Source organism: Alexandromys fortis, unplaced genomic scaffold (genome assembly GCF_014885135.2).
Source record: "Alexandromys fortis isolate MF-2015 unplaced genomic scaffold, M_Fortis_MF-2015_v1.1 scaffold_181, whole genome shotgun sequence".
Classification (NCBI taxonomy): domain Eukaryota; kingdom Metazoa; phylum Chordata; class Mammalia; order Rodentia; family Cricetidae; genus Alexandromys; species Alexandromys fortis.
This window is the reverse complement of record NW_026068069.1, coordinates 2280704-2348220: the sequence shown is the minus strand read 5'-3', so window position 1 is coordinate 2348220 and position 67517 is coordinate 2280704. Positions and strand designations below refer to the sequence as shown.

The 67517-nt window shown below is 42.7% G+C and overlaps 1 protein-coding gene across 1 annotated transcript; it reads left to right on the top strand.

Annotated features, from left to right (window-relative positions):
- Positions 1 to 22001: 22001 nt before the first annotated feature.
- Positions 22002 to 26861, top strand: Ctxn3 (cortexin 3). Its single transcript, XM_050120903.1, has 2 exons — positions 22002 to 22086; positions 25905 to 26861. The coding sequence occupies exon 2, from the start codon at positions 26004 to 26006 to the stop codon at positions 26244 to 26246; it is 243 nt and encodes an 80-aa protein (XP_049976860.1). The 5' UTR covers positions 22002 to 22086; positions 25905 to 26003; the 3' UTR covers positions 26247 to 26861.
- Positions 26862 to 67517: the final 40656 nt, after the last annotated feature.

The window sequence follows — 67517 nt, the reverse complement described above, 5'->3', positions numbered from 1 at the left end:
TATGATTAATAGGGTGTTATTTATTTAAAGGGGAAAACTTACAGATCACCGTCCCAGACAACAGCCATCTGCACAACCAGGAAGGGAGTCTAGTCTCCTGCGGAGCAGGAAGTGAAGAGAGCGAGCAGAGGAAATAGCCGCTTTTTTAAAGGGAGAGAGACCACGCCCCAATGGGCTGGTATCACAGCAGCTATTGGTTGGAGGGGCGGAAGGACCTCCCGCAACATCGCAGAGTCCCCTTTTCTTCTGACCTAAGCCGAGCTTCAGGTGTGTGGAGAGCTGACCCGCTCTCCCCAGGCTCTGCGGCTTTTCTGCCCTTATACAGTCAGGAGAAGCAGCACTGCCGAACCACCCTGTCTTTGTGGGCATTCAAATATCAAATTCAGACTGGTCGCCGCCGGCTTACAAGCTTACTTGGTGACCGGAAGTGCCTTCCGCACTGTCTAACAGCGTTCTCCCGAGGGCAGGCTGACTTCCAGCTGTGTGTAATTCACAGGTACTCTGTGTAAGCAGGACTTTTGCTCTTCCCACTTTAAAAATCTAATAGGAGTCATTCGCTCTTATTAAAACAATATAGCTTTGGACATTTAATCAAATCCGCCAGTTGTTCTCGTGAATACAAGGGGCTTCACAGCGCTCTACTCCGGGTTTCTGTACCCCAAGAAAACACGGCCCTGTCTAATGTGTATGCCGGGTTGCCCATGTGCCACGGTCCTTCAAGGCATCTGTGTGCCAAAGCTGCGTGTCAGTTCCAGCCTTGGTTCCCTCAATGATGCACGGCCTTCTCTCTGGGGAGGAGTCTTAGAACATGACTGCTATGTTCGAGTCTGAACTTCTCTGATCTCTATGCACTTGGTTTTACATCTGCAATTGCAGCCACTGACAAGAAACAGCACATTTAAATTGACACAAGGACCACAAGAATGGGGCACAAGTCAGTATCTGCTTCCTGGCAGATTTCAACATGGCCCGGCCTCACAGAAAGCCAGGGTTTCCTTCTTTGCTTTGCCAATTGTTTGGCTTTGTTACAGAGAGAAGGAGGGAGAGAGGAAGACAGGGAGGGAAGGCGGAGGGAGGGAAGGAGGGAGAGAGAGGTACAGTGAACTTTTCTAGTTTTAGTATGTTGAAATATAAAATGATTACTAAGACAATTACTTCCTAAATTAATCTGAAAATGAATGAAACAATAAATAGTGAGTTCTGGCAGAAATAGCTTTGCCAATCAGAGTGTTATTAAAAATGTGAAGCACCGTCTTCTTTAAATATTGTGGAGAGATTGAAATGCGTGTATAGTTATGATTGCACTTTTTCCGAAGACAACTCTATGCCTTTTCTTAAAGATAGATACTAATAACTATAAGTTTATGTCAAGGGAGAAAGAAAATAGGTTCTTTTACTTGAATCTAAAAAACACTTCCTGCATTAGGGTTGATTTAATGCCTATAATTTTACTGCTAATCATTTGTTTATTTAATGAATTCACTAAAATATTCTGCATTCTTTAATCTTGAATGCTCATGGTGATTTAACAGTAGTGACCCAAGCAAGGCTAATACTCTGAAATCCTTATTCCTGTAATGAAAGCACAGGACACGGTTTCATCAACCTGAGCATGCTTCAGTATTTGGACCACAGAAAAACACACTGGACACTGATTTATGAATTACTGGCTGCGTTTCCCTTGCAGGGTCCTGGCTCCTGGCTTTTTAAGCTTCAGCATGTATTTCAAAACATTTGTTTCTGCTTTTACTAGAGCTCAAGGGCAGACACCCATTGGTGAAGTTATCAGCTGCTGGAATTGCAAACATTCCTTTTCTTTTCTCATTGTGTCTAGTGGCATAATCAAGGTTGAGCTGTTGGGGTAAGAAAAATGATCTTAAATTGTTTTGATATTAGCAGAATAAATAGGCTGCAATTCACAAGTTGACTAATTATGTTACTAAACCTGCAGCCAACCAGATGAAATCAGAGCATGATAATGTTTAAATAAATTCCACGTGGATTATAGATTTCTGATTATCTAACATCACGATTTAAGACCCTTTCTAATCATACTCCTAAACATTCTATCCTCTACTTTCTATGACATTGACGATCAGTATGTATAACTGGTCTATACTGTCAGGGTTCTGTATCAAGTAGCCCTTTTGCCTATGCTGTTGGAGTAGCTCTGGTGGGAGGGAATTCTTTGAGTCTTGGCATAGCTGTCAGGTCAAAAAAAATCTGCAGCTAGAAATTATAGCACTGACATAAGTTAATTCCTGATATTCTGTTTTGTTGCCCTACTATCTTTATTAAAGCACAGTATTCCAGAAAAAGTGGCTTTTGTCATTAATGATGTTCATTATTGTCACTGAACTCAACCGTACCTCTTTCTGAACTGAGTTTGGGAGAAATAGGACTTAAGGTGCTACATTTTGTTGCAGAGAAATTTAGAAGCGTCTCCTTGGAAGGGTCATCCCCGAGGACAATGCCTAAGGACGACTCAGGAACACAAAATAAATTAAATGCAAGCCCTGCCTTATGCCAAGATATAAAAACTCTATCCAGATAAACACATTTAACGTTTCCATAAAATGAATGGTTCGCATTTCTCAACAGATGGGAGCTAATGTACCCACTTCAGCAGATACCTGCCTGCTGCAGGGAGTCAACTGAAGACCAGGACAAAGCGCCTTCAGAGCCTGCAGCCCCACCCACCGCTCCCCTCCCTCCCTTGCCCCCAAACAGCAGGCAGAGCTGATCAGAGCAGGTGTCCTCTTAAAGGGACTATTTGTTAGGAAAGAGGAAATAGAGTTGTTTGGTTTAGGGCTGGGAAAATGAGAGCTATCTTTTTGTGAGAGGACGAACATGAGCCGTGATGAACAAAACGCCAGAGGTTCAAAATGACACGGAGCAAACAAAATCTGGTTTTCTTTTTAATGAGTAGATTAAAGGAGCGCCTGGGGACCAGGCTTTCTGATTGGTTCTTGATGAGTCATCTTTATGGCTTTCCTTAGCCCACCCCTTCCCCCAGCCTTTTGGTAATTACCAGAGCAGGAGGTACACAATTTCTACAAACACACCCATGTTTCCAGTCCCACAGTGACTGGAATTGTAAACTGGTGTAATTATCAGTGGGGTTCCTGAGAAATGAAAAGTGATAACAGGTGGACAGCCTCCCAAGATGTAGATTAGACATAGAGGTGAGCTGGAGGGGCAGGGACCTGCGAGTTTGTCCCCACTCCTGGATGATAACAGGTTATTCCAACATGGTGATTCTAAAAGCCCTGTACCCACTGGAATGAAAAACTACTTCATAGTTTATATATATTTTGGTGTTGCTCAAGATCTGGAGGCCTGAAGAATTGCAAATAGATACTCATTTTTCTTAATATCTTCTTTCTACTGTGCTCTGACGGGACCTATATTTTTCATTAGCTTTCCCAGGGATTTCTCCTTTTGAGAAGAAAGTGGCTCCGGTGACATGGATGATGTAACATGCTGGAAACTTCCAGACCTGCCGCTGAGACTCTTTCTCCCTGGGGTACCAGAAACACTCAGCAGTGGTTATTAGCACATCACTGCTTGTGGTTAGAGTTATGCAACCGGACCTTGGTTCCAAGGTGTTTCTTAGGTTACAGAAGATGCGGCATTTTAGGAATGACTCTGAAAAGCTTCCTCATCACTAAGGCTTGAGTCAAAACCATAGAAGACAGACATGAGGTCTCCTTCCCTTTCTGTTTGGAGTCATCTCTCTGTTTGCCTGGAGAGCATCAGCAGAAGGAAACCCTTGCTTCCATTCACAATCATGGTTCACGGCTCCTGCTTTTTGTTCCTGATGTTAATCTCAGAAAAGTCCCAGCATCCCTGCTCAGCTGTGACCCAAACTGGAAAAGTGAAAATTGAAGGTGGTGTTGCCAAACAGCTTGCCAAGAAATGTTTTTGCAGATAGTAGAGACCAATTTCAGAAAATTCTGAGAACACGACATGTTAGTTATTTCTTTGTTCTTCTTCCCTTTCTCCTTTCTTGTACTTATCCATGGTCCCATAGCCCCACAGACCTGAGAACTGACATAGTTTACCGACGTTAAAAGTGTCCAATTGGTACTCACGGTTTCAATGAGCGAACATGCTTCTCCTCAAAGATCTTCTAGACAGATGAACACAAACAGAGAGACTTATGACCCATGGGCACTCTCAGTCCACCTCTTTTCAAATGGTCCATGATCAGCAGATGCTTTGTCTTCTTAAACAGAAGAAAAAAGAGGGAATTGTTGAGTAATACATAAAAAAGCGTATTCCATATGAAATCTAAGCAGGCTGTGGTGGCACAAGACTGAAACCTCTCAACTTGAGAGGTGGAGGTGGGAGAATTGTAAGTTTGAGGCTAGCCTGTCCCCACTCCTGGATGTCCCCCCAACCATGTTTAACATAATTTCATATATATATATGCAATTATGCATTCATGTCCATAAAAAAGCTTCACTATAACACAAACACCAGCTTGTTCATTTGCTTATATATTATTTATGACTTTCACGCCCTAGCAAAGCTGAGTAGAACACCAAGGTTACTTAGCTACAAAGCCTTTTACAGGAAACATTTATTGATCTCTGAATAGGAATCATACATTTTTAAATGTATATGTGAAGAAAGAATCTGCCTGGGGCAGTGACATTTTACCCAATCTATTATTAGTACTTAATACTTTGAAGATATCTTGTATTGGTAGAGTTCTTTTCCACTGCTGGTATTTAACTATCACAAGCAGAGCAAGCTAAGGTTATTCCACAATTACAGAGTCAGATGGAAATTGCTCTTCCCACGCAGAACAAGGCTTCAGGAGAAAACAGAACCCACTGAAGAGGAAAAAAAAATTGCTTTATGTCTAAAGCTCTTTCCCAAGTTTCAATGGTTATAAAAACTTTGCAAATAGGATAGGGGAGCTGGCCCCCCTAGGTATGGGGAAATGGGAAGTCTACGAGATGGAAGAGCCTGGGCCTAGGGCTCCCACCTGTAAAGGAACAATAGGCAGGGAGAAAATGCTTTCCTGAGGCTCCTCCATAAGGTAAGCTCCCAAATGCTCAGTCTTCTCCTCGGCTACTCCAGCCATTTAGAGTACAAGCCTCACCTACAGTCCACGCTGCCTCACATAGGGTCCAAGAGGCCTCACATAGGGTACAAAATGCCTCACCTAGGGTTCAAGCTACCTCACGTAAGGTCCAAGTTGCCTCACATAGGGTCTGTGGCTGCCTTACCTAGGGTCCAACCTTGCTTTACCCAGGGTCCTGCTGGCTTACCCAGGGTACAAGCCTGACTCACCTGGGGTCCAAGTTACCTCACCTAAGGTCCAAGCTGCCTCACATAGGGTCCGTGGCCGCCTTACCTAGGGCCCAACCATACTTTACCCAGGGTTTAGCTGGCTTACCCAGGGTACAAGCCTGACTCACCTAGGGTCCAAGGGACCTCATCTCAGGTTCAAGCTGCCTCACCTGGGGTCCAAGTTACCTCACCTAGGATACAAGCTGCCTCATCTCTGAGACTGAGGACACTGTTGATTATTGATATTATTCCTATTGTGTTATCCTCATTGATAGGGTTCCGAGCATCTAGGATTGCATGATTTTAGATGAGAATGTCCCAAGATCTATGTCTTGTAAAGTTCCTAGCTTTTCGGTCTCTCAAAATGAGGGAAAACGCAGAGAAGAGTCATTTCCCTCTTGGCACTCTGACTCTCCATTCTTTCCTCACACCACTGTGTGCCTTTTAAGAGGAATGCAGAAGTGTTAAAGTGCTTCCTGAACAGAAATACACACACACACACACACACACACACACACACACACACACACACGGAGCAGGCATGGAAAGAGGGATAGTGCACTTACCTTCATTTTATACCTGAACTCAGGAAGGCTCACAGAAATTTACAGAGACTCAAGTTTATAAAATTAAAAATAAGGCAACATTGGAATTTCACTATGCAGTAGAAATCCTGGGCTTTTCAGCTGATTTTTTTTGGCTGCCCCTATGAATATAATAAAAGCTTCATGTTTTGCTGTGGAACAATCTTTGTACACTGCAAATCTGTATTACTCTTATTGGTGAATAAGGAGCTGACGGACATATAGCTGGCAGGAAAAGATTAGGTAGTAGAACCAAACTAGGAGGATGCTGTGAAGAAGAAAGGTGGAGCCAGACACAGAGGAAGCAGGATGTGTAGAAAATGAGGTAACAAGCCATGGACCATGTGGTAGCACTTAGATAAGAAATGTGGGTTAATTTAAGATGTAAGAGCTCGTTAAGCCTAAGCTATTGGCTGAGCATTTATAGGTAACATTAAGTCTCTGTGTGGTTATTTGGGAGCTGGCAGGTGGTCCTAATGAAAAGCTCCACCTACAATTCTTTAATCTAGTTAGACTTGTTTAAATGCATTAAACTTGATGGTCGTGTCCCAACAAGGGAGTGCCTTGAGACCCTAGGATGACCCACAACACTCACAAAAGGGCTCCTTGCAAGTTCCTATCATCTTGTACTTGATTTTGATTCTTGATCTAAAATTGTCTGGAGATTCCCAGCTCATGTAAAAAGTGAGAGATGACTTTTGAAGGTAAGATAAAGGCAGATGACTCTGAGAAGGTGGTAGACAAATCCTTGCCAGGTGCGGTGCTTCAGCAGATTCAGGGAAGACTTGTTCACATGTGTGGGGCAGGAAGCTACTGAAGTAGGGGGGGAAAGTGTTAGATCAGAGTAAAACAAATCTCATTCCAACTGAATCCTCTGATGTTTCTCATCTGGCAGGGCAGTGTTGCCCACACCCAAGAACTTAGGTAAACTTTCTACACACTTTAATCAGTTGTGAATTTTTGGGCTGGTATAGGAGTTTAAAATAAAGTTTGGGAAATAGAACATACATTATGTGAAATCTTATTTGTTGAGCAAAATCATGCCCCTTGCAAAAAAATCTAAACTTGAGTGGTTTTTCTGAGCTAGAGATAATTTAATAGTGACTTGTCCATCATTGGGAAATGTTAGCTGCCCCTTCAAGAATTTAAATGTGGACTTTTCTGTTTATATGAAACTCTGGTGTAGATTGTAAACCAGCGGTCTCTGGGTTCAGCCTCTCCCATCTCAGTCTTCCATTCGTCCCTTTCTGTCTGTGTGATACCAGGAAAGGGTTTCTTTCATTTTGTTTTTGTGTTTTGAGACGTCTTTTTGTGTAGCCATGGCTGGCCTGGAGCTCTCTGTGTGAACCAAGCTTGCCTCGAATTCACAAGAGATGCATGTGCGTCTGCCTCAGGGATGCTCAATTAAAGGTGTGTGCCTCCAGTTTCAGGAAAGTCTTGTAGCCAAACTTTGTCTCAGTTTTGATAGTTATCAAATTATGAAAATAGTATGTAATATATTTATGAGACTTATTCAAATTGTATGTCAAATATCATAAGGTTTTCTGAAATATAGATAGAAGTTCAGTGAAAGTCATGATAATTCATACATGTATGATCCAAAACAGGCATTTGTTCACGACTCCAATCCTACTTCTAGCAGAGGCAGAAGACTTCAGGATTATATTTTCTCAACAAACAACAATAAATTCTGGTGAGGATGTGGGGTGCACTTACTATATCACTGTTTGCATCAGTCAATTCATGAAATCAGACAGGGTGTCCATCAGCAGGTGAACAGACCCCCAAACCATGGTATATGCACATAGTGGGACATTCACTCTCAAAGAATGAAGTACACATAGTGGGGCATCCACTCTCATAGAATGAAGTACACATAGTGGGGCATCCACTCTCAAAGAATGAAGTACACATAGTAGGGCATCCACTCTCAAAGAACGAAGTGCACACAGTGGGGCATTCACTCTCAGAGAACGAAGTGCACACAGTGGGGCATTCACTCTCATAGGATGAAATTATGCCACTTGCTGGAGGAGCATGCAGCTGGAGATCACCACAGTATACAGACTGAGTCAGACACAGGAAGATAAATGCCACATGTGTTCTCTCATTTATAGGTCCATTTTAGGATTTTACCTTTATAGACACAAAAGCATTAATGTGTGTATATATGTATATTTCTTATACGAATCTATATTACATATATTCATGCATGTGGATATAACAGAAACAGAAGAGAGACAGGGGAAGGGAAGAGACTGGAGCCAGGGGACGAATGGGTAGAAAACTAAAGGGAGGGAACGGGAGGTGATGGATGTATGCAAAGTTGATGGTGTACCCAATTCTGTATAATAGTTACATAGCAATACAAATATTAAAATATATTTTCCTTAGAAATTTTGCTGGATTTACGCAGAATTAAAAAAAGTACAATTCTCTTTGTTACAGGATGATATGCTGTGATTATTGGTGCCATAGGAATGAAAACTATAAGTAATATACATGGTTTTAAAGTAGTGTATAATTTGTTATAAGAGAAATGGATCTAAGACCTCTGTAGGAGTTTAACTAAACCCCTAGGGCATCAGTAAACGCCATTATGCTCCTCGGTCTCATTTCACATATGCAAGAATACAGATACAGAGATGCTGGGGGGGGAGGAATACAGTTTTTTATGTTGCTTTATGTCTTATGTTGATGGTAATTATGGACTCCTGGCCTTCCATTAAATCTCATCCTTTTACATGTGTATAACCTAGTCACTTCATTTTAAAAGAAATTTTCTTATCTGAATTATTTATATTAAGTTTTTGTTGATTTTGTATTCCATGAAGGGTCATTCTGGGACAGGGCCAATCAGGTTGAGGACTGGGCTGCAGTGGCTGAGTGGTTTCTGGATGTAGTAAGAGTGGGGTCAGTGAGCTAGCCATCACAAGTGACACTTGCTGACAATAGGCATACTTTAGAAATTACATTATCATTGAATATGAACCAAATCCAAATGCTGAATATCTAAGCCTTTTAGTCAGCTGTTGTCTGGTGAAACCCTAATGGCAAAAACCTCATTCAGCAAGACACAATGAGGAACTCTCCATTGGAAGCCCCCAGGAAAGTTGCCTGAAATGATTCACTATATAGATCTTCATGTATGCCTTGAAACCCATCAAACTCATTTTCAAACAAGGAAAATAGCCAGTCCTATTCCCACCACTGTGTTTGAATCGAACCAGTTACTTAGATCACAGCGGGTCTGAATTAGGGTTTTCTTTGTGTGTATGTTCTTAGGGAAACACGCCTGTGGGACTCTGCTTGTCATTTCTATCACACATCAGCACGAAGATGCTCAGGTATTTGAGGATAGCATCGTAGTTCCCCATGATCAGCTTACAGACCAATGGAAGCAGCAGGACTGGGGACGAAAGATGATAGGAATTTCCTTACACGATCCTATCTTCCGTCTTTCAAACTGAAAACCATCAACTGCCAAGAAATACTTTCCACCATCCATGTATCAAAATAGCTCCACGTTGTCTACCCTGACAAGGTGGAGTCCTTAGAGGGAGTGGGTTTGCTCTCATTATCCTGATAGACACAGTGAGCGTTTTGGGAGACGTATTCAAGCATGGGTAGAGAAGGGAGATGTTTTCTTGTGGGCATATTCCAGGTGTGAAATTATAGAATGATAGATTTATTCAAGGTTTTCTTCCTTGTGTTGACAGGTGGGGGAAAGGGGCCCCAAAGTCAACGTTCTTAGGATGGGGTTGTCTCATCACCAGTGGGAGAATTCAGACCTCCAGGCTCCTTCTGCTGCTTTGCTTCCCATGCAGTGTATTCCCAAAGTCCTAGAAATACTTGTTACTTCCAGTCCTCTTACTAAGCTGTTGCTCCAAATGGGTTATGGGCAAAACTGTGTATTTCCTTCAGATTTTGGCTAGCATGCCTTCCAGTTATAACTGGAGACTCCATAATATCCCCAATAAAGGAACTCATATTTTTCAAGTAGCCAGACACTGATTGCCTTGTTTATCAATGCCCCCTGCAGTTGAGCATCATAGAGAGGGAGTGTAAGGCTCTCCGGGTTCCACACTAATTAGAGTACAGTTCAGAGAAGTGGTTTTATAATGGAAAACATGAGCATGGAGAGTGTTGATAGAATTTTCCCTTATCAAGTTACATTGATTTTCACGGACTTAAAAGTTAGACAACTTATTTCCCAAGCCGCCACTGACCCAGCATTAGGCTCAGTTAAGAATGACCTAGAAGCTGCTTGTGTAGCACTTTTATTCAAGAGAAGCTTCAACTGTCATATTGTAAGGGATAGGTAGTAAGGGACCGAGGACAGATAGTTGTCCATTGTGGTGTTAGTGATTTTTGTCCAATTGTGGCCACCTCAAGATAGGCAGTGACCTTAAGATGCTTAAGTCTTTGTAGCACCAAGGGAAGGCCGGTCCTGTTCTAACTTTTGCGCAGAAGTTTGTCCTTTTTATTTCTTACTTAATTATTTTTACTTGCTTTGGTGTAGAAATATTTTTCCTCTCTGTCCCAAGGAAAGCTTTAGCATATGTTCTCAGAGGACAGTGAAAAAGGAGAAACTCAAACAATGTTTATGTCCCTTGGATCCCGCAGGGGTCTACATTAGCACCCACATCTTATTAGAAATGTTGCTCTTTGGATATCTGGCTTTTACATGTGTCTAGGGGAGTTGGCTAAGGTCATGACAGAAAAGAGTTGAGAGTCACTGCCTTATCAAATTAACAAGGCAGAAAAAAAAAACAATAAAACATGACTAGAGAACAGGCAAAAACAAACGGAAATAATGCAATCAAGACACAAGTTATTCTCCAGTCCTTGCAAGCAGGTCAGAATCTGGGGGAGGTTCTCTAAGATCGCACACTTGAGGGGTGGTTGGTTGCCTCTCGGTGGAGACCTGGCTTCCTTCCAGCCACCCACTCACTTTTCAGCTCTCAGACTCTATGCTTTGACCACCCTGGAGCAAGATGGTCTGGCATCTCAAACTCCACATCTGATGTCGTCCCTTTTAGTATTTGCAGTCACATTTTCTTCCTGAGGTCCTTATCAACCATTTTTTTTCGATATCCTGCTATGCTTATTATCTTAAATCCTGCAGAGAAATGAGAAGCGGGCAGAAATGTTTTGAATGTGATCATTGTGTTCCTAAGCAAATAACTCGGCCTCCTCAAGCCTTGTCTATGTGATTATAAAGTTGGAATAATAATATTATGAGTTCTAGCATGGTATGTCTTCTGTGAGACACTGGACATGATAACTTATTATGCTTGGACCCAAGCTTTAGGAGCACATCCAGAAATGTGCAACTGTGTTTTCCCCGTAAGAAAAGCCTAGAGTTCTGGGGCAATGCCAGACGGTCAACAGCAGTTACTGCCTGCTGAACTACAAAGGTAGGGACATAGACTTCAAGGGAGGACCTACTAGACTAGGACTAAAGAGATCAAGTAAATCAGAGGATCCACAGCCAAGATGAAGTGAGAGACTGATGCAGGAGATCCAGCCAAGGGAGAGATGGAGCAAGGGCTTGATGTTGGACAGGAGGAAGCTCAAGAATGCCTAGATGGGGGCTGTGCTAAAGAAATATTTTAAGAGATATTGTTTAGAGCTGGGCTCCCTGAAGTGAGTGGAACGCTTGTCCAAGGCAGTGGTAGACTGTGTGGCTGGCTGGTCGGCAGCATTCCATCCATGCCTTGTCTTTCTAGGGAACAATCATCATTCTCTCCATAACATTCAGATAAGGTCTCGAGCCTCGCTCTGCTGGGGACGGTCTGAACTACTTGAGAAGTACTCTCGTTTCGGTTTATAGCCATATCTGGCAGTGTCTAGCCTCTCGGTCTGGTTGTGCCTGAGAATGAGGATGCTGATGAGAGAGGAGCAGAGTCTCCAAAGAGCACAAAGCAAGAAGTAAACGTTGGCTATTTTCTGCCACTAACGTTTGCTATTAAAAAAAAAAAGTACAAAATTGTGTAGCTTATTTTGTTTGACACAGATAAAGATTGCTGGTTAGAAGACCGTAATTAACGGCTACGCCTCCTTAGACTGTTTTTACTATGACAGGCAAAGTATGATGATGATGTTGCAAGAGGGAAAAAAAATGGGAGAAAATCCAATTACAGGGTTCATTTAGGAGAATTTATAACAGAGACTGGAGTCTGCAGATACGTTCGCTACCTCTCCTCAAACCATTACCAGTGAGGTGAAAAAATAAATTAATAGGAGACCCAAGTCTTTTATTCTCATTCATTTTTGTAGCCAAACTGGAGGTGGGAACAAATGGAACCCACAGACAACTTTTGCTGAATACGTCATGTGAGAGTCTCATTTTTGCCATTGTAAGAGCTCAAAGCCTGAGCAGAACAGAGATCTGTGCGCTTTGTCATTAGGCTGTTAGACTTGTTTATCTATCAGAAAGCTGTAAGAAGAATAGCTGTTTATTGGAGCTGCAAAACTGTGCTTCATTCTTTTTGTTTGTTCTGATTACTCAGCCAGGTTGGTTTTGAATGAATAATCCTTCAAGAGAGGAAGGCAATTTATTATTTTGATCAAACCAATGGCTTGGGGGGGGGCACCGCGATTCTGGGCTGATGAGAGAAAGGAAGCTTTGCTTTTGTTTTTATTTTTCAAGATGCAAGGGATTGTATTCACATTGGCAGATGCAGTTTCCATCCAGGGACCATCCATCCTACTTCTGTCGATCACGCTTCCTCGGCCTCCTCTCCCACCATTTTCACAAGTTGGAGAATCAGAAGCAGAGATCCGCCTTTCACATTTTTTTTTAACAAGCATTTTTTTTTTTTAAAGTGCTCCAGCTGAGATTTCACCCTCTGGGTATTTCCAAATTGATTTGTTCAGTGAAACGACTTTCACGTCTAGATATTTGTCAGGTATTAAAGGCAAGCTAATCGGTCAGTTACTCCCGGGGGGTCATGGTATTTCACTTCCTCAGTCATCCTAACGCCCTGGGCTTCTCAGCGTGCTCACTGTTCCAGCAGTAAGGCTTCCGTCCCCAAATACAGCTGTTGGACAGAACGGAAGCGCGGGTCCAAACTGATGGCACGAAAATCCAGACGGGGAGAGAGGATAAAACTTTAATTGGCACTTTCTATGGCATTTTTTACGTCATTAAGTATTTCAAAGCCATTAAAAAGATTGCTATTATTTTAAAAGTCATTTTTAAAGGAATAAAATGACCCACAATTCTGTTGACTGTGGGACATTTGAACGGTGACGGGTTCATAATGGGAGCCTTGATGCCTAAACCGTTGCGAATATTGTCTGTAAATAGAAGTGCTCCTGCATACTTTGTGAAAGTGCTTCTTAGGAAGGAGAACCCAAAGAAAAACATATAGGCATCCTCCTGAATATTAACCTTCATCAGGCGATGAAAGGAGACAGAGACAGAGACCCACATTGGAGCACCGGACTGAAATCTCAAGGTCCAAATCAGGAGCAGAAGGAGAGCGAACATGAGCAAGGAACTCAGGACCGCGAGGGGTGCACCCACACACTGAGACAATGGAGATGCTCTATCGGGAACTCACCAAGGCCAGCTGACCTGGGTCTGAAAAAGCCTGGGTTAAAACCGGTCTCACTGAACATAGCGGACAATGAGGACTGCTGAGACATCAAGAACAATGGCAATGGGTCTTTGATCCTACTGCATGTAGTGGCTTTGTGGGAGCCTAGGCAGTTTGGATGCTCACCTTACGAGACCTGGACGGAGGAGGGTTTTCCTCGGACTTCCCACGGGACGGAGAGCCCTGATTGCTCTTTGGGCTGACGAGGGAGGGGGAATGGATTGGGGGAGGGGGAGGGAAAGGGGAGGCGGAGGTGGGGAAGAGACTGAAATATTTAATAAATAAATAAAGAAAGAAAGAAAAAAAAAAGAAAGTGCTTCTTAGGGGAACAGAACAACTTTTCCATTAGCACGTTGATGGAGGTGGGTCTTGTAATAATAAAGAAACTGCCTCGGCCCTCATAGGACAGAAAATTAGGTGGGTGGAGAAAACAGAAGAGAATTCTGGGAGAAAGAAGGTTAGAGGAAGAGTCGCCATGGTTCTCCCGCTCCAGACAGACGCAGGTTAAGATCCTCTCTGGTAAGCCAGCTCGTGGGCTACACAGAATATTAGAAATGGGTTAGAACAATATGTAAGAGCTAACCAATAAGAAACTGGAACTAGCCGGGCCAGGCAGTGTTTGAAAGAATACAGTTTCCGTGTAATTATTTCTGGGTATAAACTAGCCATGCGGGCGGCCGGGTGCCGGGGACGCAGCCCTGCCGCTCTTATTTCAACAGCACGTGGCCGGACCTTTCCATATGAGTTCTTAATTTAATTAATATAGGGGAAAGGAAGGACCAACGTAACATCTCTGGGCATTCAGTCAGTGTTTTATTTCTATCGGATACATTCCCACTGAGTTACTGAGTTGTTTGACCCTCATCTTTGTCGAGACTCCTTCCCAGCACTGGAGGCGTCGACTCCTAACTAAGAATACACAACACATGTGTTGTGCCCAGAACCACATTCAAGAAAACATCAAACCATGGGACACCAGTGTTAGCCGCTTGCTTTTACTAACGCTCACCTGTGGACTACCTAATTCATAAGAACGGAGTGTTATACTCTGAACCTTCCCAGAGTTGTAAAGATAGAGGAATGGCTACCTAAACTCACACTTGAGCAAATCAATCAGGTTTTAGAAATTACACTAATCTAGCTTTTCAAAAATAAATTTTTTATGTCACACAGTATACTTTTTTATTTTGTTATTTTTTAACCAAGAACATATTCATAAACTGGCCTGCATCTCTTGTATGGATTAAAAGAAGTGAGGCCGTGTCCCAGACTGCTTGCTTTTCCTTCTTCATGCCTCATTTATTTGTAGCTGCATGAGACACACTTGGCTTGAGTACCAGAAGGCTTAGAGGTTACGAGTAGAGGGATCACCGAAGGAGAAGCCCCCAGGGGCCCAGGCATCCGATCCTGCCAGTCACTTTAGCCCACGTGTTCTGAAATGAGTGGTCAGCCATGTCCAAAGCTACCCCGAGCAAAGAAAATGAACACTAACGGAGTTCGTTTGCTTGAGGCAATGACGAACCTTGGGATCCTGTGAAATCGGATCAGCGGAGACGTGAAAACAGAATGCCAATGTCTGTGGCATCAGCACTGAAGGGCGAGGTTAGAAATGGAATTTAGTGTAAGTGGGCTTGTCAGTGAGGAAGCTCGGGGACCATAGCTAGACATTGGCTTCCTCGGGCTCTTACTAGTTAGCCTCCCTCCTAGAGCTGTCTAGCTTACACTCTAGTAAGCTTCAATAGGAACCGAGAACCCGCATCACCTCAGCATCCTGAGATCAGTGATTGCACGCATGCACCATCACACTTGGCTGTGCAAATACTTCTTCGATACAGAATTTAGTAATAAGAACAATGATTATATTTTAAAGATTTTGAAGAAAAACCAACAATTTACTCAATTTTGTTTTAAAAACGTAATCAGAGCCAGGAAGAAGCACCATAATAGCAGTGTATATGAGCGTGCACCTGATGGCTTAGGAAGCTCTTTTTGCACATCCATTGTCCATATGGAGGAAAAACACTGCACAGGACAGAGAGAAGAGGACTGAGATGGAAGATCTTCCCGGATGATGCCCAAAATCAGGATGTGGGCCATGTCCTTAAAGCAGATTTTTAACTAACAGGAACCCCTGATCTTTGTGACTATTGAGGGACTGAATTCAAATCTCGGGCAGAATCCTTGAAATTCCAGTGGTTATAAATGGAAGTATAACAGATACAACAATTTGTGCATCAGGAAACCAGATTATCACATCCCAATCCCACAAGATTGGACAGTCTTCTGAGGTCCCTATTTAAAAACTAGACTAGGGGCCGGGCGGTGGTGGCGCACGCCTTTAATCCCAGCACTCGGGAGGCAGAGGCAGGTGTATCTCTGTGAGTTCAAGGCCAGCCTGGTCTACAAGAGCTAGTTCTAGGACAGGAACCAAAAGGCTACGGAGAAACCCTGTCTCGAAAATCCAAAAAAAACAAAACAAAACAAACAAACAAACAAATAGACTAGGGGACATAGAGTTTGGAAAGAATTCACAGCTTAAATATTAAAGGCAAAAGGCATAGGGTTTACTGTGAACTATTTAAGTGGCATTGGATAAATTCTTATTGTTTCAGAATTTATGATGTTTCATACAACATAGCTGCACTTAGAAATGAAGAGCTGATTCTAATCATTCAAATTGTACTTGTTTTCCAAAGAAACAGTGAATCTTGTTTCTAAGTAGAAGCCGAAAGCTTGGCCTAGTGTTCTTTGGCTAATGCCTGACTTTTTGTAGCAAGAACTGAGGGAAAGAAATGTATCAATCCACTTAGACTACGGAAGCAGAGAAAGAGTTAGATTACTCGGAGGTTGCCCCAGGGGATGAGAATTAACTCCCCTGGAGAGTTGCAAACATAGGCCAAGGCTCATCGCTCTAACAAACAGAGAAGAATGGTTTCCACCTGTGGAGCTGCTGAAGGGCAGAGCTGGGTCTTTTCAGATTCCACCTCTCAGCCTGTAGGCTTTTAGGTATCTGAAGACAAGGCTTCTTTGGCAGGGCATGCCCCTGTAAGCTGGCTGTTTCTGGCCCCAGACTCTCTGACCACAAGGGCTGATTAAGTTCATGAGTAAGGGTGGGTCAGAATGTTCCCTGTTTCATTCGTTAGCACTGCCGAGACAGGCCACACCCTCATCGCTGGGTGTCAGTGGGCTGAAGCAGAGGAGAAACCTTCAGATTAGAATTGTAACTGTTGATTTTATCTCCCATATTGTTTCCTGGTGAGGGGAGAAGGGAGGAAGGAAGGAATTGAGTAACCATCAGTAAGGCTCTCTGTTAGATTTTATCTTTAGTATTGTTTTATGGTGAGAGGAGAAGGGAGGGAGGGAGAGAGAGAGATCTGAAAAGGGGGTTAAGTAAAACTACTTGAAAAGAAAAAGAGCTTCAAATCAGGAGAAAGGTTTTATGTTTTCCTGAGGTGACACAGCTTACACATTGATTCTGGGGTTGGGCCCTAAAATGCTACCAGGATTCTGAGAGCCTTGGGGCCTGATGCTCACAGATAAAGCTGTCTTCCACGGCAGGAGCTGCACCTCGGTCTCTGGGGCTGCTTAGTAATGGTGTTGGCTCCCCAGGGATGAGGCAGCAGAACAGACAGGCGCAGAGGTGGCTTGCTATCCTGCCGTCATCACTTGGTGGTCAGCCTTGAAGCTGCTGACTGTGCTTCCACTTCAACGCAGAAAGGGGTGAGTTATCAAAAAAAAAAAAAAAAAAAACCCAACAAGAACAAAAACCCCAAACCAAACAAAACCAAGCAATGTTTCTTCTTAAGGATTATACCGAATGTTAGGAATTTTACACTGAAGTATTTCCAGAGAAGTGGTGTGATTTTTTTTTTGTCTGTTTTGTTTTCTCCTTAAAAAACAAGAATTTCGCCTAAAATATCAAGTATATTAACTTGAGGACTGTGCCATGCATTTAGAGTCTAAATTTGACAATTGCCTTCACGGAACCCTGTTTTATTCACCACGTGTTTTCAGGTGGCCTGCTTGAGGTGGAGGTGGGGCAGTCAAAGTCACAGTTGTCCTGGTTGGCCAAAGAGATGTGATACCTGGTACCTCTATGCTAGCAAATTTATGGAGATGGTAAAAATATGATTTGGTCATTTTAAGTCTCTCTCTCTCTCTCTGGCTGTTTTCTGGAAGTCATTTTATTTTCTTTAGGGAAAGGGATCTTAGTCTCTCCAATGCTATGCGATGCCCTTGCCTATGACAGAGTTGGCCTGAAGGTCAGACACCACAATCAATAGGAGGGCTGGTTGCTGCAAGGTGCTAATTGACATCCCCCAAGAGGAACAGTGTCAACAATCAATAGAGGAGACACTGGCGTAGGTAGATTTATGGCTTTGATTTTGAAAGGGTGCGGGAATGCCCAGTGATGCTCTGCCCTGCACTCGTTTTGAATGTTAATGTTTTCTTGAGGATGATTTCAGACTCTCTGCGAGGATACTGCCTCTACTCACTGAAGCAGAATCCTCGGAAGAGTTGCTGAGGCGGAACTGAAATCATGGCTTGCCTCAAAGAAGCAGCTGTAGTGGCCGCTAACGGTGGCTCACACGGGCGGAAGATGCCCCTTTCACTCGGGGTTTTAATGGGATATTTCTAAGCCTGAGACAACAGCTTTGGAGCTGGGGTGTGCCCTCGCTGCTCGCTGCTACCTCTGCCTACTGCTTGAACTCAGCCGGGCCAGAACGAATGGAAACGAGACAGGCTTCTAACTACCTGTAACTGTTTTCACCACGGAATGGATCAAGCATCTGCCCAGCCAGATCCAGGTACTTGATCATAACTGTGTCTTTGAGCTAATTAGGCATTTTTTTTCCTGTAACTTTGTAATTTATGCATGAGCCATAATCACAGACACCCTTTTGGGTCTAAGTTCTGCATTTAAATTGAACTGTTAAAGTCTATTTAATCACCAGCTAGGGAAAGTTAGTCCAGGAGGGTAGAATGTAACAGCGACTCTCTTCTGAAAGCATGCTTGAGTTTATCATGGTTCTGAGACTGCATAAAAGGTAGGAAAATAAGCTTTCCCCCTTTTTAAGCTGCAGTAAATTATTCTTCAAAACTGTTTGCTCATTATTACAGTTTCTGCCTTCATTTGAAACACCCAGCCTTCTGAAAGGTAATAAGAATATTTTGATTTGTTTACAAAAGCTCACAACTCAGTAAAAAGTACTCAGCGCTGACTGCCCCCAGGCAGCCTTTTGAGGTGCCCCTTCTGTACTTCTTTTCTACTCCAAAACACACAAGGAAAGAGACAGGAAAGCAAGAGGAACAGGAGAGCTCATTACTTGAAGTTTACAGTCCCCCTTTGCTAATGGTGCCTTCAGGTTGCCCAGTTCTGGGCTGGATACTGCAAGGTCGACCTCTGATGTTCTCAATTGGGCTGCCCCCCTTGCCTTGCAGTCTCTTCCAAACTCTCTCAGCAGGTGTTAGGAGGAAGATGATGTGGAGAAAGAGCTACAAAGGGAACTGGGGCTCTGGCTAAAGAGCTGCGTCCCCTGATGACCCAGAGGTAACAGCAGCAGTGACAGAGTCCACTCCCGAATCCAAACAGCCCTGTCTGCAGATTGGCTTTGCAGGGACAAGCAGAGAGGAAGCCTTCCAGTACAGCAGCGCGGACAGGCACTCTGCAGAAACTGCCTGTTGACATTCGGAGCTGACCAGTTTTGCATGCCTTTAAAAAAAAAAAATACTGCTCGCGAGCTCTCTAGTATACTTGAGCATATTTTTCCAGAGTATAAAATAATATTCACCCTCAGCTGTCCTGTGAATTTTGAAGTTGGTAGGGATTGTGTTGGAACAGGAGGGTTATATTTAGAAAAAAATACGTTGCCATGTATTTATGTTAACCAACAATAAAGATGAGTTGAAAGGATTTAAAATATATAACACACTCAGAAGTCCCAGGACATGTTTACCTGGCCTTCTCAGATGATCACCTGGACCAGGAATTACTTGAACTTATAGGAAACATTTTGAATCCTTGTGTGTACACACAAGTGTGTAGGCACTCTTCTCGGGGATGCTATGCAGGGTTTCTGGAAGATTCACACAACAGTGACTGGATTACACTCTCATAGTTACAGATCTCAGCGCTTGAAAAATTGCTAGCCGTTTGGTCTTACTGAGTTAACGAGGAGTCCCGTGTAGAATTTAGCTCACAGTTGTAGGAAGTGATGGGCAATAGACTCACCGGGGAGGTTCGTCTACGTGGAGTAAGTGAGTGTGTCAGAGAGAGATGGAGGGGAGAAACTTCAGCTCTGAGAGTCAGAATGTGGCTGAGATTTTAGCACAAAATATGGGCATTGAGTTTACTGAGCCTCAAACCTTGCAAGTCATGGTCCTGTTTCAGTAGTTAGCTCTGGTGCTACTGCAGAACACGGTAACACTTCAGGTAGTCTCTGCCAGACACTACAAATAAAGTCAGCCCTGCCTCTCTAGCCAGCTCCCTTCCTGTTTGTCTAAACAGCTGTCTCTCAGCTCTGCCAGGTAAATATAAATGAGGTAAATATGATCTTTTCACAGGACAGAGTGTCCTGTGAGCGCAAACTGGACAAGCCGACCATTGCTCTTGTTTCTATGGATGGACTGTGTTTACACTAGCTTTTAAAAACATGTCAACCCACGAAATTAGATTTCTGGCCTAGAAGTTTTAAAAACTAGTCCCGGCAATTATGTGGTTTAGGAGTACCTAAAACACAGACAGCCTTGCTTAACTATGAGACCGTTAACAGCAGGGGATGAGGCTTTCAACTCATTCTAGCACAGCCTCTGGAGGAAGGGGAGATGCTACTCTTTGGGTAACTGGACAGTTTATTCATACTGCTCCATGCCTTTGTGTGCTATATTTACATAACAGAAACTAGAAATAAAACTCAATTTACTCAAAAATAGTAAAGAGAGAAAACACGATTCCCCTACTGCTTATTAACTGAACCCCTGGAACGTGCCAAGAAGAGCTGCCATATCCACCACCACAGTGCATTCCAGGAGGGAAGGCATTTGGGCCCCAAGTCTGAGGCTCTGGAATCAAGGGTCTACGTATTTCTGCACAGCGAGGTAACAAATGCACTTGGCTATGTGTGTCTCTGCCACTTTAAAAGTAAGTCGCAGCTCTAAGATATACTTTGCTCATAAAAAGAAGTATTTTTCCTTTTTGTGAAATTGCGTAATGAGATGCAAATTGGATAGAATGTCCAAGGGTTTCCAGCCTTAGAAGGGTGCCTGTTGACATTAGTATTCCCGTGGAAGACATTAGGATTCAGGATATTGGAATGGGCTGAAATACTTCTTCAAGAGGCAGATTATGTAAGAATGACCTCTTCAGTGGACGGGTAGTTGCCTATGCCTGGCTGAATGTTTTATTAGGTTTTGGACCCCACCCATCAACACTGAAGCCAAGGAACTACCAGCTTTTCAAATCATAAGATCTACAACTCTGAATGTGTCATGGTGACTTGAACTGTCTGTGATTCTTTGAAACAAGACCTGTTTTTAACACAATGATCTCATATCTTAGCTTAGCTGAATGACATGTGTTTTTTATCTCTTCATTGACTAAGTTAGCCAGAACCTTGCATTTTGAGTTCAGGTTCCTGGACTATAAAGGGGCCAGAAATTTGATACAATCTGTACTCAAAACAGGCAGAACCCCAGAACTGCGAGGAATTCTTCAGGTGCTTGTGGTATCCTAGGGGAGGAGGCACACACACCATGGAGACTTGTCCTTGGGACGCATCTGGAGGCAGAGCAGGGAGTGCCACCTTTGGGAAAGCAGAGCTGTGAGGGCTTAGCTGATAACGACCCCGAGAACATAGAGCAATTCCACTGACAGAAAGGGAGAGGAGTGTATACTGTGCGCAGAGCCAGGAGGTGTTATTGAGGGTGTCCTAAGAGCTGTTTTAGGTGAGCAGGTAAAATCAGAATGTTGTCCTCAGGGTGCTTCTAGACTCTCCATCACCTGGGGCTTTATTTTGACCACTGTGTTGGCCAGTTTACTAGAAGTCAGATGTGTTTGTTTCATTTTGAACAGGAGAATAAATCGATATCATAGAAGACTCCATTGCTGTAACATTTATTGCTCTGTGGTCCAGGAAGCATCAGAGCATCACATTCCACCCCGCCCCCCCCCAACACACACCCCAGATCCATGGGCACAAGGGTACCCAGGTCTCTGGGGGGAAGAGTGGCTAGATTAGGAATGAACAGAATGCAGGTCTAAGAAGGGCAGATCCACAAAGAGAAGGATGCTTTGTGACTACTAAGGTGGGAAAGAGTGACCGACAGTGAGGACGGACCTGATTCAGCTGGGCTGCTCACAGTCTGCCAGAGGAGTCAGGGCACTTCCTCTGTCCGTGTCAGAGGCTCCATGGAGATTGACTTGAGAAGAGGGGTGTGTTATATAATTTCCCATGGCATCTTTGAACTGAGGTTTTGTTTGCTTCGGTATTAAAATTAGACTTTATTTCTCGAGCGCACACAATTGGACCTGGCAGAGGGACGACACAGATGCTCCGAATGCTGGGGACAGCCCACCAGGGCCAGCCACTGCTGTGAGTAACCGTGGTCCTTCTTTATACTTAAAACAACCGCCGTGTGCTATCAGTAAGACTTAGGATGGCTGTGCCAAAATCTTCTGGGATGATTTATTTCCTCAGATGTCTTTATTCGTCTAAAATAAAGAAAAAAAAGATTTCATTGTTTCTGTTTATAAAAGAAGGGCTTTATTACTTAGCTAAAAACAATGCTAGATATTTTGTAAGAATATTTTGTAAGAATATTTTTTTACTAAAATGGGGACCCTTTATGAAGACAGGCTTTTAAAAACTTAGGTGTCTGAACATTTGCGAGTCGTGGTAGTTAAGTGATGAAGGTTACGTCTTCCTTCTGTGTCTTTTATCCCGTTTCCTTTAATTTACACATGCAGTTGAACATTTTAAATTTGTAAGTTGCTAATTAGCTGATTGCCGGCTTCAAATTAAGCACCGTCTTTGAGAGATTTCAATCGATTCTAAGTGAGTTTATGAAGTGGTTGGCATTTGTTTCTGAATATCCCCCGGTCCCCCGGATCCCTTGGTAACCATCTCTTTTCCACTCACCATTTATCCACCTGCTAAGGACACCCACGGCTGCTCCCCCTCCTCTCGCATGGGCACATCATCCCCTTAGGGAGCTTTACCCCAGCCCCTGCGTTTCTTGGCACTTTCATCCTGTCTCTTGCTTCTTTTCCTTGTAGGGACAGTCCTCACCGGGAAGTTACTGCTCATGGGGTTTAGTGCGTCATTTTTCCTTACTTGAAGTACTAACTTGGTAAGAAGATTTAGTTATTTGAGCAAAATGTGTTATTTTAGTAAGAATTTGCTCACTGTGGTGTGCTGAAAGAGGGGGGGGTTACAGTTCACAATGTGCTAGAAAAGTTATCAAAATTCTTTCACTTGTTTTTCTTATCGAACTGGTATCAATCTCTCTGTCCATTATCATCATCGCTGTCTATCTATATGCATGCAGCCTTCCCAAGGAAGGTGTCAGGTTCTAAACACGGATTAACCAGGTTTTTGCTCTTGTCTGTTCCTCCCTCCGTCCCTTCCCTCCTTCGTGCTCCCGCTCTCTTCCCTCTTTCTGGGGTGCAGGGGATGAGATTCTAGGGATAGATCTGAGCCTGACTAGGTGACCTGCCACTGAACGACACCTCCAGCTGCCTTTTGCCTTGTAACCAGCAAAGGGTAGCAAACCACAAATTAAAAGTGACTATTAAGCCACTGTAATAGTTATCAGTGAGAAAACAAAGCACCAGAGTCCTTTACAAAGAGACTCAGGACAGGGGGGCGGTTGGGGATGAGGGCCAGGCAGTGTGAGGAGGAATAAGGCTGGATCCTAGGGGTTCCCATGGGGCTGCTTGTTGCTGCAGATGCAATAGTGTGTGTGCTTGTGGTCTTGAGTTACGGGTAAAGCCTAAGAAAGTGAAACACCGATCCAGGGCAAAGGGATCGCCATTTGCCCCATTTGAAGAAGGTCAAAGAAAATGATTTCTTGGCGTTAAGATGTCTCTCCCGTTGCTCAGACACCAGTAGCGGGAGAAGAAATTGGGCCCGAACACGGCTTTGCTGCTCTGGTAAGCCAGCTTCTAGCTTGGGGTTCATCTTCCAGGCCTACGAGCTCTCTCTCTCTCTGGTTCTCCCCTGATTTGATTTGACATCACAGATCCCAGATATCTTTAATTTCATAAATGTATATAATTAGTTTTCTTTTCCTGCATTTACTTTTCGGATTGTGCGTTGTTTTCATAAAAGACATTCAAGAAATGCATGCTTTGCTGCGTTGAGAACAAAGGAGAAGATGCTGACTTCTTTTGGGCCAGAGGGAAACTAGACACAGAATGGGATTCTGGCGAATAGCAAGGACAGGAGGGGTCACAGGGAGGAGAACCCATAGGACGGGAAAAGGCGAGAAAGAACATGGCAGGGGCCGTTGAGACAAGCGCTAACCCACCATCAAATGGCTCTCCTTTGTGCCTTTGTGCTCTCCTGCTCTTGGATGATTTTGTATTTGGAGTGATTAAGTCCAATGTGGCTACAGATGGCCCTAGTCTCTTATGATAAGGAAATTGCATCGGAGGCTCTAGCTACTGCCCTGTCCTCTTCTTCTCCAGACCCAGTGAGAATTAACACCCAAGGCCAGGAAAATACTTTAAAAACAAGTGAATTTGACACAAATCCAACCTAGCAATATCCCCTGTATTTCTAAAGGGCTTATTTCTTTTTACAATCCAGTTAAGTTTTATCTCACCCTTTCTTCAAGAGAGGCACGAGTCATGAATGAGACTTCCGACTGTTTCAGCATTCAAGACAAAATAATTAAAGTGGTTGAGCTACAAAAGGGTCCATTACCCCCAAACTGGTAGCTGCATCCTCCCAGACACTGGTAGCTCTCCCCTTTGTAAGCCTGCTTTTAAATAGAATAGGGATTTTGTTTTATATTTGTTGATGTGTCAAATTACATGCGCTCTGTTATTGCAATGGCTAATGGTGTACTAAAGGGATGGTTGGAAGTGAACTGAAGAAGCTTTGTGTTGATGCTGTAGATCATAATTTTTCTTTTTATTTGGTTGCTTACTCTCATTGAGGGTAATTTCTATGGACACGTGTTAATTTCTATAGCCAAACATTCTGTTGTGTATTTTGTCTTACAGAAAAAAAATCATAAGCAGTGTGTCATATCACTTTCGATATCGTCTTGTCTAGTATGTAGGCTTTTCTTTACAAAATGTAAGCTGATTTAGCACAGTACCCGAAGATTTTTAATTACCTTTCTGTATTCTGTTATTTGCTTTTAGAAGCAAATAGTAATAGCTAAATGTCTCAATTTTAACAGTGAAATGTGATAGCTCTCTCTCTCTCTCTCTCTCTCTCTCTCTGTGCAATGACGTAAGTGATAGGAAGCCATCCATAGTTGAAAAGCTACCCTTTTAGTTGTAGCAGATCAAACTCATTTCCCCTTGCTTAATTTTCTAGGTCCTCCCCAGGGTCAAGTATTGAACCTGGTCTTTGTCCGTTGACGAACAAAGATAAAACACATTCCCTGATGGTTTAGGAATCTGCTCCACTCTTTTCCCCTCAGCTTGGGCAGCAGAAAGCAATGTCTCTCTTAGTCCTGTCTGAAATGAAACAACACTTTGATTTTTTCTTCTTCTTGTTACACTTTTCAAATTTCACAGACGTTCATCTTTGTCGCAGTACTGAGAGATACACAGGGAATTCTGAATGCATTTTCACCACTTACTGACCTCTCTGAGGTCTCACGCTTGTTTAACAGCAAAGAGGAATCCAGACTCTGAAGCCCAGAGCCCAGTTCTTCCCCTGAGAGTTTCTGTACTAAACACCTTTTCTGGTCTCAGTTTCCTTGCCCTGGAGTTATAGAGGTCCCTGCTTTCATGACTCACGGATGTCACGTGTATCACAGTGCTGGCTCATAGGTGCTGCTCAACCATTGATTGGCAACATTCTCATAACTGTGTGAGAATATCATGACTGTATGAGACTGGAGGAGTCCGGGGCAGAGAGGCTGCACATCTAGTCAACGGCACATGTCGAGCCAACATTGGTTTGCGTAGGGATCTTCTTGTACGGATCTTCTTTGTTGTATTTGCACTCCCTGCCCATCCCTCCTGGTCCCTGGTGGCCGTTCTAAGGACAATCTGGTAATTTTGTGCAAAAGGGTTATATTACTCTCCTCACTCATGCAGAATTAAGTCTCCCTGGTGTGAAGGAAAGTTGGCTTATAGACTGAGGCTGAGAAGTATGGCTGTGATTCAAGAACGGGAGGTTCCATTCTGATCATTACTTCCTCTTCTTTCCTTTCTTTCTCCCCAAAGATAACACAGCCTCTCCAGGAAGCAGCCACCATGATCTCTGCAAACTGAGGATGGAAGAACGGGGAGCCAGGAAAGTCTGTGCTCTGGATTCCCTGGACGATGGATGGGGGACAGCCCATCCCTTCACCTCTGGTACCCCTTGGGAACTTATCAGATTCTAGCATGTCTCTGGAACAGAAAACAACATTTGTTTTTGTGATTTTGTTGTTCATCTTTCTGGGCATCCTCATCGTCAGATGCTTCCGGATTCTTCTAGACCCATATCGGAGCATGCCAACCTCAACCTGGGCTGATGGGCTTGAAGGCCTAGAGAAAGGGCAGTTTGATCATGCCCTTGCCTAGCTGGGATGGAGTAGGCTGCCCTCTTAAGGAGGCAAAGTGTTTTATGTCTGATCGAAGCTTCCTTTTTGTTAACATTCTCAACAAATCAAATTTTAGCCATATCTGACCTTAGGACAATGATTCGTTATTTCATAAACCTGCTATTGTGTTAAAGGTGTCTTATTTGAGGATAATAGAAAGTTTATATTCCGTAGGAAGGTACAGACATCGGTGTTTACTCAATGAAGGGATATTGTTGCAGATGTGATTGTAAAACCAAGAACACTGACATTAGACTTCTCTGTCAACTGAAGAATCTCTGATCAGAGCAGAGTATAAACAAAAAGAGAAAATCTAATCTGTGTCAGAGGACCAAGCTGAGAAGAGACCACCTTGCTCAAATAATGCCTCTCAGTTTTATTTTGTACACATTTAGGCCCTGGGCAGAGTGATGAAGCCGGGGCAGAGACAACCGTAAGCCGGCACCCATTTTCTCCCCAAAGCAGGGGGCACTAGGCCGCAGACAGCTAGATATTTACTTGGTAAATTTGGGTTGGAATGCTATCATTTTCATTTTTACATAACATTAAACTCAAAAGTCTACAGAGTCTTGAAATGACCAAGCCAAACCCAATCTCTGTATTCCTATGGCTAATACATGTAGATGCACCGCTGTATAATCTGAATTCATTGTCTTTACATTTCTGATAGAACTCATGGATTACAAGTGTAGCTTCAGGGCTTTGTTTTAAAAGGAAGTTCACCGCTTAGCAAGAAGACTGTGGTTATAAGAGGATTATGTGTTTATATCTGTATATAGTTATCAAATAAAAAGATTTCAAAATGCGGCAATAGAGCCTCTCATTTTGCTGAGATATATGCTGGTGGTGTGTGGTACTGAATGGGTTAACATCATCCCAAAAGAAGAGAAAAGGAAAAGTCATCCCATTCACGCACCCCCCCCTTCATGAAGGGTGCCTACAACACAGTGCAGCCTATTCTAAGGAGGGTTAGGAGAAAGGAAGGTTATCCAGGAAAGGGCAGGGGGTCCAAGAGAGGGAGATGGATACTATCGGTGTGCATGCGTGAACAGTCACAAGCCTGGAGAGAGAGTTAAGTGGGAAAAGCCTGTGACCCACTGTTGAAATGACACCTCAGAATCATCTGGGGAGCTTCATATGTATTCTGACTTGTCTCATAAATGTCTCACATGGCCATGGTAAGAATCTGTCTAACAATATGGAAGAACCTAAGAAGTAATAGTCTCGGGTGCGCAGTAAGTTTGAAGCCAGTCTGGACTACATGATACCCTATATGAAATAAACAAACAGTAACTCTCAAAATCCTACCCAAGATTCTCCTACCTACTCAGTTTCTCCTCGGGATAGACTGCAGTCTTCCATCCTAGGACTTGAGCCTATAGATTTGAGCTATTGAACAATGATCCGGAAGATAAAACATGGGTAGTGATGGGTGTGAGCTGAAACCACCGGTGTAGACAGCGTTCCAAGAGACGGCTGCTCCTGTGCGGTCATTCACATCTGAGCTGTCGGTAAGTTACTGTTTTGACAGAACCTAGAACTTGACCTAGGAGGAGAGGGGTGGTATGGATGTATTTAAAGAAGGGGAAGAGAGCAGGCAATATAATAAGGAATTGACGGTTTGAGTGGGGAATTTGGGCTGGGAGGGCCTGGCTGGAGGAGACAGTGGGGCTATCCTCATGAAAGACAAAGTAGGGCTGGAAACCCACTGGTGATAGTGGGAGTCACTGTGGATTTATAATAAGGAAAATGACATGAAGAACCTGGTGATAATTTCAGTTTCTGCCTCCTTCCTTGGGGCAACCCCAACTTCTATTTATATAAGGGGAATAAACAGAAATATCCACCCACCCTGTTTAATGCTTCTGAGTCCAGGCCTTGGCTGTAAGCGCACTGGGCCTCCCCAAGCCGGCTCTTCCAGGCTTTCTCCTTTTATTGCCTGTTCCATTTTTTTCATTAGAATACAGCTCCTTATTCTGTTGCCCTCACCGAGTCCCCATCCCCACCCTCTGTCCAAAGCAAGAGTACCACAACAAGTGATAAAAAGCTTTGAGCTCTTCAGAGTAAATTGACACCCCTCACCCCCTGCCCTGAGACATACTCTCAACTTTTTGGGGTAAGAAACATATTCCAAAACTGCCTGGCAAGATGCCCACCCCTACCCCCTGCTTTCCGGTTATAGGAATTACAGGGACAGCATTGCCTATCTTACAAGATACTAATAATGAGTCGACCTTTATCATGTAACTCTGCATCTCAGGATAGGAAAAAAAGTGCTTCCCAATGTTGCTCCAGATTTGCTTTTTGATTCAGAAAGAAACATAGCAACGCCATTTGTAGTCTGAGCTCTAAATTACGAGTACATGGTTTATGTCCTTCAAGACACCCCAAGTTTTAGATCAACATCTCTTCCTCCAAGATCCCTGTTTAAATATAAACAGGCATAAAACATGTTTAACTTAGGGTATGAAGGAGATGAAGTCAACTCCTGCTGTTGGATTTGTAAGCATACCGGCATGGAGAATGCTATTTTCAAGGCTTAAAGAGATGAGGGAAGATACACCACTTTAGGAGGCAGCAGCTAGATTCAGCAGATATTTATATATGTAGAAAAAAATAAATCTATACACGTTTCCTTTTTATTGTCCTCACTGCATGGTGTGATACTCAAACGCCTTCAGATTTTAAATATATTGATGCCTTTGCTATGCCGAAGAAAATTCCCCATAAGTAATTAAAGCATGAACCTTGTAGTGTTAGGATGCCAGTTTTCAGATCTGACAGGTGAAACATATGGAAACCTGGTTATTTCGGAGAAGTACTGTAAGCCCCAAAGCACTGTGAAAAGTCTGAGGTAGCTGTCTCCTTTGTTGACTTATAATGAAGTTCCCAGAAGTGGAGCCCAAAGCCCTGGGCACACACAATCCGGGGTCAAACTGGTCGGTGCCTGAAGGGATTATTTGCTTGAGAAATCGTCCAAGCTTTGTACATCTTGTTTCTGAAAAAGAAGAGATGAAATTTCCAGGCGAACATCCACGCAGCAGACGGGAGCTCACCCTATCCTACAGTTACTTTGGCTGGAAGAGCCAGGGCCCAGCCAGTCTGGGGCCCTGTCCAAGGTGATTTTTTTTTTATTACTGTTTGTGTGTTTGTTTTTAGTATTAGAGGGCCCTGTTGGATTTATCATAGAGCAAAAATGTGCTCCAGTTTCCTGCTACCAATGAATACTCGTGCCATGTCCCAAGGAGTTGCAAAATCCTCTGTGATTCTCTGCTCCACAGGCTTTCACGATATCCAGACCGGAGATCCTGGAAATACACAATTTAGAGAAAGGGGATTTCATTTAAAGTGTGTTTCAAGAGAGATTTCCCCAAGCCCTGTCATCGACCCAGAATGCCCAGCTTACTTCTGTTTTGAAGGAAGTCAATTTCCATGGGTTCTTGGGAACTTCAAGAACCACAAAGAAGAAGGAGGGTTGCTGCCCATCCTGGGTGTCCCACCTTACAGGTAAAGAGGCAGAGGAACAGGTCCTCTGTCAGGACCAGAGGCATAGGAAATAACGTGCGTCCTTCTCTCCAGTTTGGCTTCCTTCACCTGTGCTCCTGGATCTGGTTCTGTCCTTCTCCACTGTTTAGCATGCTATTACTCAGTCTGTGTGTTATCCCATGGTCATCTAAACTAAAGGACCAGCTAACAAAGCCATGCATAGAAATATCCATTTGCTGATTAACTTGAAATGTTACAGTTTTAGTTTCTTTCTGCAGCACGGAAACACTTGTTTTGGAAAAAGAAGCCCTTTAGCCCATGTATTATTTTCAAATATCCTGAAGCTTAGGTGTCAGCATCATTTCCGGTGAGACTGCAAGAGATTCTTTAGCAAAGATTCTTTCTTGAAATGCAGGCTAATCAATCTAGGGTAAGGTTCCTTTAATCCAAACAGACTTCTGAGCTGTTTTTCCTAGCAGAAGGGGGCATGACAGGCAAGGAAGAATCCCACAGTGTTCACAGAGCCTGTGGCTACTCTCCTGTCCTTGGGTCATCAAAGGCAAGCCTGGGAGCTCTGGGGACCCAGCCAGAGCTTCAGAACACTTACCCTCCAAGAGGTCGCTGGAGTCTGAAAGCAGATTTTATCCTTCTCTGTTCTGCCTTTCTTCTTTGCCACAGCAATCCCTCCCCCAGCCACCTCAGCTGAAGCTTGCTTTCAGCAGCAGGGTGGCAAGTGATCAACTGCAGTCTGAAAATGTTCTGGAAAATTCAGAAGTAAACAGAGCGATAACATTCACATCGTTGTTTTTAAAAGTCGTATGTCATTATAACTATTCTACCGTTGTTGACCCTTCAATGGCCATAGTTTGTAAATTAGAATTCAAGCACAGGAAAAATTTCAGTGTATGTTGGCCTTAAGCTTCTATTGGGGGTCTCTCTTCAATATGGGGGTGCTACTGGACTTGCTCTCTTTTCTGCTAATTTGAATGCAGGAAGAAGCCTATGAAGCGTTTAAATTTCTCTGTTACATGTATTTTTCCCCTTAACAACCAGTGACAAAGGACAGGCTGGCTTCTTCCTGACCTCACCTAACTTCTTAGAGCATCCATTGCATTTCTTTCTTGTTCTACATTGTATTCAGGGCACCCTCATCAGCTAGTGTGTCTCTTCCTGAACTTCTCATCAGCGGATCTTGTTCTGCATCTGGAATGACAGAAATTTCTCTTATGCTTGCACGTGACTGCCCTCAAGCTATAGTTACTTCAGAAAGCCTGCTCCCTTCAGGCCTGTATTTCTGAGTGTTTTCCAGCAAAAGGCAAGATGCCTTTCTTGGGGAAGAGCTTTGCTTCGAGATGGTACCTATTCCTCCAAGGAAAATGATTGAGCAGGGTTGCCTGCCACCCATTATAAAAGACTGGTATTTCCCAAATTGAAGATTCCTCTCTGGTCCAGCGACCCACTGTGTGTGCATGCATGGTTCCAAACGTCATGGAGTTGTCCTGTGGGAACTGAGCAAGGGACCGGAAGATACTGCTATTGCATGGCCTTTGTGTCTGACCCAGGAGAGACAGCATGTCCACATCTATGAAACTGTGTCAGGCTGACCGAGGAGTCTGTAATTGCTGGAAGTTCTGGTTCTGGTTCCCCAAAACAAATACACCCAGTTTCTTCAATAATACTTCACATTATGAAGTATTTTGAAACCATCTCTTGTTCTTATCAAACTTTGGACACTCATCAGATTCACGCTGACTCTAGTATCTAGACAGGAAAAGGAAAGTCCATACATAATTAATTAGGATGACTTGAATCAAAACAGACGAGCTTTCATTTCCCTAATTGGAGAAGTGATAGTTCATGAGGATGACATCATCCGGCGTCTATTCTAACAAGCCTCTAAAAAACCCCAAACAAACAAACAAAAAACCAAAAAACCCCACACAGTCAAAATATTACAGGAAAAGACAACTTCTCCAAAAGTGGCTGTTCAACTGGTGTCTTTCTCTATTTCAGTTCTGTTTGGATCTTTTGAGTTTGAAATCTTTGGGTTATTTTCTCTGGTAAGTTGAATTGGGTCTCTTTCTCAATAAAGTTAAAATATTTTCAAAAATTAACTTGTTTTTTTAAACAATTTCATACACACATACAGTTAATGCACTCAGATTATGCTCATCCATCTTTATGTGCCCCCCCCCATTTTAGTTCCAAAAACCACTTGTACAATTGCCCAAAATACAAGGATTCTCTGGGCACAAGCCTTTAATTCCAGCACTCAGGAGGCAGAGGCAGGCGGATCTCTGTGAGTTGGAGGCCATCCTTTTCTACAAGAGCTAGTTTCAGGACAGGCACCAAAGCTACAGAGAAACCCTGTATCAAATTAAAAAAAAAGGTTCTTTGGATAGTTACATATTGGCTGAATTACATAGAATCCCATAAGACCTTAAGCATTTTTTCCTTCTCTGAAGTAGACACTTATGTCCACAACACACAAGATCATATCAATACCCCACCGTATTCAATAGTTCCATACTGTCCTCAGCAGAGTTGTGTATCCCAGTCCAAGAGCTGAAAGTTCTCTTTCCTTAATTAATTAGTTCCCTCTTGCTCCATTTTCTGAAGCTCATCATAACCTGATTGGCCCTTGTATATTCATTCATTGTGCCCTTATTTATGTATGAGAGAGAGAGAGAGAGAGAGAGAGAGAGAGAGAGAGAGAGAGGACTCCCTTTGTGGGAAACTCCAAGGAGATCCTCACAAAGGCATCCCAGGGAGCACCAAGACTTAACTTAAATCTTGCAACAAGCATCAGAAGACAAGGAAACAACCTAAGTGACATTTATGTGCTGTCTTATGGTTTTTATTACTGTGAAGAGACACCATGACCACAGCAGCTCTTATAAAGAAAACATGTAACTGAGAAGGCTTGCTTATGGTTCCAGAGGTTCAGTCCATTATCATCACGACAAGGAGCATGGCAATGTGCAGGCAGATGTGGTGCTGGATCTGAGTGTCTTACACTTGCATGCAAGAGGAAGTCAACTGACTCCTTGGGCACTCTCCTGAGCACAGGAAACCTCAAAGCCCACCCCCACAGTGGCATGCTTCCTCCAACAAAGGCCACTGAGTGGGTCTGATACCCACTCGGACAAAGCCACACCTCCTAATAATGCCACTCCGTATAAGATGATGGGGGCCAATTAAATTCAAATACCACATGCACCTTTCAGAAGTCAGATAAGATGTTATAGATTCAAACTGAACAGTGGGAGGCAGCGTGAATGACAGCTGGGGACTCTGCTCACATTGGCTTGGCCTCACTCCCTGTGTGTCTCACTGTGACTCTGGTTAAACATGGGGAACTTATGGTGGCAGAGGCTATCCGTCAATTGTGAATCAGCTTGAGCAGTGACTGATGCTACGCCTGGAACTCCTGTATCCTGAGTTCTCCGGGCTGATCAGCATTCCACGTGGAACTAGGTGGCAGGCTTCCTAAATTCATTTAAGGACTGGGGTGTGTGGTTCAGCGAGGCCCTGAGCTCAATCTGGAAGAAGAAAAAATAATCAATTCCTCTCAGGTTCACTTTCATAAGCTGTAAATTGAGACGTTTGGGCTCATTTCCAAATTCCTTTTACCTTTCGGTGAAACAGTCATAGTGAGGACTTTGGGGACCATTTACTGAATACGGTGGGGAAGAGGTTTGAAGAAGTACACCTATGCCCTTATCAAATCCAGAGCGAAGTCGCATGAGGATTTGAATTTACTTTGCTGCCGATGTTTTCGGAGCTGTAGAGTGGCCCCAGAGATATGGCCAATAGAGGACGCCACAGAAATAAGGAAAGCTTGAGAAATCAAAACTAACACCAAGTCGAATCAACATTCTGTGAAAGCTGTTGTCATTGTTGTTATGCTCGATAGACTACCTGAGAGAAAGATTATTTTTTGTAAGAACCTGAAAAGCAGCCTTTGATAAGGATTATGGGATTGATTAGCATGCGGATCTGTTGTATCTTGTTCTAGACAAGTGCTCAGCTTGTTCAAATTTGGCTTCTCACCCTCACTATTCTTTGTGACCTTGAGAAATCGATTAACATTTTACATTTTTGTATCTAATTTCTTCATATATTCATCTGTATAGAGGCTATACAGAGGCCACAGTGGTGAAGAGCCTTTGTTCCTCAAACAGGAGGCCCTGAGAGCTCCACCACATTCAAGTAATTAGTTAGGATGGGCCTCATGTTCACCTGTTGCTCCAGCCTGGGGGAGCAGGGCAGGAAGGTTGCTAGGGCTTGCTGATGCCAGGCAGGTGTCAGGTTTAGTGAGAGCCTGTCTCAAAGGAACAAGACAAAGGTAAGTGTAGGAGGTCCTTCTGTATTTGTGTTGCTTTCATTGTTTAATAAAGAAACTACTTTGGGTCTGGTGATAGGACAGAATTTAGGTAGGTGGGGAGACAGAATTGAATTCTAGGAGGAAGAAAGCAAAGTCAGATACAGAGAGCCACCATGGAAACGCCAGGTCAGACATGCTAAATCTTTCCCCGTCAGCCATGATCTCATGGTGAGCACAGATGAATAGAAATGGGTTAAATCAAGATGTAAGAGTTAGCCAACAAGAGGCTAGAGATAATGGGCCAGGCAGTGATTTAATTAATACAATTTCTGTGTGATTATTTCAAGTGTAAGCTAGCCAGAAGGGGCAAACAAGGGGCCCGCTCACTTCAACACAAAAGATGATAGGGCAGGATACTCAGCATCATCTCTAGGCCTTTCATATGTGTGCAAACACATGTGACTTGTGTGTGTACACCACATACACACACCACATACATACGTACACACACACATGAACTAAACTGAACCTAATATCAACAGCAATCCACTACCGTGATTTCTAAGGATTAAATGTGATGAGTCTAGCACCTAACAACTTTCAGTAAATATTGACTGGCTCCGTCAGCGCCATGATGCAGAAGGCGCCTCTTAATGTATATGCCTCACGGAAACACTGCTATTTAAATATGCGGTCAAATCAGGGAGCTCCCTTTAACAAATTAGACTCATACAGGTCAATGTTACAAAACTGTGCTTCTGTAATTGCCCTATGTAGTTCTCCATGTTCAGAATGTAACAAGGAAAAAGTGAAGATCATACTTTGAGCTCTGCGCCTAAAATAAAATCTTCATCTTTGGAGCTTGCGCAAACCTCTAGGCATCGAAAGACAAGGCTTCTCTTTTTCATCCCCAAAGTTATCTTTCATCAGACTTTTTTTTTCCCTTACATGAGCCAACTTTGAAAACACTTGGAAACAGAATGCACTCACTCTGAGGCTCCTCACTGCTTCGCTGATAACCGTGGTAATGTCAATTAAATCCCTTCATTTCCCCCACAAAATGTTAATACTACATGGGACTTTTGAGCACACGAATCAGTGACCTTTTGAGTGCTTTAAGCCCTTCAAAAGTATTAAATGCCAGAATCTGAATACTTGAAAGTAGAAGACGTCTGTTTGTTGCTCCAAAAGAGTCAAACTAATCACACCTTTTATTGCTAAAATGAGTCATACTGTCCAAGTAACAAATGCTGCCCCTGAAGTCTGCACCTTCCATGGCAACCCCACAGGCCCTATGGTGATTGCACGTTAGTGGTTTAATCCCTGCCCTTTATAGCCTCTAGCTTAGGATAAGTAGAGCCGGTTGCTGCTATTTTTAGATGAAATCTGTTTTAAATGGAAAAAATATTCATCTTGAGATTACCCTCCCCAAAGAGTTCTGAGCCTGAGCTTTCGTGGAGGTCACATCACTCTTCTGACTGATTTGTAACTGGAGCCTCAAAGAATTCCGAGCCAGAGAGCCCAGGACTGGAACTATGTGTTTATTTAAACTTCTCACCAAGGAGGGCGGGCTGCGAGAATGACACGTCCTCTAACTTTTGCAAAGGAATCTTTGGCCATAAATCCCGTTGACTCTTTGGAATCAGATAGCTCCGCCTGGTACACTGGACAGATTTCCTGGTGTCAAGTTATTGGCCCAAAGCTTTTAGTGGTGAGGTTTCCGTGCAGGAAGGACCTCTGAGGAGTTGCAGCCCTGCTTAAGGTATTATTTGAGTTTTAAGGTGGTAGCCTTATGGGCTGTTGCTCTTCAGGGTTAGCTTTCCATCGCTGTGATAAAGAACCTGAGAAAAAAATAATGCTGTGATAAAGTACCCGAGGAAATAATTTATAAAGAAAAAGGATATCTTTTGGCTCATGATTCTGGAGTTTTTACTCAATGGTGGTTTGGCTGTGTTCCTCCAGGGCTGGGGCAGTATTAGAGTACCGTGAGGTGGGTCCACGTGACAAAGGAGACCTGTACAGAAAGCAAAGACACAGAGAAGAGAGGTGAGCCTGTGCATTCTGATAGCCAACTTCTTCCGCATAGGTCCCAGCCCTTAAAGGTCCCATCTCCTCTCAGTAGCTTCACAGGACATTTAAGATCCAAAGCATGACACACCTTCCCCGTAGTGCTTTTCCCTTCAGCCCTGGAGATCACATGCTTCCCCTACCCCACTTGGATTCTATGTTACTGGATCATCTCCCAACTTTGTAGAGCGTTTTTTTTTTTTTTTAACTTTTTTTTTTTCAGTTTTTTTTAATTTATTTATTTATTTATTTATTAAACATTTCTGTCTCTTCCCCACCGCCGCCTCCCCTTTCCCTCCCCCTCCCCCAACCAAGTCCCCCTCCCTTGTCAGCCCAAAAAGCAATCAGGGTTCTCTGCCCTGTGGGAAGTCCAAGGACCACCCACCTCCATCCAGGTCTAGTAAGGTGAGCATCCACGAAACTGCCTAGGCTCCCACAAAACCAATAGGTCCAGTAGAATCAAAAACCCGTTGCCATTGTTCTTGAGGTCTCAGTAGTCCTCCTTGTCCGCTATGTTCAGCGAGACCAGTTTTGACCCAGGCTTTTTCAGACCCAGGCCAGCTGGCCTTGGTGAGTTCCCGATCCCCATTGTCTCAGTGTATGGGTGCACCCCTCCCAGTCCTAAGTTCCTTGCTTGTGCTCTCTCTCCTTCTGCTCCTGATTTAGACCTTGAGATTTCAGTCCGGTGCTCCAATGTGGTTCTCTGTCTCTGTCTCCTTTCATCGCCTGATGAAGTTTAATATAGAGGTTTCCATATAGGGAGGGCATTTTCTTCCACCGCTTCATTCATTCATTCATTCATTCATTAGCATGCTTGATTAACTCCTGTTGTGTACCAGGCACCATAATGGGCCTTTAAACTTTACCAAGATTAGTAAACACACTTCTTCCTCTCTGGGGGTTTGCATTTATGTTAGAGGCAAAAGATGTTCAAATGTCAGCTATTTGTGACTAACAGCTTTTTGAAGAAGTGAACATTCTGATAAAATTTTCCCTGAGATGCCTTCAAGTTTGCCTTGGGGTTCAATTCACCTTCTAGAGAAATAGTTTTTGTTGGGCTAGTTTTATAGTAAGTGTAATGTTAAATAAAGGTGATTGAAACATGTCAACCTGTTGAACTTGAGCGAGGCATCCGGAGTCCAGAATTATTCATTTCATGTAATGTTTTGAAGATGAATTTAAGGAAAATCCATGCGTTTAGACCTAATTAAAAAAACCATAATTTTTAGAAGAATACGTTTCAGAAGTGATCCGATGGAAGGGAAGTGGCCGTGAAGATTCAGACCTTGGCCTCCCTGCAGAGGAGCCGGTGCAAGAGAGCTGACCAGGAACCATCATCGGTGCCGCTCATGGAGAGGACAGGAACTATTTGTAACCAATGTGAACTCCCCTCTATTTTCAAGCTAGGTTGACATGTCAAATATTTAATAGTTACATTTTACAGAACATCAATAAACTGGCCTTTGTTAGATGTCTAGATATCTTCTGATCCCTAAGGCCACACAATGCTGGCTGTGGTAAACATTCGGGTTGTGAGTCTTTGTGCTAAAAAATGGGAGGCTCATTGTTAAGTTGGGAGCATAGCCCCCAGCCCCCAGGCCTGAGAATTGTAATGGTCTGAACTCCAAATCCCAGGATGACAGGTCCTGACCCCCCCTCCACAGAGTATTTAAGTGAACTCCCAAAAGAGGATCACGTGGTCCCTTTTCCTTCCTCCTGGCCTCCCGGTTCTCCCTGGGGCCACGTTAGAGCGCAGGAATCCCATTAAACCTGGATATTTCTTAATTTGGCTTGTTTTGATTTGGCTTGATTGGGAATTTGCGTCGGCAGAGAGCTCGCATTAGGAAAATTTCCTAACACTCATTACTGTTTTTTTTTTTTTTTAATTAGAAAATTTTGGGAGGGACAGATAGAGGTAGAGGGATGTGTGGGTGTGTGGTGGAGAGGTGTGTGTGTGTGTGTGTGTGAACTATGCACATCTGTGTAAAAAACAAAGGAGGACACTTTGTCAAATTTCTCTGCCGCTGTCCATACACCGAGGCTGGTAGTCAGCAAGCCCAGGCCATCTATCTCTCCTGGTGTTACCACCCACAGTGCTGGAGTCACAAGTGTGTTTGCTTGTGCCCACATTTTATATGGTGTTGGGATTTGAGCTCAGGCTTTCACACTCACATGTGTTCAGCAAAAACTCCTTGGGTCGTATGTGAAGATCCCTTTGACTGTCCTTTTCTTTTTTCTCACCTACCCTTTCTTGTTTTAAAAATGACTAGTGTTTCTCTATAGAGGAATTTTCTTTGGATTAATTTTTCTTTCCTTTGGAGTAAATTTTGCTTTTTAATCCTCCTTTGATACATGTGTAATTATACTTAAAACAGCAAAGCTTTTGTCCCTTTTAATATAATCTGATATATGAAAGAGAAGTGGAAATCTTGGTTTTCCAGAGTCATACCCTTCTCCTTTCTTCCCCTCCAACTTGAAATGGAATTTAGTATAATAAACATTTACTTAATAAGCATACCCAAACAGAAGAATTGGAGTGATGGATTGTTTTACATATAAACATTCACTAATAAAATCTGGCCAACTCTTTTTCAGTTTAACTCACTAGCTTTCCATGGCCAGAAGCCTTTCTGAACTCTACTGTATGGATGCTTGTATTTTCAAGACATACATTGGGTCCCAAACTTAGTTGCTTAAGCCCTAATTCGTTGGTCTCGGCTATGACTCAACAAGTTTATGTCCTTAAAGGAAAGACTTCAAAGGGAGAGGTGAAATGGATCTCAAAAATGAACAAATCTTGAAATCTAGACACAGGTATTTTGTTCACAACCAGAATGCATAGTACCGTAGATGGTGCTTTTTTTAGTGCTTGTAGGCAGCTGCCTTCACATATTGTGAATTTAATGATGCAGAGTTCAGGTTGCTGCTGCCATCTGCCTACCTGGGGCAACAGGAAATGAAGAAATATATACAGAAAAACTGGGCTTTGGTGGTTAGAGGCCTCTGATGGAGACACACCAGCATCCAGGAAACTCAGAAGTGGATGGGCCAGTTAATCTCTATAAGAGGTCTCTGTAGGGAATTCTGCTCACAGTGCAATCATCTCGGAGGAGAAAAGAAATCTAAGGTTGATTGTTTCTATACACACTGGTTTTAGCTGAAGGCCAATTTAACACCTGTGCTGATCCTGGGGAAGACTTTGCCTTTTCCTCTCTACCTGAGCAGGGATGATCTTGCCATTACTATGAATTGGAGGCCTTGGGGTACTTGGTGTGGCCATGCTCATGATGATGATGATAATAATAATAATAATTTCACTCAGACTTTACCTGCTCCCCACAGACTGCTTCATCATTCCTTTAGTGTGTGGTCTGTTACCTTGCACTGATGTGCAGAAGGCTTTCTATTGAGAAGGACATTTTCTGAATAGTGTTGCTAGAACTCTGTTACCCTTAGCCTGCTCAACAGGTTACTGCCTGATCATGGGCAAGCTGCCAGCCTGAGCTACAAGTCATTGCTGTTTGGGCATCATAGGCAGGTACTATTTGTATTAGATCTTGAAAACTGGGAGGGTTTTTCAATATGTAAAATCAGGGGGGAATGAAAAACCAAGAATTTGGTGGAGAACAGTAGAACTGCATTCTGTCCATTCTCAGAAATTTATCTCATAAGCTCCCAACCGCAGGGTCTCTTTTACATAAGAGGTGTCAGGATAAGCGGTGTCCAAGTTTCCTCCTAGCCCTGCTCCTGTGTGACTAGTATAGACAGAAGTTTCTGTCTCACCTGGTCCCACAGCCATTCAATCCCAAAGAAACACACAGAGGCTTATATTAATTATAAACTGTTTGGCCTATTAGCTCAGGCTTATCATTAGCTATCTCTTACAACTTAAATTAACCCATAATTCTTGACTATGTTAGCCATGCAGCATGGTACCTATAATCAGCGAGGCATTCTCATCTTGCTTCCTCTGCATTTAGCTGACAACTGCGTCTCTCTGTCTTTTCTCTTATCCTAGTCTGGTTGCTCCACCAATATTTCCTGCCTGGATACTGGTCAATCAGTGTTTTATTAAACCAATACAAGCGACAGATCTCTACAGTGTACAAGAGCATTGTCCCATAGCAGACTAGTGTTTCCATTCAGTGACAGTGGCCTGAGCTGAGGCATGGAAGGGGAAGAAATGGTCTCAGAGTGAACAGGAACCAAAGGGAAGGGGTGTAGAGTGCACATGGAAAGAAATAATAAGATTTGGTGCTGCATATCAAGTTTTGTAAATTATTCTATGAGAGCTATTAACAAGTCAGCAAGGTCTCATAGCAACATATTATTTGAATTGAGTTGGGAGGCAAAGCCTGTTGAGTTTGCTCTCTACATTGTCCAAAGCTCAGGAAATGCTTCTGAATAGCTGGGTGCGGGAGCTGTTTCTCTTCCATCTGCATTTCCAGTTGCACCAGGAATTTTCACCAGGAAAGAGTATGGTGACTTACATACTCTTTGATTAGAAAAATCAAGTTTCAATGGCAAACATTGAAAATGCACAGAAGATGCTTTCTTTTGGCTTGTGAGATCATTGTGAAGAGCAACTTTCTCTGAGCCAGACTGGATCAAGTCAAAAATTACTGGGGCCTGGGGTATGATGCCTTCATCACACACACACACACACACACACACACACACACACACACACACACACACAAGCATATTTGCACACACCCACACACCTGCACATATATATACACATTCAAAAACAGGAAAGATTTTCCATCCAAAATAACTTCATCTTGCTTTTTTTTTTTTTTTTGCTCTTCTTAAAGCATTATGGGTAATATGCAAAGGAGAAAATAACCAGGGGCTGTAGCAGTTTGGATTTTTTTCATAAGCAGAGAGAAGTAATTTGTTTTATTTTTGAGTGTCGAGTGGTTTGATTGGAAGCGTTTATGTTTTCAGTACTGACAATCAAATCCAAGCCCAGTGTAGGCCAGGCAAGTACTCTGCTAGTGAGCTAAATTTGAAGTTCCCAAAATGATTTCTCTTTTTAAATTTAAAGCTCTCTAATAAAACTTTCAAATGTTGAGCAGATGATTTCATTCATTTGACTTAAAGATGACGGCAAAATACCTATTGTGAAATACGTAGCAGGCAGTTGTCACGGAAGAGTCAAATTTAGCACACAGAACTGAGAATGGGGGCACAGCCTTGGGAGATGCTTCTCGGGTGTTGGGTTCAGAGGCAGTATTTAAGGACTTCAAGAGACTAGGGCAGAGAAAGGTGTACACAACACTACAACCTTAGAGTATGAAGCTGAGTGTCACAGTCAGGGAGTAGACAAAGAACCAGGCCTTGCCGTGTTAAGTGGGAGACCACGGAGCTGCTACCAACCCAGGATTCAGAAGACATGAAAAAAGAAGGGAAGTAGAAGTATAAAAAGGAAGATATGGAAATGAATGGGTAGTCCACTGTAGCCAAGTAATAGCATCACGTTAAGTGCATGCCATCAGATAAGTAGAATATATATATATCTATAGATAGATAGATAGATACATAGATAGATAGAGTAATAATTCTTGGTAGAGTATAATTCAGCCATTAAAAATGAAATTATGTAGACTGTGGAATAATCTGTGGAACTGGAGCTTTTCATGCTCAAATAAAGCACACTCAGAAATACAACTATTGCATGTTTTATCTTCTATAAAGAATCTAGATAAAAATAAAAAATTAAACATGAAAACAGATGGGAACTAATTCGAGAGTTCCAACAGGAGGAGAAAGAGAGCAAGAGAGGGTGATGGAGGGGGTACATACTTGAAATCTATAAAATCTATGTACAAAATGTCATAATGAATCCCACTTTCTTTTCAATTAATCATAAAAAACCAGAAACCGATAGTTGGATGGTTCAAGTTTGCTTAATTTTGCCATTAACAAAACAGGCTTTAGAGAAATGAGTTCCTAATTTTGAGTCTTCATATTGCAATTGTAAGACTGAAGCAGATGAAGTTAATACGTGCTATTAATAACACATGGAGTTAATACAAGCTTGCTCTTATAGCAGATACATGCTAAGTATCCTTTACAATATATTCCTCAGGGGTTATCTTAACATAGAGTATTAAATTACTATACAGCTCTGAGGCATATTTGTAACCTGGCCATAAATACCTTGGTTCTTAATGAGGCTCTCAAGAGGTCAATAGATATATAAGGAACACGGGAAACAGCAGATATCATGCCCTTTACATTAACTGGGTCTCTGTCCTGGAACTCCAATTCAGGGTTCTAATGGAAACCTAGGAGCCTTTCTGTTCTTTCTCCGGAGAAGACTGTCTGAGTGGAAGTTAAAGGACTTCACACAGAGGCAGAATTCAACTTCAAAACAGGCCCATGTGATTCCTAAGCCTCTTAATAGATGAACAAACTCATTCCTTTGGTAGGAACTTGTTCCTGAAAATACTTTATTAGGAAATGGAATTTCTACTCATGTATTTAGAGTTTAAGAATCCATATTGTGTTGGCTACACTCCACTCCCCATGATCACTCCATTTCAGCAAAGCAGGCTGGTGTGGTCTGCTCACCCTGACGTCAAAACTTGGAGAGCAATCCAGTGTAACACTACATTGTCTTCAAAAAATATTATTACCTCCACTTCTTGGCCAAGGCTTTGCTTTTGTTCTTTTATCCTAAATTTCAAATATACATGCAGATAATTACCTTTTAAAGATCAATAAGTTTATGGCTATATAATATACAAAATTTACACTGTATATAAATGTATACACATAGGCTTACTATATGTGTTTCCCCAGTATAAACTGCATTTCAGTCAGCTTAACAACACACTGCTTTAGGCTATTAGGCAGTTAACTCCAGAACACTGGTTCCCATTTCAGGGTGAAAGCTCCTATAATCAATTTGACTTTGTTAATTTGATATAAACATTACACAGTAAGTATTTGGAAAAAAAGTCTATGCTTTGGAACTGATATTACATATTAGGCTTTTGGCACAGTCTAACTAAATTTAATCACCTTTGCTTGTGTTCAGAACAAACCTTGTTCCTTTGTGTTCAGGCCTCTCTTCACAGTTATCTCATACAGATTACACTAGTTCTACAAGCTGATCTTAAAATAACTTTATCTCTTTAAATTAATACTAGTTAACTTTCTGTGTGAGTTGGCACCTTGGTCGTGTAAGCTGTGATTTCTATCCATATCAAAATAGTCATCCTCTATAGCCTGAGATCTATGTGCCAGATTTTGGATATAATATTCACCAATCCCATCCACTTAATTATCACGGGAATCTCTGAGTGAGATGTCACAATTGTCCTTGTTTGTTAGATCATAAATCTAGGTGGAAGAGATCTGTTCAAGATCACATGACTGGAGAAGGGGTATCTGGAATTCAGAAAGAGCGTGTTGTCAGCCAGTAAGCTGTGGGTGTATAACACAGAGAGCTTGGGTGTCTGCAAGGCCCAGAAACATCCCAAGGAATTTAGGCAACCATTTTAGGACTGAATTAGAATTATTTTTTCTTAAAGAGACAATGTAAGTGAAAACGCTGTGTCTTAGTTGCTTTTCCATTGTTGTGATAAAACACTATGACCAAGGCAGCTTAGAAAAATAGTGCTTGGTTGGGCTCACAGTTTCAGAAAGGTAAGAGTCCATCAGGAAGCCATCCAGCAGCCGTCATGTTGGTTAGGGCAGCTAAGAGCTCCTATTTTGGTGCAACAAAAGCAGGGAGGTGGGTGGCATGAGTTTTTTGAAACCTCACAGCTTGCTTCTAGTGACAGACTTCTTCCATCAAGGCCACATTTCTTAATCTTCCCTTTCCAAACAGTTCCAATGACTGGGGACCAGTATTCAAATCCATTAGTTTTGGGGGTCCTTCTCATTTACACTGCCACACTGTGTTATTTCAATCTCCGGTCACCCTTTAATTTAGCATCCTTGAGGGAATCAGCAAAGGAAGACACGGTGACGCGTAAGGATAATTGAGAGTCCTTGCCCTTGCATCATTTAGTTAGGAGACAAAACTGACAGGTGGAACATTCAGAGAGCAACAAAAATGTGTAGCTAAATGCTAAATCATGTGGTGCGTTAAATTACACCCCAGAAGGACACAGAGAACAAGGAGAATGCTGAGGGCTAACAGAGTCACGAGGAGTGGGAAAGGATCTTAAGTGTTAGGAAGAAAACAGATAAGAAGTTGGAAAATGAAGACTGTCCAGTTAACATTGCCATGATGAGGATGGCTCGAAGCTCAGGGAGGAGATGAACGTCCACTGTTTGGCCACTGTGCCCCTCATTCTTTCTCTCCGGCTCTTCCTTCTCTCTTGCTCTGTCCTTCTCTTCCCTTTATATACACACTTGTTTCTATATCCTACACTTTCGCGTGTATGTACATGTTTGTGACTGTATAATATAGATATATAGTTACTGCTGCCTGGGGGACCAGCAGCACAGGGCTCTTGGTGAGGCTAAACATTTCTATCTGAGGGGGGTGAGGGAAAAAAACCCACTCACAAACTCTCTTGATGTTTTCCTTCTTTATTTCTTCTCTTTTATTCTTCTCTCTCTTTATTCCCTCTCCTCTACCTCATGTTGTTTACAGTTTTCATGCCCCAACAGAATCTTCCAGGCAGTACAAAGTCAAAACAGTTGCATCCCATTTTTCAGGTAAATGATTATAGGTAAAAACATGTTTTTCATCTCCCTCACACGATTAAACATTTTATGTATTATAGCTGAAAAACGAATCATCCCAAGAAGCCACATCCATTCATACCCAAGCAGCTTGCTATAGATTAATCATGTGGCAAGCGAGGTGTTTGTCAGGTCTTTTCCTGGCAGGCTGCATTTTGCAGTTACAAAGGAAGGGCCAATTACTTTATTACTTATTTTAAAAGGTAATCTTATAGGGAATCTTAAAGGATTTCACATATAAACTTTATATGTGAAAAAGAATCAGTCAACTCTACAATAAATTTTTAGGGTACATATCCACTCTTTAATCATTTTGTATATTAGGAGATTGAGGACATACATGGGTATAAGAAATTAATCATCACCTTTGATCATCAACCAAACCTAACAAGAAGAGCACACCAGCCAGTAATAACTGGGCTGCTTTGTTCTTGTTCCCTGACCTTAGAGAGCTCCGCATTCAAGTGTGTGTCTTTCTCAAACTTTAGATTGTCCTCTTGGGTTTTTCACCTCAAAGTAGAATGGGATGTTTTCAAGAGATAAACACACTATATTACAGATGGTGGCGATCTCCCCACATCAACTCACACCATGCTAGATCCCAGAGAAAGAGAGCTGCAGTAAATATGTAAAGGCGCAGCAGAAGCAAAAGACATACCCGGGATCTGCAGTCCTGTGGCCTTGCCTAAATGAGATTGGCCCATCTGAGGATCCCCTTCTGCTGGGCTGACCCCAGAACCTCAATTGCAACTTCCTGCTCCTCCGGCATGGCCCACAGCATATAGTCATAGATTTACTTCCAAATAATGTTTATCTTACATCAATATTAAGTTGTTTCTGTTGGATTAAAAAATGATTGGCAGCTGGGAATTGATGATTCATAACTTTTTAATCTGCAATTACGAATTCATTAAAGAACAAGGTATTAGATGACTGAGGGCAAGACCCACTAAAACACCCTGATTTTGGAAACCAAGAATAGGTTAATACTTATTCCATGAAGACGTATTGCTTTTATTAGAAAAAAGGAACTCTATAGATTGTAATGCTGGCTGTTTTTTCGACCGATCCTTCCTTCCTCTTGCTTGTCCATATTTTTGGTTTATCATTGGTGTGGGAAGCAGAAAGGAAATTGCTCTGTAATATTGTCCCTCTGCATTTGGCAATAAAATCTAAGAAAAATAAAGTATTCCTTCAGTGTAGTGAGCTAGTGATTGAAAATTGAAACGTCCCGGTGTTGCAAGCAGAAGGTGTAGCTGTGAATCATGAGTGTTGTGATGAGAAAAGCCAGGTTTCTGAAACCACGCTACAGACCCGTACATAAAACAGCATTGTTCTCTGCAGCTTTGGTTGTATAAATAAAAGAAACACAGTTCCTAGGCTTTAAGATTAATTTGAGTCATTGTAAGTTGGATGTATTTGTAACTTGCAGAAGGTGTATTTCTTTCTTTCTTTTTTTTTTTTTTTTTTTTGGTTTTTTTAGACAGGATTTCTCTGTAGCTTTGGAGCCTGTCCTAGAACTCCCTTTGTAGACCAGGCTGGCCTCGAACTCACAGAGATCCTCCTGCCTCTGCCTCTTAAGTGCTGGGATTAAAGGCGTGCGCCAACACCGCCCGGCAGAAGGTGTATTTCTTTAGTCCAACTCTCACTTGGCTGGCAACTTCTGTAATCTACAAGCTGGGACCAACACACTTCTTCCTATGCCAATTGAATACAATATTCTTGGTCCATTATTGGATTGGTAATAGTCCTCCTTAAACAACTCGTGAATAAATAATCACAGTTATATTCTGCCGATATATAAAACAGGCACCATCATATCTGAAGTTTCACTAATACAGTAAAGCCAGATCTAAAGTTCCTAATCCTCTTCTTTTTTCTACAAACATCATCACAATCTTATAGCTATTCCTAAAAGGCATTAGTAGTTAGTTGTATTGTTCATGTTTCTAGCACAGCAAATGTGGATTAATATGCTTTCTGATACTATAATGAAATATTGAGTTTACATGCTGCATAAGTAAAGCTCACAGTTCAATGGTATGGTGCCAGCATCAGCTCTGCTCGGGTGAGGTCCAAGGTGGAGGCCATCCAGTAGCAAGAGTGTGAGATGAGATCACAAGACCACTCTGCCAATCTCTTTCAGGGCACAACCCTAACTACCAGAAGAGTCCTCACTAGAGTCTAACTTTAAGGTTCCATCACGTCTTCACATTCTCACCTTTGGACCCAGAACACGACACAGGAACTTTACACTTCCACCACATCCAAATCACAACAAATGTGTCCTTATACGAGTCGAGTCTGTAGATCTGGGTGTATGAACAAACAGTACTGTGGGGGATTCTTTCCTTTACAAATCTCATACATACTGTTGATTCCTAAAGTCACCTTTCCTTGTCTGTTAAAGCAAAACAGTCTGTTGACCCCTCTTCTCACATGTTGTTGGAAGCCCAGCATTTTGACCAATGGCTACATTGATTCTTGCTGGGGGTAGGGGTTGGAGGGGAGGATGCCACTTCCATTTTGATGAATTCTGGCTTCCCATCCTTGCGCTGTTGAGTTCTCAGGTTCTTCTCCGCTTTCACTTCCTATCTGTTAGGCCATTTTTTCTGCACTATTTCACAGTGGTTTATGTTGTTCAAGCTCTTTGCTCCCTAGCAGAGGTTTCTGAAGGACTTGGGGAACTGAAGGAGAGTTACGTAAAATGCACAACACATTCGATGTCATCTAACCTTCATTGTTGGACAGCTTGCTATTAAAAGTCACTTGGTGTTGATGTACCAATGGTGAATGAGCACACACACACACACACACACACACACACACACACACCTGGGGAAGGGTAGAGAGAGGCAGAGATGAAGAAGCATTGACCAAAGGTTGTTACATCAGTATTGCTATGTGTATTTAAAGTTGAGTGAAGGGTACGTGGGGCACATGCATTTTCCATGCTGTTTGTGTACACCCAAAACATTGTAATAAGCTATTTTTTCTCTTTGCTATGTATGGTATGGAAATACCTAATATAGATTATAATATATTAAACAATTAATAATTGTATAAATCATAGCTATATTTACTTTTGACTCATATAAGAGGCGAGTTGACTAAAATATAGAGAAGTAAATATTAATTAAAAGAACTTAAGGGCACATTGGAGGTACTCTAAGAAGAGATACAGTGACGACAAATGCCTGAGTTATGATTTGGAGCACAGGAAATGACACTAGAGCTCAGTAGCCATCCACACCAAACATTCATTATCCCAAAGTCATGAGTCAAAAATCCAGGTGAAGTCAGGTAGATTTTTCTGGATCTAGATTTTTCATAAGGCTGCAATGAAGTTGTTGGCTGGGGCTCAGATCATCTCAAGTTTTAAACAGTTGAATGTCTGCCTCCAAATCCATTGATGTAGTGGTTGGCAGGACTCTGACCCCCAATGGCTATTAACCAGAGGCATCAGTTACTGCCACTTGCTTTTTCCCAATATGTGACTCCACACAATGGAAGAGGTTATCTCAGAGCCACTGTGGGAAAAGCTCAAGACAGGAGCCATGCTCTTCCTGTCATTTAATTTCAGGTGAACATCAGGTTCGTTCTCGTGCAGTTTATCAGCCGTGTGTCAATAAACCCAGCCATCCAAGGAGAAGGTTATACAGATTTAAGACTCTCGGCATCAGGAAAGCATTGGCTGCCTACTACAATTTGCTCTCTGAGTCCTGGGAATCTACCTCCCTCCCACATCCCATGTGGGTCCATCGCCTGCTAAAGTCCCCCCCCCAAATATTATTCCATCATTGTATTAGCTCTAAGATCACAATCTCAGCATCTGAGTGAGGTGTGCATAGATCCTAAGGCTCAGATCTGTGTATAGTGTCTCTCAAGATTTGGAGCCAGGTAACTCAGGTTCCAGGTTCATGATTTCTCATGTGCCAAACCAAAATGATGCACACAGGAGAACTGTATATGGGTGGGTTTTTTTTTTTTTTTTTTTTGGCAGAGAATAAGAAAGTGAAAGGTGAGGGGTGGTTAAAAAGTACTAAATCCATAGTACTTCTGAAATCTGCTTGTAAATGTTGACTGTTTCTTAATTATTTTTGGAGGCTTATTGATACTTTCCCAGGATTATTGGCCCTCTTCGTTGACTTCAGTTGCCTAGGTCAGGCTGCTGGAATGAAATACCATAGGCTAGGTCATTTACAAAACAGACAGAAATTTATCTTATAATTCTGGCCTCCATAAAGGTGTCGTTGGGAAGGCCTTTCCTTCTGGCTTGCAGATGGTTGCCCTCTTTATTTTTCCTTGATAGCATGAGTGGTTTACAAAAGCCAGGACTCCTCATCCTAGAGCAAAACCCGGACATGCAAGCCAGGATGAGCAAAGCTGAAGACTGGTTCATGCACGCATCAGCACTGCCTTGCCCTGTGATTGGCTGCACAGGTGACAACAGTGTGTGAGCTACAAACCAGCTGCCTTCTTTTGCCTTCAGAATCTCCCACTAGGGTCCTGCCTAGAGCCTCACCTGGCTAGACTGTAGGCTCCTCAGCAAAGGTCATTCTAAGGCCGTGTTATTCAATCTAGACAAGCTGACACATTCTAGAGCTCCCAGAAGAAAAGTGGCTTCTTGGGTTGTTGTTTTCCTGATATAATAAAGAACTCAGCAGAAGACAGTTTCTGTTGGAAAACAAAACTGAGGAACACTATGATTTTAACCACAGTGTAAGAAACTGTAAATACGGACTCACAGACTCACCTAAACCAGACTATAAGTGATGCAGAATCAGGGCTCCCCTTCTCTAGATGGAATTCTGACTTAGTCTCGAGAACGAATGCGGTGAAGAGCAATGATTCCATCTTCCTCCAGAATAAGTGATAGACAGAAGAGCTTGTTTGGAATAACTAGATAAAACGAGAAATATCCAAATAAATACCTTTAAGTTAGAATGAGAGGCCATCTTGGGACAAAATTAGAGCCATGGTAATACTTTGTATAGCCCCACATTGAATATTCAACACCAACAAGGTTATGTCTGTGGGTTGGGGTGGGACTCAAAATGTAATGCTCATAACAAAGGACTATAAATGTCTTATAAATTAATGGATTAGAAATAAGATCCAACCTCAGTAACTCTGAAGTATGGTACCTTTTACTGTGGGCTGTAGCCTAGAGGCAGAAAGTACTGTGCGCAACCATTGTGGCCAGGTGAAGTCCTTTCCCAGGGAATATGCACTCCAGATTCTCAAACTACCCTCATGTAAACCACAGGCTGAAGCAAATGAGCAAACCTGCTTGGAATAATGTGAGCCAGAGTCTTCTCTGATGGGGAAAGAATTACAAGTGAGGAGAGCAGGTGAGACATATGGGTGACACCGGGGTATCAACTGAGAATCAGAGATAAGTGTGTGATGTGTGCTGGCAAGCCCACACAGACAGCTGTGTGTGTGTGTGGATGTGTGCGTGTGTATGGTCTTTGCATGCTTACACTCATGTTTTCGCTCCGTTTCCTGAGATGGTACGGAAATAATGATACTTAAATGAGCACACGTGGTACCTGGGTTCTACATCTTTGATGCAGTTCTCTGATAAGAGGAACCAAGGCTGGGGAAAGTTTAAGAGTAGAGACTTGAACCTAGAGGGGCTCCCAGGTGCCCAGGCAATGTCCCCAGTTAGTTCCTTGGGCAGCTGAGGATAGGGAACCTGAAATGACCCTATCCTATAGCCATACTGATGAATATCTTGCATATCACCATAGAACCTTCATCTGGCGATGGATGGAGATAGAGACAGAGACCCACACTGGAGCACTGGACTGAGCTCCCAAGGTCCCAATGAGGAGCAGAAGAAGGGAGAACATGAGCAAGGAAGTCAGGACCACGAGGGGTGCACCCACCCACTGAGACTGTGGGGCTGATCTATTGGGAGCTCACCAAGGCCAGCTGGACTGTGACTGAAAAAGCATGGGATAAAACCGGACTCGCTGAACATGGCGGACAATGAGGGCTGATGAGAAGCCAAGGACAATGGCACTGGGTTTTGATTCTACTTCATGTTCTGGCTTTGTGGGAGCCTAGCCAGTTTGGATGCTCCCTTTCCTAGACATGGATGGAGGGGGGAGGACCTTGGACTTTCTACAGGGCAGGGAACCCTGACTGCTCTTTGGACTGGAGAGGGAGGAGGAGAGGAGTGGGGGGAGGGGGAGAGAAATTGGAGACTGGGAGGAGGCGGAATTTTTTTTTCAGTAAAAAAAAAAGTATCTGAAAAATTAAAAAAAAAAAAAAGCAAAAGAGTAGCAAGGCCTCCACAAGGAAGCCTCTCCCATAAGGTCATGTTCAAAAGCTGATGGAGACATGTCAAGAGGGCGCAGAGGTGTGCTGGTCAAATATTGAATGGTTTTTAAAGAAAATTTAGAAACATAGTAGTAATGAGCTATAACCCACAGAATAAAATAAATATCAGCAAGTCAATGTATAAATAAATAAAGGAAAGACCATATTAGAGTTTAGCTCTAATTAACACATGTAGAATGATTTCCGTATACTTAAAAGACTGGTTAAATATCGTGACAATTAAATTCTGGCAAGAACCATAATGGGCATTAGAACTGCTAACTGAAAACCATGATTAAAACAAATCAGGATGTTTTATAAAGAACCAAAGTAGCTTCTTTACACACGTCCTTCATTACAAGGTGCAAAGCAGAAGCTCCAGGCTGAAGAATATATCATCCTTGCAAAATGATCAGATTGGGCTTCGCCTGGATCAAGATGTATTAATGTACTCAATAACAAGGGCGCAGTATTGGTACTAGCGACTTTTCTCACTGATGCAACTCAATATCAGAGAAGCAGCACCTTAAGGGAACAATGTATTTCAGCTTCTGGCCCAACAGTGGACCTGCCCATCACGGTGTGGAGGGTGTGGAGGAGAAGGAGCTGCTGCTGGTAGCTGTGTGGTGGGAGTGTGAGCCTGCTTGCTCATACCTCAGGGAACCAGGAAGCAGAAAGGGGGAAGTAGCCAGGCCAGGCTAGAAATCTAAAGGACAACCCCTGGTAACCCACGTATTTTTAGATGGGTCCCATTTCCCAAGCTGTCAAAGCTTCCTAAAACATTACCAACGGCTGGGGACCAGGTACTCAAGCCTGTGAGCTTGTGGGGAACATTTTATATTTAAACCATAGCAGTTTCATCTCTCTGGCATTTTTGTGAAAAACAAAACAAAAAGCCACAGCTGAATTTAATCATGTGAGAACATGAGAAAAACCCGAAGTGAGAGTCATTCTTTCAAACCAGCCAGAACTTTGCAGAGTCACCGTTGTGGAGTATGTGTGAAGCTGAAGAGCCTGGATCAGAGGGAAGGCAATGGCAAAAGAATCATGAAAAGCTCAAAGTAACAGAACAGCCAGTGCCATCTGTTTCAACACTGGGTCCCCGTGTTATGGTTATCGTGATTAGTAAAACATAGTTCATGTTTACATTGATCATCCACGCTGACTTTATCATTTTCTTTATTTTTTATAGGTAGAAATATAAAGATAAAAATAGGTATCTCAAGGCTGGAACAATGACTCAGCATTTAAGAGCACTTTTCCTAAGGACCCAACACCCACATAGTAGCTCACAACCATCTATAACTCTGGTCCCAGGGGGTCCAACACTCTTTTCTGGCTCCCACAGGCACTGTACATACAAGGGGCGCCAATATGCATACAGGCAAAATTCCCATACATGTAAAAATAAATATTGTAAAAGGTACCTTTTTTCAGTTAGATACAAATTGAATAGTCCCAGAAGTTTGGGAAAATTAGTCACTTAGAGACCCCTTGGTTTTATTATTTTTAAGTAAGAAGCTGGTATGCAGCTTTTCATAGCCCCAAATGCTGTAATAACAGGGCTAAAGGTTATCCCTGTGAGCTTGAACACTGGAATGCTGATGTATAAGCAGAGTACCAACACCGTGGTATTCTGTGAAGTGAGATAAAACTTTAAAGTATGGGTATATCTGGTAACAGAAGTTGTAATCCAGGTTTAAGTCAGAGTACAGAGAGCAAAAGCCCTTGCAAAGTGTGGTTTGGAGATAAGAATAGGAATTCTCCAATTTAAATTGTCAAGGGAATATATAAGCAAGAGTGTAGCTGGGGTTTGGATTGATATCCGAGAATACGTTTGTCTTCTATCCTGTTAAGTCTGTAAATACCCAAGTATTTCTGAACAATGCAGACTGGAAACTGGAAATATAGCAGAGGATTTAGAGCAACATGTGCCATCCAGTTAGGCAATGAATTTAGCTAGTCCAAAGGGCACAGGGCATGGACAGTATTCATTCCTGGAGACAAGCAACTGAAAAACGAAAAGGAAAAAGCAAGGCTAGTAGAATACAGCATACTACATCAGTTCATTTTCTGTTGTAACAAAATACTCAGCTCACTAATTTGCAAGTTAATTTAGCTTACAGTTTTGTGGAGGGAGGGGCCCCATCCTCCCTGCCTCTAGGGAAGACTCAATGCCTTGGCTGAATCACATACTAGAGACTGAGAACGGAAAATAGCTGTGGTCAGAAAGGACAATGTTCACAGGTACCCTTGCTTTATAGCAACTCACTTTTGAGGGAACTTGCTCATCCTATGTGACTAGCATTAATCCTGTCCTACAGTAGTGCCTTCATGACATATTACATTCCTGGAGGGCCCACCTCTTAAAGTTTCCGTTACTTAAGCCCCATCACTCTGAGGGCCAAGCCTTTAAAACATGAACTTTTGAAGAACGAAGCACATGCACGCTATACTAAACAGTCAAGAGGACATCCCTGGTCATCAGCTGGGACTGGCCCTTGTAAAAAGAGATGGCATGATCATTTCCCAGCTGTCCAGACCCTAATAATCGCACAGAAACTGTATTAATTACAACACTGTTTTCTCTATTAGCTCAGGCTTCTTATTAACTAACTCTTACATCTTAAATCAACCCATTTCTATTAATCTGTGTATTACTACAAGGCTGTGGCCTACTGGTAAGTTTCCAGCATCTTTCTCCTGTGGCAGCTACATAGCATCTTCTTGACTTTACCTTCTTTCTCCCTGCATTCAGTTTAGTTTTCCTCACCTAGATTTATTCTGCCCTGCCATAGGCCAAAGCAGCTTCTTTATTAACCAATGGGAATAAAACATATTCATAGCATACAGAGAGGAATTCCACATTAGCCCCTTGTCCATATGTTATCTTCAGGAAGATTACTACTGCTGATCCTTAGTTTCAATATAGTAAAACCCACCAGACAGGGCTGTCATGTAGACTAAATGAAGAAGTGTATGTAAGGTCATACTAGCTTTGTTTACATCAAGAGCATGGTGGCGACCATGTTAGACCCTCTCCGGGCAGAATGGTAATTTGGATAAAGTTGTTTCACAAGACACTATAATAAAGTAGACTTTTTCTTAAGTTGCAAGAAGAGTTGTGGCAATTTGTCAATATTCCTTGGACGAATGAGCAACTAGATGTTTGTTGGCCCTTAGATATTTCAGAGTTCCATTTGGACACTGAAGCCTTGGCCAAACCTGGAAATATTAATTCGATTCTCCCCATGGGTGTTAGTGGACCCAGCATGCTTATTTTTCAGCTCAAGAAATAAAGCTCATTTGATGATGGTGACGTCCCCCAGCATCAGCATCTATTGGTGTTCTCGGTCAAACCAATCCGAGTCACGGCCCCAAGAAGATAAATGTATCAGGATTTCTTGTCAAGGATATGGACATGTAGGACTATTTTCTGTAAGAAAAATACATTTATGACCTTGAGTCTTTTGTTCATGCACAGCATGTTTTATTAGGTAGTTGCAGTACAATGATTTCTCAGACAGTGCTCGTTTCTAATCCAGGCATTGGGCAGAAAGCTTCCTCACTGGCTTGTCCTTCCTCCCTTCTTCCGTGGGTGGGTGTAAGTCTGTAGGAGGAATGGGGTAAGGGATAAAGGTTCAGTCCTGCTGGGAGTGGAAACATTTGTTTCCAGGTTTTGATGCCATTTCAACCTATGCTGACATTCTTTGAGCTTTAAGTAATTTCATTTCATTTTTAAACATATTTTCATGTTGTTGTTTAACCAGAACAAATGCAGAACCCCACAGGGTTTGCTGGCATCAGCCTCCATCCTGGGCTTATCTGCTTACAAGCTCGTCATGACACAACAGCCTTGGCTGTCACTCTAAAGTGACGTCACCACGGCCTCTAGCTGTCATCTACATTGTCCTTTGTCCAACCTCTAGGCTTCTTTTGGCCTTCGTGTCCTCTGTCCTTCCCCTTTGACATTCAGATTCAGGGAAGCTTGCAATACTCCTGCCACTCCATCCTTGCCACCTCTGATTATTTCACCTGTGAACCCTTTTCCTGAAGGACATTGGCACAGGAGCTAAATAGGGCACAGTTCACGCTGGAACACAGAGGCGTTCACCAAGCTTCTTTGGTCATGATCGCATCAGGGACTCCTCTGTGTAGGCCACTCATTTATTAACTCTCACCTAGCACTAAAAAATACATCAGAAGACAAACAAAGTGAGAATCTCATTGTTTCCTTCCCAACCTTCAGATGTGGGACCACTGTGGGGGAGGGACAAGGGACAAGAGTAGACAGGGTATACTTCACCAGACTGCTTCTTTCAAATATCTCTGATCATACAGTACAGAAGCATCAATGGTCTTGAAATTAGATGCCAAGAATTTTGAGCCATTAATCTCCAGGCCCATTGAAGAAAGTGGTCCCTTAGCTGAACAGCAATTCTTCTTCTAAGATGCACCAAGGAGGATGAGGCCTTCATCTCAAGGTGCACTGTGGAGCAGGTATGGGTAGCGGAAAGGGCAAACTGGTACCTCAGCTCAATCCCCTGATAATTGAACATCTTTTATATCTAATGTACTTCTAATGACAATCTGCCCACTCACAGTCCTACTAGAGGTACCCAGGGATGCCCTTTTATAAAGGAATATGGGATCAGGTACACACTGGCCAAGCATGGTCTGTTGTTGAGGAATCAGTGACTCATGACACCTGCACTCCACTCTCCTCTACCGCGTTACATGTACGCCTCCTTCCCTTCTTCTCCTGGATCTCTCCCCATAGGATATAATGTTAGTCTCTCCGGAATGTCATTCCCAAGCATCTTTCTCTTCCTAAATAACCAGCACTCAATACTTTCTCTTTTGATTTATTAAATAATTATCTCACGATTGCTGGTTATACTTTTCCCTGTTAGCAAATTATAACACTTGAACCTAGTGGTCATAACAGAATCTGTTGAGAATCTGCATGGGTGCTTAATATACGGTAGATATTTAATAGTGGTTCATAAGTATTCTACGTCGGTATGAAAAACGCAAAAATTCAAGCACAGTTGTAAATTATTTTCTAAGATTTATAACAGTTTTGAGGCATGAAAGGATTCTGAGAAACAAAGAACAAATGAAGTTGATCTTTTTAATATTGTATAACATGATTTATGATGGAATACTGGTCATGAATATGAGGAACTAATAGGAGTGCCAAGTAAATGCAGGGCTTCCTCTGTGCATCTGCCATGGCTGCTTCCCAGGGGGACGTATCATTTCAGAGTCGGTTGTTCTTCCTCTTCCGGGTTCCATTCGGATGACACAGGTGTAAAACTTTAATTAAGAAACAAAGGAATGGGTGAATAGGAGCCCACGGGCTTGGAGAAATGGTTCAGTGGGTAGCATGCGGCCAAGCTTGACCAAGGCCTAATAGTGAATTTCTAGCTCATTAAAAGTGTAGGCATAGACACACAAGCCTGTGATCCCAGCATTGGTAAGGGGAGACACATGGATCCCAGGAACTAGCAAAAATGGTGAAAAGTGGATTCAGTGAGTGATCCTGTCTTAAGGGAATAAGGCAAAGGGAGGAGCCTGATTGCTGCATTTTCCACACGTACACAGGCACTCAGGAGGGTGTGTGCGCGCACACATGCTTACACACGCACACACACACACACACACACACACACACACACACCATCAATATTGCCAATACCACCAACCCCACTAACGACAACAGGGAAATCAGGAGTACAATATGAATACAGTACTCAGAGGAATGGGGCCATTTACTATAACTACTAACCATAAAAATAATTATTTACCAGAATCATGTTAGTGGATGAAGATAAATGTTCCAAGCCTTCCACTGGATAAAACAAAATTACCCTCATCTGCTGATGTAGAATTAAAGAATCCTCTGGCTTTCTTATTATTCCATTGTTTTCTTTCTTTAGCCAACCAACAGGACCTTGATTTGTTCTTTCCTGCCCACCATTCATGTTTTCGGCAAACGTTTATGAGCCTCTTAGCATGCCCGAGGTAGTGAGACTCCAGTGGCCCCCATCATCATTTCCAAGAGCCACACATTTGGGGTTGTCTGGATGACTCAGTGAGTGAATGTGTTTGCCACCAAGCCTGACAGGGTGGATTCAGTTCCTGGAGTCCACATGGTGGAAGAGAGAACTGACGTTCACAAGTCGCACTTACACGCACGTGAAACAAGCAAAAACAATTAAAAAAATCTAAGACACCTGAGTTTCTATTTCTAGTTAGGATTTGATTTCCTTGTAAGCAGATACTGTCAAATCAAGTAAGAACATTTTGGGGCAACTCAGAAGCCCCCTAAAGTGACTCTATTTTATAAACATTTTCAAAAATCATTTTTTCCCATAAACACGTTTGAAAATTTTTAAAGGGAATTGGATTTTCTGAACATCTGAGAAATTTATTTGAGTTTTAAATTCCTCTTTGTCTTATCCCTTGGGGCTGAAGAGGTACTTGTGGTTTATATTGAAAGAAGGAGCTGAGTGATTGGCACCTGCAGAGGTGACTGCCCCATGCCGGGCTCTGCAAGAGGAGGGCAGAGCTGAAGAACATATGACTCACGGAGCCCAACTCAAGAGTTGCATTTTAATAGCAATACTTAGAAGACAGATACACACAGTGGCCTCCAAAGGAAGTGATCCTTTCTGGATATCATCTGACCACAAATGCAAGGCCAGAGCATCCACTGAGCTGCTGACAAGTGGAGGTGAGTAAGTATTTATTCCAGAAACATGCCCCGTTACACAGCAGCCCTGCCCTATCAGGCTGCTCTGCTAGGCAAGAAGAAATGTTAGATTCCTCCCTGGAATACAGCTTGTAGGATAGTCTATTATTTTTTAGCATCTTTCAGGAAGATATTAAAGAGAATCTCTATGCAGACAAATACACCACATGGTAATCCTTCCTTGGCTAACCTGACAAGGCCACACCCAGTGTTCTCTGCTGTCAGACCATCATTTGAGCTGGCTGAAGTTCGGCCAGCACCTCGGATCTTGCCAGCATGCTCTACTCTGGAAATGGTAGCCGCAGAGTACCGCCCTGCTGAACTGGGATAAAGTTAGTCCATGTTAGGGGTGACTTGATAGCCGGGATTCACTTTGACAAATGAGTTACAGTTCTGGAGGAAAGAGTAGGCCTGTGAGCTCCACCTCACAAGCTGTTAGTGAAGACCTGGTGCTGCGCAGAAGCAGTCACCACCCCCTTCCCTTGCTAGCGACAGAGTGTAAATGCGCAGCCAGAATCCTCAAATCCAGAAATGACCCAACAATTAAAATCTCTCTCTTTTTTTTTCTGAAAGCAAGAGACCTTCATGTCTCAGCAATTTTTCATTTCAAAATTGCCTTTGGTCTTTTTTACTCTGTAAGGCCTGGTCGGGAGAGTTTAGTTGGTTTAGTAAAGCCCACGTTATCGTTTTCCGGCTGCAGAGAAAAAGTCCTAGTTAATTAACAGCAGCCAGGAAACACATCCATTTCAATTATTTTTGAGATGTGATAAAATAACAAATCCTCATTTTAAAATTACATGAAAGGCGCCAGACCCGAATGCTAAACCACTTTCAACAAAGCTCACTTCAGTGAATACACGCTGCCGGATGGAGGCTGAGGATTTTCTTGAATTGATAATCACTTACTAGGTTGCTTCTTGGGGAGTACAAAGATATCAAACTATGAGTGTCTCAGTGTGGCTACGACATCTAAGAATCATTCACCGAAATCTCAAGAACTAAGCAAGCATGATGCTTGTGTGTATCGAGTACTTGTTCATGTGTGTGTGCACATGTTCGTGTAGGGTTAGGGGCTTTTCCTGGGGAGAAGCAACATTTGCACAACTCTACTTGCCCCAGACAGGAACACACGCAGATCTAAGTAAGCATTGCACCGAAGTTCTCCTGATGAACCAGTGAGTTTTATTGGCATTACTAACGGGGAACTCCGATACAAGTAAGGGGCTACTTACAGGAATAAGGATAACTCACAAGCTACTGTGTCACCAAAACTCCACCCGTATCTGGGTGGCAGCTGGAACTTGAAGTCAGCTTGACAGGCCCACGAATCTCCTCTCAGAAGCTTGGCTGGTGAGCCTCTTCCCCCAGCAGATGTTTAATATGTCTATAAATCTGTGGAAGGGCCCTAGGGAGTCTTGTAAGTGTTCACCTTCCCAGACATAAGACTCTGTAGTCTCACAAGCCGTCATCTCCCGAGGAGTTTTGCCGAGTTCTTAGAAAATAAGAAGACACAGAAATCTCAATTCAGAGGATACTGAAACACGGCAGTGTGCGCCTGTGCCTGTGGACGCTAGAGAGAGTTCTGCTTCCTATTTAGGGGGACAAGGTGTCTTACTGAGCCCGGAGATCATTGCTGGGACTAGACTGGGGTTGTCCAATGAGCTTTGGGGATCTGCTTGTCCATAGCACTGGGATTACAGCAACACCCTTAAGGCTTTTATTTCAATGTAGGTACTGGGCATTCAAACTCAAGTTCTCATGTTTGCCCAGCAGCTATGTACAGGCTGAGCCGTGCCTCTGGTTTCCAAAGGTGATTCTCTCTCTTTTAAATAAAAATGAGAACTTTGTACATGAACAATATATCTATATTGCTTCTACCCCTTGCTCCTTCATCAGACCCCTCCTTGAGTTCCTATTACCTCCTTTCCCTCTCCAACTCTTCCCATTCACCCTCACAACTCATGGTCTCTTCATTATTCTTCTTCTACACACACACACACACACACACACACACACGCACACACACTCGCAAATGCACACACACACACACTTGCAAATGCACACACACACATGTATACAACCAACAAAGTCTGTTTAGCAATGCTCATATGTGCACGTGTCCAGAGCTGCCCACTTGGAATTGGACATCCTATGCAAGAACTCATTCCTGGAAGAATTTAATTTTCCCTCTCTCAGGAGACATCGATCCCTGGAGTTCTTTATCCAGGATGGGACCCTGTGAAATGGCCACTTTCCATGTTGGCGTGGCAACTGGTGTTGTCGTTATGCTAGCCTTATTCAAGCAATTTATATCGTTGAGATATCACAGATACATTTTCCCTGTCATACCTAGGAGATACTATCTAGTGGCAAGCATCCTGGGCCTCTGGCTCTTACAACCTCTCTGCCCTCTCCTCCCTGATCTTGTCTCCAAAACCAATATGGTTGGTTACCATTCCATTGGTAGCCTTCCAGAACATGCAGGTAAGACCCTACTACTGAAGACAATGCACATTGCAGACATAGAACTTGGAGGAATCAAAATGGAACTGACCTGAAAGCCTCCACCCCGAGGACTGACCCTCATAGCATACAAAGGTCCCAGCAATCTGCCAATGGCCAATGGAGAGGAGCAATCAATAGTCCTACCAAGCTGTAGAGCCAATAAACCATAGCAATGACCCAGGAACAGCAAGATCTACTCAATGCTGCAATAGTGGGACTTTTATTTTAGAGGTAATGAATAGTTCTCTAATTTGACACAAAATTCAGTAGAATTTGTGCCTGGTACTGAAGCATGATTAATAAAAACTCAGAGACAGAAATTGAGGTTCAACTTGAAGGTTAGAAAAGCAAAGCAGCCTGTCACTGGCTCTTACCTCTACCTCAGGGCAAAATGGCAATACTGCCTCCAGGAGTCTCAGGATGAGACTGAGACTGTGAACTGCCTCATCCCATCGTATATTCCTCTCTAGTTCTGGGAATAAGGGCGTGCACTACTACCGCCCAGTTTCTGTGGCAAGCTAGTGTGGCTACTGGGATTAAAGTGGTGTGTTACCACTGGCTGGTCTGTAAGGCTGGCCAGTGTGACTGTTTTACTTTTCTGGTCTATAGGCAAGTTTTATTTAAGAAAATACAAATGAAATGCCACTCCATTGTACCATAAATCTTACCAACTACCCACCCCACGGTTGGAGAGGTCAGGGACCCAAGAAGAGAACCTAGAGCTCCCATTTTTCCAAACTGATATAATTTCTAACTGTGGTCTAAATACTCTTTGTACCCAAAGGTAAGATAGCTCTCACCCCTCATCAAGGAAGCTTTTTGTACCAAGTGGAGACCATTACAGAGATCCACAACTGAGCGATGCAGAGAACAAGAGACTGTGGGTACCCAATTCCAACCGAGGCAGCTGCTACTCAACACCTAATTAGCATGCGATGCTGGCTTACCCTCCTCATCTTATTGCTAAGGAAGTATTTTAGTTTTCCTTCAACCTCGTCTTCTCTTTTGTGAGATATCTGAGAACGAAAGAACAGTGCTCTGCAAGTTCAGAGAAACAAGAAATTTCGAATAATTTTTTTACATATAAATTGCTATGTCATATATAACGATGAGAGGATTACAAGTTTGTCAGAAATTGTAAACAAGGCAAAGATTTGGGAAAACTCTCTTAATACCTCAAATCATTTCAACTACTTTGTAATGAGTCTAAGTTCAATAATCAGCTGTTTCAAATGATGCCAAAAGAGCCAGCCCTCCCAGGCACAGGAGCCGCAGTTACAGAGAAGGAGAGGCCAACACCAAGCCTGTCTTTGCTGAGTGTTAGTCTAGCTTAACGCCAGAGGAAATCTGGGAAAGCATCAAGTTCAAAAGACAGTTGTGATGTCTAGTTTGTAGAGATGCTGGTGGGACTAGTAGATGTCCAGAGCATTTCAAGCTACTTTCTCATTTCTCTGTCGTAAATTCCTCTCCTGAAACTTTGAGAGAAACTCGTGTTCAAGGACAAGGCGCTGCGTAAAAACAAGATTTAATTAAGGACCCAGGAGGTGGTGAGGATTTGGCGTTATGCAATCAAATGAAATATTCTTCTGCAGTGTTTTGTTTTCTTAACAAATTACCAGAGTTACTCGGGAACAAATCTAATGGAGAATAAACCCAAGTGATTAAATCAAGGGTGGCAAAGTCTAAGTCTATGACCTTTGCAGAGGGCACCCGCGTTTCTGTTGTTTTCTGAATCCATTTCAAGTACAACGAACTTCAAAAATAACACAGAGGGGGCTGGGTGTGGTGGCATTCAGGTGGCAGAAGCAGGTGGCTCTCCCTGAATTCTATGTTAGCCTGGTCTACATGGCAAGCTCCTGGACAGTCAGGACTACACAGTAATACCCTGTTTCAAAGGGGGAGGAAGAAGAGCCCAAAGTTGGTGGTTCGTGCCTGTAATCCCCACCCTTGGGAGACCAAGGCAGGGAGATTTCAAGTTCAGTTCAGCCTGAGCTACATCCTGTATTCTAGGACAGTCTAAGAATTCTTTTTTAAAAAAGTGGAAATTGATTCAGAACAAAATTCAGAGTTCTTCTGAGGATCGAATCTTGCTGAGGGTTGCTAACCCAGCAAACACTACTTCAGTGAGCCCATTACTGTCACAGGTTTCAAGGGTCTACTTTGCAAGAGCTCAGAAAGCCCTGGCTTCCAGTTCTGGTCTTAGTTATCCAACCCTTCACTCATTTAATTACTCAGGCTTTCCACAAACGTGGTGCACACTGTGTTCTAGGACTGTGTGCGGCACCACAGAGCAAGGTTGACCCAAAGTAGACATGTTTATCGGTAAGGGCAAGGGCACACTACAAAGGTGCACAATGCAATATGATCAGAATAAGGCTAGTCTAGGCCCCTAGAGGAATTTCCTTGACTGAGCAAATTTAAGCCGAAGTCTAAAAGATATGTAGAAAATGCTTACTATGCTGGGCAGGGGTGGCGCACGCCTTAAATCCCAGCACTCGGGAGGCAGAGGCAGGCGGATCTCTGTGAGTTTGAGGCCAGCCTGGTCTACAAGAGCTAGTTCCAGGACAGGCTTCAAAGCTACAGAGGAACCCTGTCTTGTATCTGAGGAGTAGGGAAAAACATTCTGGGTTAAAGGAAAAGAATATACAGAAGTCGCCAGGCTGCAGACAGCAGGACGTTTGGGGAATGTTAGGAAACAAGGTTAGTGTGGACAAGAGCAACACCCCTGCAAAAGCGCCGAGGAACAAACCAGTGTCCAGATCTCAGCTTCAAACAGAGCAGAGATCTTTGCAGGAAAGGCTGAATTCTCTAGAAGAGACTTGAGGTGTATCAAGACGAAAGGCTATCCAGCTGGAGGGAGTTACTTTTAGCCAAATCTCTGACAATTTGAGTGTGAAAAGAGGTGATAATGACAGCTTATAAAACATCAAATGAAATAAGAAACCATTAGTGCCATAATTATTTAATTATTATGCACGAATACATTTAAAGTTTGGTGGCCAATGAGATGATATTCATGTAATTTTAAATTATCTTCCTACAAAGTAGCTATTAATTAAAAAGACAAATGGTAGAGTTGTTCATAGATCCTGTGCAGACTCCACCTTCAGTGATCAATGTTAGGTGGTTAGTATAGTTAATACACCCTGAAATCGTGTGTGTTAGAGCAGTCAGTGAGAACAGAGGGCCATTTTCTTACCTAGCCTACCAAAGTGCATAGATGTCATGAGAACTCAGGACCATAGAAACTGAGACACATGCTCCACAGTAACTGGCCAATGATCATGAAAGTTTAAGATTATAAAAGCCAGCAGAAAAATGAAAAGCTTGTTCCAGGCCAAAGGAGACTAAGTAGGCACAGTCACTGAAGACAGGGCTCTGCCAGGCTCTTGGGTTGCAACAGACATTATTTGGATATGTTTTATAAAACTTGGATGGAGTCTGGGTGATGAATTGATGTGGTGAAGTTTCTTCATATGATGGCTGTAGTCTATGCCTGTCAGGGAATGCTCTCGAGTATTTAAGGATAATGGTGATTGCACCCATAAGATTCGTACCCAAGTGAGTCCGACAAAAATTGTCCCTGTGCTATATTTCTAAAAAATTTTAAAACAAGCTCAAGAATCTTTTAAAAATGGTCAATAAATCCAGTAGTTTTAAAACGAGAAGTGGGGCTGGACAGGCGACTCCGCATTAAGAGTGTTTGCTGCACAATCATGCAGGCTGGGAACCAGAGTCCAACACCCAATTAACAAGCCTGAAGTCCTGCAAAGGCCTCTGACTCTAATGTAGAGAATCTGAGCCTCTCTTCTGGCTTCTGTGTGCATGCAGGCTCCTCCATCAATGCACACATGCAATGCACATACGCCTGCATACACAAATAAATCATATCCTTAAGAACAAATAGATCAAAGGGCTAGTAGGACTAAAAACTTGGGTTTCCCCGCCTGAATGAGAAGGGCTGAGCAGCTGTGCCCCAGTTAAAATTTAGTGTGATAATAGTCCTTGGGAATGATATACAAATGACAGAGAATATAAGTTAATTTTCGTGGCTGTGTATTAGAGGACTAAAAAATTGTTAGGTGAAATACCACAAATCGTCATCTGGCAATATCTAGACCGGAGGTTGGAGACTGTGTGAGGGAGTTCTCTGAAGAAGGCTGGAATGTCAGCTCGCTGTGTTCTACTCTATAGTCCAGAGTCCTCCTCAAGCTCACTCCTGCCAGAGGTGGAGTTCAGTTCTGTGTAACGCAGGACCATAGCCATTCCTCGCTAGTCTTGGCCAGAGGTATTCTTCCCCATAGTGCCTCCCTCACAGCACAGAGACCTTCCTTCACGTCGAATCCTCATGCTTTGAATCTTTCTCGTCTGATAACATCTACAGAAACCTCTACCTTTTACGTGAGGTAATGCGATTAAGGTGAGGCCATCCCCAAAATACCTGCATTCTGTCATTACTGGAGACTGATCGCAGGCCTCCTGTTAGGCAAGCATTCTACCAATGAATACTATTTCCTGCCCAAATCTCCTTACTGTAAAGATGAACTTGATTAGTAATCTTAACTGCATTGCAACTCCCCCCACTCATCCTGCCCATGGAAGCCACGCCTGGCAAAGGTAGTGAGACCGGCTCAGAAATGTCCCTACCACAGACAGACAGGAGAGGTGATTTGGAGTCCACAGTTAAACAATGCAGGTGACAAATCATGACAGTCTGTCTCTTAGATCTTTGATCTAGAAGGTTAGGCATTTGCAGTTTCGATTTGAGACCACCAACAGTGACTGGCCCTGGCTTACCTCTACTAAGCTACAGGCACAACCAGAGAGCTTCTGGCTTACTCTGCATCTCTACTGCAGAGCCTGTCACACTGTGAGGCTCAAAAGAGAAGGCGTGGGCCACGAGTAGCCAGTGACTGATTACATACAGCAGCCAAAGGCTTTTTCCTCAGTCAAGTAATCAGAATCCCAGGGCTGGCCTCTCTGAGTCATTCTCCTAGAATAAGGCGGGTTAGGGTAGAAAACTGACAGTTAATTTCCAGTTCCCTTTTGATTAATGATATTACTGTATTTATAGAACCCAGAAGCACAATTTTAGGGCATAATTTGCCAAGACGGCTTAGAAAAGAGCCATTTATCAGCAGAGGCGGTTAATACGTTTAGCACAAAATATTTTACAGGGGTCTGCTGCTACGGTTAGCAGATTATGATGAGCCTAAAGAGGTGTCTGCAAGAGGAGGGAATGTTTTGAAAATCATTCTATCAGTAGCTCTCTGTTTGTTGCTTTCAACGATAAAATTAGAATCTGCCCTTTCTGGTTTGTGTGTGTAGCTGTGATAAGCACCCAGGCTAACAGCAACTCAAGGGAAAGAGTTTAATTGGCTCATAGGTTATAGCTCATCATCCAGGGAAACCAAGACAGGAACTCCAGGTAGGGGTGTGGAGCAGAAATCGTGGAGGAACACTGCTTCCTGGTTTCTTCTCTGGCTTGTCAAGATACCTCCCTGGTAGAATACAAGCCTCACCCCCTGTGTAAGGAAGGCACCGCCGACAGAGGACTGAGCCCTCTCATATCAACCAGCAACCAAGAAAACAGTCCACAGCCATGCCCACAGGCCACTCTGATGGAGACAGGTACTTAATTGAGACTCCTTCTTCTTTGGTACATCTAGATTTGTATCAGATTGGCAGAAAACTATGACAGTTTTTTTTTTTTAATGAAGCCTTCATTAGAAAACAAAAGGCCATCCATGACCCTATAAATTGAAAGTGATCATATTCTGAAAGATGTCTGTGCATTTAGCGTCTGTCACCTCAGCTGGTGACACACCAGTCCTTGCACAAACAGCTCTATGTAGACAACACACAGTTCTTGTGGCTTCCCTGCTTTATTTCAAACCACATCACAGGCATCTTTTTTCATACCAATAAATGTAAATAGGAATTATCATTCACGGAGCTGCATGGTGCCGTCTACCATGTTGTTCAAAAGGTATTTTGTTCAAGCAGTCTTCCTGGAAAACTGCTACTAAATAATTCCCAGTCACTCTTGCGGGACACGCATCATATTGGCCAGCATCCTGCTACATCAGCCTTTGAATGCTGCCCTGAATATTTCTTCAAATAAATATCTAGCAGTATTACGGATATCAAAGGGTAAGAAATTTTGATATTGCCAGGTTCCCTTCCAAAATATGTCTAACCCCATGATAATAAAGCATGTATTTACATATTGATAATAAATAATGAATTGAATATTTTATATGTTCAAATACATTAAATGTATGCTGCTTTATTTGCATATATTTTATATAGTATTATGCATCTTTATGTCTCTGAATTTTAAAATCTCTTTGAAGATGAGTTTATTAAAATGGCTTATAGACATTATTTTCTTTTTCATCCTGCAGGAAAGGAGCTGTCCACTCTAGAATAAAAATATTTGTCTCTAAATATTCTGTGTAAATAAAGACTTAAGTTGTCTTACTAATATAAGGAAATCATGCATGTCTGGCTTGACTCCTCCTTTGATAAGATCAAAGATCTAAAATTATAATTTGGGAAGAAATAAGAGCCCTTTCCTCCCTTCCACAACCCTTTCTACTGTTTTATCTCTTGGGCTCCTGTCCCTCCTGAGTTAAGTACCACCTCAGGAGAAAATGAAATACTTATATATGATGGAATATTATTTGGCCACGAAGAAGAATAGAATTCTGTCATTTGTAGAAAGGTGGATGGAAATGCTGAGAATTATATTCACCGAAATAAACCAGACATGTTTTCTTCTTACGTATGGAAACTTAAAAAAGGAAAGAAAATTCCACCTGTTATGTGGAGTAGATGAAGTACTGAAGGACTGTGTACTATTGGCATGGGTACAGCCATGTCAAATACCCCAATGCCTATGTCAAATCCCCAATGCCTCGTACCCATGCTAGGGTAAACCCTCCCTCACCATGAGGTCCAGAGAGAGGGCAAATCCTTCTTCTAGTTCAAGTATTGGTGTTTGCAAACAGTTGACCAGTGCATGCACAAGCTAAGAACCACAGCTTCCTCCTCCAGGAAGACTGCAG

Bases quoted from the DNA above. Each gene is read 5' to 3' on its own strand.
- Ctxn3 (XM_050120903.1), top strand. From the start codon at position 26,004: ATGGATGGGGGACAGCCCATCCCTTCACCTCTGGTACCCCTTGGGAAC.